This window comes from Argiope bruennichi, chromosome 1, assembly GCF_947563725.1.
Source record: "Argiope bruennichi chromosome 1, qqArgBrue1.1, whole genome shotgun sequence".
Classification (NCBI taxonomy): domain Eukaryota; kingdom Metazoa; phylum Arthropoda; class Arachnida; order Araneae; family Araneidae; genus Argiope; species Argiope bruennichi.
This window is the reverse complement of record NC_079151.1, coordinates 113,263,240-113,335,328: the sequence shown is the minus strand read 5'-3', so window position 1 is coordinate 113,335,328 and position 72,089 is coordinate 113,263,240. Positions and strand designations below refer to the sequence as shown.

The following is a 72,089-nucleotide window of genomic DNA, read 5'->3' as shown; positions in this document are numbered from 1 at the left end:
TGTTTTGCAGAATGAGAGGCAAGGAAACACATGACATCACATGCTGGATTGGCCTGCATAAGTCTATATTGAGTATTTATTTGTAGTAAACCCTTATATCTATAAGGAAGAAGTTTTGGTCGGATAGCATTGCTGAATGTGACTTCAAGGGTTTTAAAAGCAAATCCTTACGAAGGTTTAATTGACGAGATTTTGTCTCTAGTCAATATTAGAAAAAGAATGCAGCCAGAAGTACCAAGGAGTTTGAAAGCGCTCTGTGTCACAGTGAAAACATTGTGGAGAAGATTTAGTCAGGAGAGAAGGAAATAATAATACATGCAACAGACAAACATAACTTAAGAATTTTTAAAAATATGCCATAAAAATTATTATAATTTAACGATAAACCATTAAAAAATTTTCAAGGTAATAAACCAAATAACTTAGAAACAAAGTTTTCAAGTTGAAACAAAATAAAATAATATACTAATTCAGTAAAAAATAAAAAAATAACAGAAAAGTATTATATCCCAACCTATGTAGATGATATCTATAAATACTAGAGTAAATAAAAACGGCATCTCCTTTGTTTTCAATATTTTGCACAAAATGATAATTATTAAGTAAAAAATTAAAGGATTACTAAATGTTGGAGATAATAAATATATTTCATGCACAGGTGCATATTGATGATTGTTATGAAAATGAGAAGAGAACTGTTAATGTTTATGATTGAGTTACATCATTAAATTTGATTTCAGCAAATTAAGAACTTTCACGAATACTTATTAAACAGTTGTAAATGTGTAACATACTGAAATCACACGAGCTTAAGAGAATGATCGTATTAATCCCTGTTTCTGTACAGACATATAATAGTAAAAGAAATAAAATCAGAAATTACCCGTAATGCATTCATATTGAAGCTTAAAATATATAGAGCAATGCAGTCCCAGCAAATAATTTGAAGTAAACAAGTACAATTTGCAAAAAAACACTGCGCCGAATGTCCTCAGTCCGAAAGTCACCACTATCGAAATATATCGATTAAGAATATTCACGCATAGGAAAATTATGAAAAATCGATACGTCAAGCTCTATGATTATTTTAGTGATAGGATAAAATTGGAGAATCAAATTTATTGTCATGATGGCTTATTTTGGGTTCAATTCAATGAAAATTTCAAAATTTATTTTGAAAGCATTTTATTTATATTCCTGATAATCAGAGAAATATCGCACCTACAATAACCGTTAAAAAATTTAACTGCTAACTGCGAACCGTTTCGTCATCGCATTGTAAAAAAAGATTACCAAATCGTAAATCATAATCATGAAGTAAATGGAGTTGGAATGAGTTGCTTGTAAAATATCGATATTAACTTAAAAATTTTCAACCTTAATAAATAGTTTTCACCGGCGATCTTTAAAAATGAGTTCAGAGGACAATACAGCCGTAATGCCTGTTTCTGAAAATACAAATGCTGCTCAAGCCCAGGTAATGATCATTTTATTAAACGAAAATTTCGTTCTAAGCCGCATGCATCAGTAAAATCTAGGTTAGTGTAATTTATGGTGAAATCAGTGAAAGTTTGTTTCGGAAGTAGTTTTCCCTTTTTGTTTGCTCATGCATATACCTGTTTTCTCTTTTTTCTGCTCAGCCTTAATGGTTTTGCAAATATTGTTCTTTAAAATAAATGTCGGCGATTCGGAGAAAATTAAGAAAAATGGGTTTCATGGAAAAAGAATTATTGTTATATGAAAAGAAAAAGTAGTGGTTCTGCTTGCGGAATTTAATCATTGCTCTGGAAATTAAAAAAAACAAAAACAGAAGATTTAATGTAAAAATATAACGCGCGGATGTTATGAATTCATCTCAAAATGAATTGATCTCCTGTAATAAAATAACATTTAAAAGTACGGCAGGTAAGGGATCTTAAAATTATCTAAATTAATAAATTCATTTTGTTCTTTAAATTTTTTTTAGACAATTTATGCATGTGAAACTAATTTATTTTATTTACGTTTTAATAATTTTGTAAATAATTTCTTATGTGTATGCACACATTATAAGAAATGAATTATCAGAGCGAAATAGCAAGTTAAAAGTTGCTTAAAATATTTAAAAGGAATATCTGAATGGAAAATAATGTTTTCTCATCATTCAACCTTATATTGTTTGTCTAATACAGTTTGAAATTAGATTGTTTTGTATTTAATGTTATAATATAAAAAAAGCAAGCATGATCTTAATAAGAAGCATTTTCTCAATCATATAAAAGCAATAATTTGCAATGTTATTCATTTTTATTTGTTTAGAGACATTTAGTATATTGTTTGTGCTAGAATACATTTATTACTTTATATTTAATACTTAATGAGTTATATTTTTTTCTGTAACTAAGGAATTAAACTGCATCATTTTGATGATAAGGTATGTTAATTTTTTAAAGCAATGGACATAAATTTGTATGGGATTGTAATTAATTTTTTTTATATTCATCACCCTATAAAAGGGTTTTTTTTCCCCATGTATTTTTAAAAAATTCTTATTGCTTTCCAATTATTACAACATTATAATTGAATACTAAAAAGTTGATGGCATATTTCAAATGAATTATTTGCCCATTAATAGTTTAATGCTTTAAAGTATGATGATGTTTTTTCTTTTTTTACCATGTGTTTAATGTTACTTGACTGGTTATTTAGTTTTCATAACAATATTTATAAAATGAAACAAAATAAAGAAGGAATATATATATTAAACATACAGTTATAAGAAAATAATATTGAGCTGTTGTGTATCTAATTTTCAAATTCTCATGTCAGTCAGTTTAGTGTTGTTTTGTGTATATGTATGTATGAATTTAAATCAATAAATATTTATCTCAGAATGATGATGTGCTTAACAAATTTAAAAACTGAATATGAAGAGAATGATTCATCTGTATATGTGAAACAGTATTATATATCTGTGGGAATATATAGATATTAAATCTAATAAATTACTCAAAATTATACATAATTTTTAAAAAAACTAATCTATATCTTTCATGAAAGTTACTAAATTTTTAAATTTTATCTAATTTGTTAAATGATTTACTTTCCATGCTATTAAATGAATGAAATACTAGATTAAAGGGAGTAGGGAAAAATGTTTCTGTTGATTTATAAAGCTTCTAAAAGGATAGAGTAGACTTGCATTTTTCTCTACTTCATGTTGAGCATTAGCTATCAATATCCTGCTTTTTAATATCCTACATCTCATACCATCTTTTATCCTACATTTCATTATTATATAGAAAAGTATACAGAATTTGAGTGATAAAAATCAACTAATAAAACAAAATTATATCATTTTTCTGAATTATTTTTTGTGAACATTCAGTTTTTTCAATGAAGTTAATTACTAAAAAGAACTAACTTTTTTAAGAGAAAATTATTTTTGTTTTTCTCACTCCCCCCCCCCCCCACACACACCTTCTTAGCTTATTATTGCTTACTATATTTAAAGCTTTGATTTATTTATTTTTTTAACAGGGGGATGGTGGACAAACATCTCAGTCACCTCCAGCCCAAAATCCACCTGCAGCTCAGCATTCTTTCTGGTCAATCTTAAAAGGAATAATATTGCGAGCAGTTATAATTTATTTTATAACTAGTTTTTTCAGACGACCACAAACAGCTACTCCAAACACTCAGAGTGGTGCCATGCCTACTAAAACATCTCAAAATCTCTTTCAAAATGGAACAATAATGGTAAATATGTATATGCTTTTATTTTTTAAAAAAAGATTTAAATATTATTCCTAATTGTGCACACTGGTACACTATAACCACTTATTAATCCTGATTTTACAGATCATAAGAATAATTAAGAAATTTTTTACTTTCAGCTGAAGGTGTTTTTTTTTTTCTGTTTTATTTTATAATGCAATATTCGTAATATTAATTTGACAATAACTTATAAAATATGCATATTAAAATATGTTTTTTTTGTTTGAAATTATTTGTTTCACTGATTGCAACTGACAAATTTTAATGATTAAATTTTATGACCCATAGCAGTGATTTTTAATTTTAATATTCATACAAGCATCTTTTTTTAAGATTGTTTTCCACATCAAATGTGTCTTTCATCAATTAACAAGTTATAACCATGTACCGTGATTTAAAAAAAAAATTCTAGAAATTATGAAGTGTCGTTATAATTTGTACACAGCCCCTAATTATTCAACAATAGTTTGGATGTTAGTTTCAGTGACACAAGAACCTCCATAACATAAATAAAGACTTGATTATAAGAAGGGAGAAAGAAATCTTTACTTATGATATTTGGATTTTGGATACTACTTTTTGAAATGGGAAGGTATTCAGAGGGTTAAATTATAATTCAAGAGAATATAAACTTTCAGCATAGAGCTTTTTATTGATTAAGATAAAAGTTTCTAATTTACTTACTAAATATATGAAGTATAAATGCTTTCAAAGCAGATATTTCAATTAAAAATCAACAGCAGCATTTAAAAAGTGTTCGAAATAATTAAATAATATTGCATTTCTTTTTCCAACAAATCAGATTATATATATTTCAGTTGGTATATAAATTACTCACATCATAATCTTTGCAGGATCTATATGTTTATCTTTCTGAAGAGCAAAAACCATCCTTTAAAGAAGACTCTTTAATTTGGTTTCAACCAAACATTATTTATGGTGATTGGTATGGTGGCCCTAATGGAGATGGAACTTATACTCTTGAAACCAAAATTGATACTACTGAAGTAAGTTTTTATAAAAAAATTGATCCATTGTAATTAAGTAAAGATTAGATAGTTAGAATTATTTTTTGTATGTATAAACTAAGGTACCTTCCTCAATATGCATTCATTTTTGTCATAAAGTAATGTCATTAAATATACTTTATTAATTTTTCTTGATTTATTAATGCTGGGCATCCTATTTATGGGATGATTATATTTAATTTCTATGACTTAGGTGAATGCACTCCATTTTAATTTTTTGCTGTAAGAAGTCAATTTATATTCCCTAATTTCTAAATTTTTAACGCATGTACCATTTATATGCAGAATTTGAAATATCATTTTAAAATTTATTTTCCGTTTTGGTTTATTTTATGATAATGTAAGGGATTGGAAAGTAATCTTCATTTTTATATATATATATTTAACTATATTTTTAAAATCTGTAAATTTTTAATTTACTTTACAGTTAATTTAATGTTTTTAATATAATTTAAAAGGATTTTACTGAAATTTATACCTTAAATTAAGTTGAAACTTAAAGTTTCAATATTTAAGTTTCCAGAAAAATGGTTATTTATAAAAACTAAAGTAACTATTTCATGGGAATATTTTCTTCCAATAAATATTTAGCTGCATATTTAAGTGTAATCAATTAACCTGATCAAAAAATGAAGTTCAAAAGTTTCAAAATGCATTTTTGTGCTTTATTTAATACTAACCATTCATCTACCAATACTAGCGGGTTCACTGGGATTTTTTTTTAATTTAAAATTTTAATTACATCTTAATTATTTTCTCAGTATTTTCTAAGTATTTTTAAAAAAATATCATTAGGCATGTTATTTGTAATAATTGAGCATCCTTATATAGCTATGATCATTGATGCTTCTCTTAATTTTCTGTTATTTCATCTAAAATTTGTTTGATTTTATGTGTGAAATGATTAAACTACAACTAACTAGTAGCAGAATCAAAGCATGCTTGTAAAAATTATTTTAAAAAAAAAATCAACTTTGAAGTTTTTTTTATGTATCATAATTTGTGTAATATATCCATGGATTATTTAATGAAAGTTACACTGATTCACTAAAAAAATATTCATTTTGTAAAAATAAAAAGTAAAATTTCAAGAGCTAAATAAGTAATATTATAAAAGTGTTTACAAATAGTTAAGTTTAAAAATTTTTCGTCGTCACTTCTGGAATTATTGTAGCTATAATTGCCATGGTAATCATATTTTATTAAAAAAAATATTTGCAGCAAGAGCCAAGTTGAAATGGAAAGCTAATTTTTCATATCTTGATCAAAATGACTGAAATAGTAATAGTAACAATGTAAATAATATGGGTCTTATTTATGACAATAAAGCTATTGTTTTAAAATATATTTTAAGCATCTTTAAAGGTTAGTTAATTTTAAACACATGCAAAAAAATTTATAGCTGCTAAATTAGTATAATTGGAGAAGTAATATTTTAAATTTTAAGAGTGATGTAAAGTTAATTTTTCTTCTATAGTTATAATAGAAAATTCTTGCATTTTAATTGAAATTTTTTTAATTGCTCCATTTTAGTATCTCAAGGTTAAACAATCTGCCCTATAAAGTGCTAACATACTCATTTTCTTTTATTAGTAGTTGAAGTTAAGTTGTACTAATTGGAAAATAATTAAAAAAATATTTTTTTCTTACAAATAGTTTGTGGAACTTGGAACATTTAAATTAATTTTATTTTAGGGTGTAAAAAAAAAAAAAAAAATCACTCTTTTTTTGCAAAAATGGTTTTTGTCAATCCTTGTATATTTCATTAATGGCAAGAAAATATGATGACTTCCATTTTTTTAAAAATTGTGTCATCATTATGCATTTTATCACATGATAGGCAATGTGCTTTATTTATTCATTTGATTGTTGTTTAGTTTTTATTCTATTAGTTCAGTATTTTAAGAAATACTAAATTTCCTATTTTCTTAAAATAAAGTGATATTGTAATATTTTTATCTCAAATAGTTAGACTTATTGTTAAAATTAAAAATGGTTTTACTATAATTTTTTTTAGTTTAATAAAACTGACTCCTCTCGCTCTTTTTATTGTAATAGAATATGCAAAGAAATAGTAGCATTTGGCTACATACATGTGTTGTTAGGCATGGGAAATCACCTGCTTCAAGAATTAAGAAAAGACTTGCTTGGCATGATGGTATATGTAAATCTAAAAGTAAGTAGTTTGTAATTAATAGATGCTGGGCTTTTTGTTGTTGTTGTTATTATTATTACTAAAACTCTTTATTTTCAAAATGATCTGGTTGTTATTTTTGCTATTGAATTAATATTTATTTTCTTCTTACAGAATATTAATTTTTTTGTATATTTGATTTTTTAATGCATTGTGTAATAATTTTTAAAAATTTATTTTAAGAAACTTCTCAAACAAATATGGAAAAATACTTCAATGCATAAGTTTTAATCTGAATTCCAACTCCTTTTCTGATAATTGAGCCACTGGTTTAAATAACTTCTTTCTCCTCCTCTTATATTTTTTTATTAAAAATACATATTATGATATCATATAAAACATTGTGTTGCAAATGAACATTTAGAATAAAAACTTATTTTTGTAATTAAATGACAATTCACTAAAATTGACTTATTTTTGAGTTTAATAAACACATCAGTTTGTAAAATGTCATGATTTCATTATAACATGCAGTATATATAAATGATGTAGTTCTTTTAATGTTACTTTACTTTTATAATATTTTAGTTAATCTTTTTATTGATTTGAAATAGGAAAATTTTATAATTTATGAATTTATAAGACTAAATATATTTTTATAATTTCTTACTGTTATTTATGAAAATTACATAAACAACTGAATGAATTTTTTAAAATTAGCCTGGGATTAAAGGGACTATATGTGTAATATTTTTTTAATGTTTAGTTATAATAAAAATTTAATAGTATAACTAAAATAAAACATGAATAAGATTTTTATTAATAAGGTTTATAATTATTTTGCATTCCTCCTTTTGTGTTTGATTAAAAGGATAATTAATTTTTACCCCTTGATGTTATTGAAAAATGCTTTATTATTTGTATATATCTACTTTAATTCCCATAGTCTTTTTTCCATTTCATATTTGAAATTTTGTACTAAATCAGACTCTTTGTACACATAGAAATTGTCAAGGCAAAAATATGATTAATTTATTGTCTTAAATTTGTGTGCAAGAATGCTCTGATGTTTTTATATAAATACTGGTTTTCATAATCTTGAGGTCAAAACAGTTGATAAAAATCTTTTGTAAAAGAAAAAAATAAATTTTATCGAGAATAAATAGCTATTTCAACTTATTTTGTGTTAAAATTTTGAGTTCACAAAAAATGTGAAACAAGGGGAAGATGTGCATAACTGCTATCCCAATAACAACAGATGGAATTACCTTGTGTACATTATAATTTTCTCCTTTACCCTGATACTAGGAAAAAGGTGCATGTGTTATTTTTGTCAATCACAATGTGGCTATTGTTCTTCATTCTCAAAAAATATTTTTATTATTTGTGTTAAATTGTTAACCATAGATTTAGATAATAAATGCAAAATATAATAAATTATAATTTTAAAAAGTTGCAAATATTAGGTTCCATAATCCTGTACTTGTGCAAATCACCCTTGATTATGATATTATTTTAAATTTGTTTGCATATTGTTATGGGGAACTCCACAAAACCAGCAATAGTGGACAGGTCCAATGTAGTTGGTGTTTGGTGAAACAATTCAAGAGGCTCAATAACAAAGAGGGATATTTTTTTTTTTCAATAGAAAGACATGAATACATAAACAGCAAAACACAATTTAGTGTACACAAGGACCTAACAAAAGCACACCAGCAGGAAATTGGCAATGAACAACCATAGAAGCTCAAAGCACTCTGACAGAATTCTGCATGAGGATAAACTTCACACAGTTATTCACATCCTTCCAAACATCTTCTGTTTTTCATTATCTACTTGCTTAGTAGTAAATTGCCAACTTACTACTAAGTAGTGTTCATCTTAATATTGACTGCCTATTCAGCTTACAACTCAATGCTGTTTCAGCACTCAACTATAAAATTCGGCACAGAACCCAATACTCATCTCACTGATTGAGATTAACTCAATTGACTCAATGCATGTGCTTCACTCAGGCTCATGCCTTTTTATGGCTTACAATGCAGGGTATGAAAACTTCTTGAAGGATTGTTATAATTCACCTCTTAATGGTCCTGTCACCAAAATTCCTATTGATTCTAAAATCTTCCATTTTGTCATAAGCTCAGAGTCGTTGATCTGGCTTCCATTCAGCATCCATCAGTGCTATCCGTAAAACTGTCTTTTTTGCGATGAAACTCACTGTGCTGGGAAGCAACATTACAAATTCGTAACAATGTTATATTTGTGCTATATGTATTGAATTGGGAGATGATATGTAGTTGCCTAAGCATTTTTTTCCCCTCAGGAGATTTCATTAAGAATGAAAAATATAATTTATTTAAGAAGATTTAACTACTTCCCTGTCTATGAAACTTGAATAATATTGTTCATATTAAAAATTACTGAGTGTATTATTGAATGTCTACAGTATTTTAATTTTTATCTCGTGTGTGTGTGCTAGAATGTAAAATGCCCTTTTATCTTCTCTTAATGCATTTTTTTTTTTTGTGTGTGTGTATTAGATTACATATGCTGTAGATGTTTACATACAATATGCATATAGACATAGATTAAATGAGTACTATTGTAGAGTATGTCAACTGTGATAGCAATTGTTTCTTCAATAAATTATTTATGTAGAAAATTGCTGTAATTTTTTAAAAAATGCTTATAGGAATGAATAAGTATAAGAAGCTTCGATATCAACGCACACATAACTTATTGACTGGAGAGACAGCTGCAAGTGCTGAAGATATAAAAGTAAGTTTGAAATAATAAATGCAAAATATGTATTGAATATATTCATACGTATTTTATTAATTTTCAATTTTAACCATATCTAAGTTATTATAAATCTGTCTATTTTAAAAAATTTCAAGAATAGCTTTAAGATTTTTAATGAATAAATTCTTAGTTGATTTCTTTCTTTCTTATATGTAGCAAAAGAGAACTGATTTTTCTTTTCTTTCTTTTTAAAATGTCTTTTTTTTTTACATTAAAGTAAAATGCACTCTATTTAAGTTTGGTATATATATAATTGCATATGAATTTTCATTTTAACAGAACTTAGATATTTGCTTTTAGAACTAAATTTTTACAGCAAATATTTAAACTCTATTTCTCTAATCTTTATTTTCAGGTTATTCACTGCTGTTTATTTGCTTGTTGCATTAATAATATATTAAGATTTTTTTTAGATTTAGATTTTTTTAAAGTAGTATTTTTAAATTGTAAATGGTATTAATTAAATGTTGATTTTTTTCTTTTTCTTTTCTCCCTTCCCCCTTCTCTCCTTTAGAAAGCAGAAGAAAGTCCTCTGGAAATTTTATCCCATTGGCATCCAAATATGACTATTAATATCATTGATGATCACACTGCTTGGGTTCAAGGCCATGTTCCTCCACCTTTAGATGAATGTAAGTTATATGGCTCTAACAATTATTTCTAAAATAATTGTATTTCAAATAATATAAATATTCCTTTCTTAATATTTTTTTAAGGAGGTATTAAAACTATGCTTCAAGAGTTGTTTTTATAAAAGTTTAAAGTTGTATTAGTTTAAAATTTTTAAAAATGTGAAAGTCTAATTATAACACTTTAAAAAAAAATTGAAAATTATCCCTTCTAAATCAAAAACCTTATTATATAAAAAAGTTCTGAAATTCCTATTCCTTAAGTTTAGAGGGTGCATAGTATTATTAAAAATGCTTATTTTTTGTCCAAGTGCTTATTTTTTTCTTACAGAAGAGAGAGAAAAAATGAAATTTCACTGCATTATAGATTTATGTCAGATTTGCCTGATTATGCATTTTCTTTTCTATGTTTAATCTTTCATTTCTAAAAGGGTCTCAACAAATCCAAATGTTTCTGGAAACGCTTTTTATCTAGAGAAATAGTGGTAATAAGAGAAAATATTTCTTTTATTTATTTGACTTGTTTGTAAAGGAAGATAATTGTTTCTCTGTGGGGATAATTTTATGCATTCATGTAAAACCATGCGAGCTAATTTTTGATAGTGATTTCAACAAGTCATTGTGCTTTTTTCTTTGTTGTTGATTTTGAGAATTTATTAGTTATATTTCAGCATCATTTAGTAAACCATATATTATAATTTATTTAAATGCATTTAAAAAAGTTTTAGAACTTTTTAACAGTATGTAACGAAAATGTATGTTTAATTCTCTGTGAACATTCAAAAATGTATACAAATGGTTCATGTTTTCTAAAAATAAAAGTAAGCCAAAATATTTATGGTGCTCTAAAGTAACTTGTAGGTTATTCCTTGTTACTTTTGCTCCAGATATCAAAAATAAATTAATGTCAATAGTATTCTTTTTTTACATTTTCATATATGAAATATTTAATGGGGAAAAAGTGGTAATTGACAAAAAAGACAGGTTCAAAATTTTCTTACTCGCACAGTTCAGGTCAGCAAAAAAAAAGCAAAGTTTGGGAATATGTGTCTGTTTATGAATATAGTAACTCAAAAACTCTGAACTAGGCGAATTAAATTTTGCATAAAATCCATTTACAAGATTTTTTTTTTTTTTTTTGTCACTTTGCTGGAGTGAACATGACAATTTCAAAATGCTAAGTGCTATATCGGTAGAATTTGATGCACCATTTTAGCACCTAAAGTACTGATCAATATCAACTTCTAAACTAAATCTATAATTGAGTTAACCAATTGTTGATATGTACATTTGTATGCATATAAATGGGAATTTTTAAATGTTTTTGTTACTAAAATCTTAGTTCTGTGATTTTTTTTTGGCCTGCTAAAAAACTTACAAAATGCATACTTCATTTTCTTTAATTTACTGCAAAACATACACACAAATGACAAACTGAAAATAAAAATTCAAGTCCTCATGGCCTTGCCAAGACCATAATTTTTATAAGTTTTGAAAGAATTTTCATGGTGAAATTTCTTGCAAAATAGCTAATGCTAATTTAATGTTTCTAATAATGTATCATGCTCTGCAATTGATAAAGGGAGTGCAGGTGTAAAAGGAGATAAAATAATGAAAGTTTTGTATTCTGAGAAAGAGATATCCAATAAATATGTGCACTTTTCAGTCAAGATTGTCAGTTGCTTATTTTAAAAATGTAGAAATACATGATGCCTGATGTTGCTATTTCACGAGAGAGCTAAAGTTAAGTGTGATGTTCGCATGGAGCACATAAATTAATTTTGTGGTGTATATAGATGATAGTCAACACTATTTCAAGAATTTTAATGTCGGGAAAATGAGAATGAATTAGTTTTTTATGCTTTATTTGAAGATAATAAATATAAAAAATTGTTGATAATTTTGAAAGTTATTTCATTATTTCGAACACATTTAGTTTAGTAATATTAACATCTTGTTTTAAAGCAATACTAGGAATATTTTCTGATGAATCTTATAGTTCAGTATTTTAGTTCAAATCATGAGAATGGCATTTGAGCTGTCATTTCCCACTCCAAACTTCTGCACCATACCAATAGGAGATTGATTGGCCTTGATAGGTTTAATTTTTCAATTCTACTTATACTGTTTTCCTTCAGTGGAATTGGGTTTCTAAACCTGGAACATTCAACCTTGAAGTTGAAACTTTACCAATAGGCCACCATGGTCCTTGTTCATGAAAAAGCTTTTGATGAAAGAGGATTCACCATTTAGAAAAACATAGACAAAGGAAGCTTAAACGAAATATCTTTTTTTACACGTAAAGCAATATGGAGGAATCCACTCAGTAAACAATACTAAAGAATTGAGTCTATCATCAGCATCAACTGTTTCAAAATATTGCATGTTTTTTGAGAAACAGTGATTAAAAAATCATTGCTAATGATTTAAATAAAGTAATAATCTTATATCTTGATCTAAAAAAAAGGAAATTGTTGAAAATGAATATAAAGCTGATGGATTTGTTCAACAAGTCAGACTTTCCATTATTATCAAAACCTAATGCATTGGGAAAACTGTTAATGAAAGAATCAACAAATTGGAAGAGTTTGGGGAAAGAAAAAAAAAATTCTGAAAAGAAACGAATTTTTATGTAATTATTTAATAAAATTAACATGATTTTTGTATCCAAGCTTTGTTTACTTATGTCCATAATGTTTCCCCCCCCCCCAAGGAGATGTTAATGAAGTAGCTGTATAATGTTTCTTAAATATTATTTAGTGTAATACTTTTTTTTTTTTTTAAGATAACAGTAATGCTTTAATAAAAATTTTCAAGGAAAAAAAAAACTTGACAAAAAACATTTTAAATAATTTAGTTTCAATGTTGCTGAAACGTATTCAGCAGTTATTTTGACATTTTCTGCTTAAAATTGAATACTTTCTTAGTTAAAACCTAATATTGGTTCTTGTTTTTGTCTAAAGGTGCTTAAAAAATACTATAAAGTGCTTATTAAGATAAAATTTGATTATGCACTGTAGTTTAACATATTTTTCTATGGGCTTAGAAATAATTTCATATGTGAATTAAGGTAAGATGAATGTTTAGTTATTTTTTTTTAAAAATTAAGCAATTTTTTTCATATAATATGTTGTGGAGAAATGTATTAATTTGAATGTAAAATATTCTAAAACTAATATCAATTCTTTTTTTTCTTTTTTTCTTTTAATCATTTCTTTATAGTAATTGAAAATGAACACTTTCTATATTATATAAACTTTTGTAAAAGAAGTGGGGGCGTGTAACAGACTTGATATAGTACTTTATAAAAAGATAATTTTATGTCTTTCTAATAATTGGACAAAATAAATGATTAGGTATTTATTTAATACTTTTTTCTGTACTATCTTAACGCAATTATGAATCATATTAATTATTTTCAGATTATCTTTTGAATAAAAATGTTGTATTATGAGTTATTGACATTGTAAACAAAGGGATAATTTTTATCATTCATAAGGAAGAAATAAAACAGGAATTATATAATTTTTATGAAAATTATTAACATTTATAAAATTATACAATATTTGTTTTAATACTAAATTTATAAAGTGTTTCTTTTTAATACAACAGATGATGGCCAATAACATTTTAATCTAATATTATTTTCTATCAGAAAATACATTTTAAAGCCAACTAGTTTATTTAATCAAGTACTGAACAGTTGAATATTTTCATATTTATCAAACTGTTTGTGATTATTCTTTTTTAATAATATAATAACATTTTTTTTTTTTTGAAAAGTGTAAATCAGTATATTTTGTAACAAAGGAAGATTACAAAGTAAAAAAATTGTTTGTGGGATAATGTGTAAATTATTATTAATATTAATTTTACTCTGCAAGCATAACTAAATAGTAAATAAATTTCCTTATTTCAAGATTCTGGATGACAATTTTTTTAAAAAATATCTATTTACAATCTTTTTATGTCTTGCTTATTGTATGTAATTATAGTGCCCGATTCAAGAGTATTTATATTTTCTGATGACATATGCACATAGTTATATAATTATAAATATTTGACTTGATCTCTACTCAGTAGGTTAAATACATTTATAATATATAATTAATTTTCACTCAAAATAAATAACTGTAATTTCATTCGGAAGGTTAAATACCTTTTTTTTTTTTTTTTCAGTCTGACTTGACCTCTACTATTTTCTATATTTTTATTTTGTTGTTTCTCTCTTGAAGTTTATTCAGTTTTAAGATAAAAATTATCCTTTGCAAGTTTGATACTTTTCATAAAAATTACTTCATAATTTTGTTTTTAGTTGTGGAATTCGACCCAGTATCTGGTGACTACTTGCCGATTTTGTACATAAATGACTATTGGAATTTAATGCGAGAATATTATCCCATTAATGAAACTGTTAAGTAAGTTTATCCATTTCTAGTTTATATAGTTCTTTTATTAATTTCATTATTTTTTTAAGTGTTTTATGTTTATAATCAATTATTTCAGATCTATCGTTATAAGTTATTCTAAAAGGTTCAGAATTTGTTTTATTATAGAATTTGTTCATGTGATATTTCCTTTGCAATAATTATTCTATGCAACTATCCATTTTTGTCATCTTTTATATAAATATTTTATATGGATTACAAGCTTCTTTTTGATCTACTGCCTTCATTGCTGCTGATTTTACTTCTTTGTAGAATTGTTGCCTTTTATGCGAATTCTTCATTTAAGCCAACTTATTATGATGATGGAATAGTCATAATTTGTCCTTCCAAAGTTCTGATAACTTATGAGTCTTTTATATGTGAGATAATTCAAATTAGTGTTATAAGCAAATATATTTGTGACTGCTATCATGAATTCATTCCAGGAACACCAATATAACATGAAAGAAAATTTAACTTGCAAGGTTTCATTTAAATATATTGTAAAGACTATTTAAAATTACAGCATCAGCAGATGAAAATGCTTCTAATTTTGTATGAGAATATGCAAATCTTCATCAGTAATCATTGTTCAGAGGAAGGGTTCTCCCCACCCCTAAAGAAGCACCTCTTATTACATTAACAGATGGGGGAACAGTTGGGAAAGACGGACTGCTTATGCAATAAAAGATGATCATTCATCAAGAAAATTTTAATAGAAAGTATTTGTACACTTTATTTATGAAAAGCTTTCAGAGTCTATTTATTATGTAAGGAGTCTATTATATAACATTTTGTTTTACCCCCCCCCCCCCTTCCAAAAAAGAGAGAGAGAGAGAGAAAAAACTAAGTGAAAGCTTTAAATTATAGAAACAGTGAGATAAATTGTTTAACCTAATGATTAAAAAATCAATTCTTATTTTTAGGAATTTAATTGTTATCCAGTAAATGTAGATTAGAAACTTGAGACAATGAAGCATATTTCTTTTAAGTAAAAAGTATTGTGAGTGGAAATTTTTTGATTTTGTGGCATTAAAAATATATATATGCTTTACTGGAATTTGAACAAAATTATTTGAAGAGAACTATTTTTTATACCAAAACCGAATACTGTGTGTTTGAGCTGTTCTCCTGCACAATCCAAACTTCTGTTGATTCATGCTGCATGTGTAGTTCGTACTCCAATTAAAAGTTCGCTGTTTTACTTTGCAGCTAGAGCTGCTGTTTAGCTTTGGTATAAAATGTTAATAAAGAGAAACCTCATTGAACATCTGCATAAAAAAAGGAAAATAATTTTTCTTGTGACGTGCATTTTTTGTAAATTATTTCAGCAATTAGATTGATTTCAGGAACAGCAAATTGATTAATACATCATAGATATATTTTATTTCTATGATTCTCTTTTCAATTACAGGAACTTTTATTTTAGAGTGGGAGAAGATGTATTATTGTTCTGATTATCATTCTAGCAATGATTATTTTTGTTTATTTGTAGTTTGCTGAATTATATGGATGAATATATATATATAAAAAAAATGTCTGAATTAGAGTTTTACAAGCTTGTAAAGTTACATTGTTTGCTCTATTATTATTGAATGATTAAAATTCTAAATAGATTCTTAAATTTCTTACTTTCTTACAAATAAGAAACTAAATGCCAAACGGTTTGACATTTGTGTAATATTTAAAAATTAATTGTATAGACAATTTTAATTGTCTTATATTGTTTGAATTGTTAAAATTTTTTTTTTTTTTTTTTGAAAATATTGGTTGTGTGACAAAATAAATAAATGTTTTAATCTTAAGAGTAATGTAAAATGCTTTTTTACAGAAATTTGTTTGTTGAAAAATGATTTTTTTTTTCCCTTAAACATTTTATGAAAATGAATGAACATGTTTAAATTTTTGCAGGAGTTTACCAATTCACTTAACATTCCAACCACTTTCTCTTTTCCGCTGGCAATTGTATACTGCTCAGGCAATGAGGTCCCGTTGGACTTCGATTTTGGGGCAAGATTTGATGGAAGAAAGTGATGAAGATCAGGATTACATGAAAGAAGCTTTACTTGAAACATCTCCTATCCTTTTAGGATTGACATTTGTTGTATCTATTGTACATAGTATTTTTGAATTTCTTGCTTTTAAAAATGGTAAGTTTAATCTTATCTCTCTAAATATTAAAATTGTACTAATGTGGGTGCTGTTATAGTATAACCGCACCATTAAGTTTTGGGGTTTTTTCCCCCTATATGCTTTTGATGTAGCATTTAGCTTTTTTGTAGAATCTTTATTATTCAAACTCCTGTTCCCACAGCAAACAAAACTGTATGAATTTTTTTTTTTTTTAAGTTAAAAAGTCTGCCAGATACACCCTTTAGATGCTATTGACATTGCAAGTCCTGCTATAATTCTCAATTAAAATGGCTTGTACAGTAAAATTGTTGAAATTCTTTACTTCAGATTCCAAGATTTAAATAATAATAATAAATTATTCAATTGATTTGGTTATTACAGAATAATACTCTAATTTGAATTATGTTCTTAATTTATTCAGATGCATAAATTATTTTTAATTACATACATTTTTTCATTTAAACTATATTAAATTTACATATATTTATATTTTTGAAATGAGGTAGAATTTTAATCCAAAATATAATTTGAATTTAGATACTAGTGATATGTAACAGTAATATAATAGCTCTGTATTATTACTGATTTTCTGTTTATTTAAAATATTATTTCTTTTCAACAGATATTCAGTTTTGGAACAACAGAAAATCCTTAGAAGGATTATCTGTCCGATCAGTCTTCTTTAATGTATTCCAATCCATTGTTGTGCTCTTGTATGTATTAGACAATGACACAAATATGGTTGTCAGAATATCAGTGTTTGTCGGACTTTTGATTGAAATTTGGAAGATACACAAAGTTACTAATGTTGAAATCAATAGAGAAGAGAAAATATTGGGCATCATTCCCAAAATACGATTGACAGATAAAGGATCGTATGCTGAATCTTCTACGAAACAGTTTGACACTGTGAGTATGAATTGTTTTCATAGTTGAAATGTCTTGTTTATTTTTCTTTTATTTGACTGTGTATCATATTGAAAATTATTATGGATAAAAGAATTCTTTAGTTGAAAATTTTTGCTATCATTAATTAACTGTAGAAGAAAAGCTACATTACTGTTTAGTATCGATCATTTTTAATTTTAGATTTTAATTAATGATTCATTCAAATTGTTCTCTAACTAATTAAATAAGAGTAATTTATTTGAACTATCTGTTCTGATATAAAGGGGAAGTAATAAAAATACAAAGAATTATTTGGGTAGATATGTTGTGTCTTTTTGCTTTCTGAATACTTTTTTCAAATTTTAATTTTGATTTAATTTTTATATTATTGATATTAAGATTATCTGTATGTATTCATTTTTATCTACTAATATAATGCATTAAATTGTTATCAGTTCTTAATTGTGTATTTATATTCTTATTACAAAAAATTCACTCTTTATATTTGTTTTTTAAAATAAAATTTTCTTAATTTTCATATTTCTTTCTAGTCTTCTCTTAACCTAATTTTAATCAGAACTTTTTAATGTTTTATTCTTTTACCTTTCTTTACTTTAAAAGAAATTATTTCTTTTCTTCCTTCTCTTAATCTATAGATGGCATTCCGCTACTTGTCTTGGGTGCTCTTCCCTTTACTAGGGTGCTATGCAGTGTATTCACTTCTTTATTTGGAACATAAAGGATGGTACTCATGGGTATTGAGCATGTTATATGGATTCTTATTAACTTTTGGTATGTAAACTTTCATTTTCAGAAAAAAAATTGTTACTTATATGCTAATATTTTTCTAATAAAAATTTTGGTGAATGTTTAAATTAATACAATGTATTTATAGAATTATTTTTCCAAGACATAAATTATTTAGTGCATTATGTTTATATTATGATACTCATATTTAACTCATACAAAAACTTCAATGTTTGAATATGAAGATATGGAAAGGAGAAAAAGATTTTTTAAATTATTATTATTATTCCAGCAATTGATATAGAAGATTGTTATTATTTGTTTGTTTGTTTTTTAATTATTTTTATTCCCTAATTTGGAATAAATTTTATTACTTAATACACATTGTATATAGCTTCTTTCAATTGCTAACAGAAATATATATACAGTTCTTGCACATTTTTTTTTTCTTTCTAGAGTTAGTTTGCAAAATCCAGATATGTTTATTTTCATTGGGCTGTATATATAAGATAATCAAATGTAATTTTTGACCTTATTAAAAATTAAATCGTATACTTGTTAATGATAACTGCATACTGATTTGAGCTATCTTATGGACTACTATCGTAATAAACCTTCTGCTTATTAGATTAGTTGTGTAATAATGTATGATTTTTTAAAGTATATATTTTTTTCTTGAAGAACACTAGTGTTCCTTGAATTTGAATGTGAATAATTTATTAAATTTATTATAATGCATACAAGAGATATCTTTCATATAGAAAAAATTACATGTAAAAGTTTTAAATCTTAAAACAATTCCTTGCATTCAAATTAATTGGGACAAACACAAAAATTTTCATGTATGTAGTTTATTAGTATAAATATACTTACATGAATGGCATGGAAGTTTAGCCCAAATTTTGTCCTCCTCTAACTTCAATAATATCCTGTGCAAGTTGCAGCTTGGATACTACTTATTTATGAAATTTTTTGATATCATCACAAAACAAAATTTTCATGATTTTCTTAATCATTTTTCTCTTAGTAAAGCAGTCCATCCTACACGCACATCCGCTCACAGTATTCCACAATTTCTTTTATGGAATTTAAATCTAGTAGATTTCCACTCCAATCTAAAACTATTATTATTATTATTTTAAACCAGCTTTTCAGTTCATTCCTTCAATTAGTACTAAGCTGTCAGGTCCTCTAGATGTCAAATAAACCCAAAACATCTGTTTTTGAGGGTGTTTAACTATTTCAGATGTTTTCCCCTAATGTGTTCTCCAGCACTTCGCCTAACAAATGTTCACTGAAATCTTTGCACAAAAAATGTTTTATCAATGAATGGAATTTTATATCAGTCTTGTGCAGTCAAAGAATGTTTTCTGGCCTAACTCAAATAACTCCTCTTCATCGCATGCATTAATGACTATTTTTGAATTGGTGTTTTTATCCATCTTTCTGCTTCAATAATCCTTTGCTGTAAATGAATTAGCATTCACACCAATATTTCTCTCTAAAGATTTGTATTTGCCTCAAAAGGATAGATTTTATTGTTACTATCTAAAAAGTTGTCTGTTCAAGCCGTTTTCTTATATATGTATCTCCAGTTACTCTAACTTAGTGGAGAAAGTGTCATAAACTTATTTAATGATTAATAATCCAGGAATTTTCAATTCCAGCTCTAACTTGGAATCAACTGCAGTAATATTCCTTACAGTTATAGATTTATGCTGTCTTTGGGTAACAATTTAAGTCTTTTTCCTTAGAGTGATATATTCATGCACATGAGAACCTGACAGCTTACGCATTCGACCTTTTCTAACAGCAATTGAAATATAATTAATGCATAAAGGCTCTACATGTGATAAAATACATTTCCCCTCTTCCTCTGTAATAAAATATGGTTTTGAAACCAGCTCAAGGCACAAAATATCTAAAGAAATAAAACATTTTTTTGAAAAATAAAGCTTGCTCCAATTAATTTGCACAATACTACAACATCTAAAAAATGTTTTTATATGCTTCTATGTTTAATTTTGTTTAAATTTTTAAATAGGTTTCATTATGATGACTCCCCAATTATTTATCAACTATAAATTGAAGTCAGTTGCTCATCTTCCTTGGCGAATGCTGTCTTATAAGTTCCTGAATACATTTATTGATGACATCTTTGCTTTTGTTATCAAGATGCCAACCATGTATAGATTAGGTTGTTTTAGAGATGGTATGTATTTTCAGCTACTCTATAGCTTAATTCCTATCTTTTAGTTGCACAAAATATTTTTCATTATTAATTTTGTTCTTAATTTTGAAAATACTATGTAATTATTAAAAAATTACAAATACATAAAATTATGAGTATCTTAACTCATCGTTCAGTATTATTATAATAATTTTTTTTTTTTTTTTTGGTTTATGGGCCATTAAGAAAAGCTATCCTAAATAGCAAATATGGTGCATTTTTATAAGTTTAACTTTTAATTGCATTACTATCATCGTAGTTGTAATGAAGTAAGTTGGAAAGCTCTGTGAGACCATTCACGTTATTTCTTAATTATTCAGTCTGCCTACTCTGTTATGAAAAGTATTTATGGAATGAATATTTCATTTTTCAAATTTTTAACTGTCAATATTTTAAGCATGTGTACTTTGATTATATTTAATTCTCAAGTGTGTTGTGTTTTCTTGGATAGTTTTCAATTTTTAGTTGAGATGCATGATAAACAAGGGCATCACTAATTAATCAATTTAATATTTGTGTTACTTTTATTATATAAACTTTATATAAGCATATGCCATATCTATGCATGTATTTTGAAATTAAAGGTACATTTCTCATGGTTAGATAATTTAATTTAAAAATCTTCTTATATATGTGTGTGTGTGTGTTTGCACAGCTTTGTAATTGTAGTCATCAAATTTTAAAAGATGCGAAACAAAAAGTTGAAATTTATGCAACTTGTAATTTTAATGTAGTAATGGATTGATTTTCAGAAATTAATTAGCCATAAAAAAGTTTGTTATAAATATTTTATGAATAAATATATTGCAAGTATAAATGATATTTTTGAAATCATTTTACATATTAATAAATATCTAAATTTTATTTTTAATATACATTGATTTCTAGTTTATTGTATTGTGCTAAATCAAAATTTGTACAGTAATCCTCATTACTTTTTTCATTTAGATATTGTATTCTTCATTTATTTGTATCAAAGATGGATCTACCGAGTTGATCCAAAAAGAATGAATGAGTTTGGAACTAGTGGTGAAATCGAAACTCAGCGTTCAGTAGCTAATGGTGCCGTTTGTACAACTTCTGAAAAACCCATTGAAGAAAAGAAAAAGGATTAATGTTTATTATTTTGTAATTTTTGTTTTTTAAAAGGGTTGTTATGTAATTGTAAATTATATTGTTTTTTTTTAGGTACCATATAATTTGTACCTGTTTTTCCCCCTTGTTTGTATAAAATTATATACACTTAATAGTAAATTTCTCTATTCAGTGTTTTGTGAAGTCTATGTATTATATCTGCAGTTAGACTGTTTAGCTTTGTCCCTATTTCACAAGTAGTAAGGGGATTATGTGCTTTCCCTATATTCCTTTTAAATGAAGTTTTTGGCCTCAATTTTTTTTTTAAAGAGCAAGAAAAGTATTAAAATAACGGAAATCTCTTAAAATAGCTGGGATTAATAGTGTTTTTCTTATTTATTATATTTTCGATTTAAAAAATGTTTCTTTGCTTATTTTCATGCAAATGTATGAATGTGTAAATAAATGTGACATTATTTAAATACAATGGAGCAATTTGTTAATAACTTGTTACAATTTTTTTGAATATTTATGGTTAAAAGATTATATGGTTAAAAGCGTTTTTAGCTAAAGCTTCTAAAGTATTTATTATTATGTTTGTATAGTACATAATGAAAATGAAAAGTTATATTGTGTTTTTCCACCCTTCTGAAATCAGCCCTCTCAATCTCATTTTGTGTATTGATTCCTTTTGGTAGTAACAACTACTTCTGTGACCAAGAAGATATCATTATCATTACTATTATTCATAAATAAGTTTACATTGGGGGTTAATGCAACGAAAATTTCGGTTATATCTTTTATTGATCAATTCATAAGTTATATAATAGTCTTTTTATGGTGTACATAGTTAGTATGATCTTTCAAAATTACTATAAGAGTCTTAATTTCTTTTTTCTATATTTTGTTGTTAATGCAAATTTTTAACAAAATGTTTTAATGTTAAAAATCTTTTTACTTGTAAGGAATTCTTTGTTGATTATTTTAAATTTACTCATATTAATGCCTATATTGTTTTTATTTGTATGTTTTCTTTGTATGCCCCCATGCATTACTCATTTTACCATTTAAATCTCCAAAATCTCAATGTTTGAATTATTTTTTAATTTATTTTAATGTGACTTATGAATGTTTGTGTGAGGCCATTATTTGTTTATTTTGAATATAAATTTGTAGTCAGTTACAATAAGAATTTTATTCAAATGAAGCTTCCAAAAACTAAATGTTAGTGCCAGTTAATGACTTTGTACACCTATCTGCCACTTTTTCCACATTAATTATGCAATAAGTATTGGTTACTAATTTTTTTTACAAAGCTTTATGACAAATTACTTATTATATTATGTGCAACAATGAAATTGAGTCATTATTATTTATTTGGCTTTATGATTTTTAGTTATGGATTATTTAATTATTATTTCATCATTTATTTTCCTCCTTAATTTTGAAGTTACAAATAAAATTCTGAATTATTGTTTTTTTTATAAAATCCTGGTTTTATAATAAGGTCTCTCTGTACTTTATACTCTCTTAAAATAAAACTAAATTTTGTCAGTTAAGAAACTGGAAAAAAGAATATTAATTCTTGTGTATATCTGTACTTAAAGTTGCATGCATAAAAACCACATCAAAATAAACTTTCCTGTTTAAATGTTTTGGAGTTATTTATCTGTAATAGATTTTTTGCATGCTTTTAGTTTTTTAAAATTATTATTTTCCATCTATTTAGAAAGCACCGTGTAATGTATAGACTGTATGTTTTAGCAGCAATTTTAATTTTAAAAATTAAAACAAAAATGAAGTAAAGTTTTTGTTCCATTGTTATCTGGCGTTTTTTCTTATTGAGAGCAGATGAATAAAATGTGTGTAACAGAAATGCTTATGGAATAAATAAATTACTGTATTTGATTTTGTTATCTTTTTAATTTTGACATTAAATTTGCTGAGCAAAAATTATTTAAAATTTAATTCAATAGTATATTCTTCAGATTTATTACATGCTCTAATTAAAAGATTATAATTTTTTTGTCTTTGATAAATTAATTAAATGTAATAATCTTAATTTAGATGAAATTCAGCCATTTCTTTTTGAAGTCATTCATTAAAATCTTTTTTTTCCTTGAAGTTACATATTGCATTACTGGGTTCATTACTGATGAAGTGATTCATTACTCCTGTTATTTCAGTTTATTAAAGTATAAAATGTATAAATATTATCAGTTGTTTATTCCCATTATTTTTTCATTTGTAAAACAAAAAATATATATTTTATGATTTGTATATTTGTTTTAAAAAATGACAGTTTTGAATGTAATACTCAATGAAATTCAGAATTTAAAAAAAATTTATTTATATTAATAATTTGTTGTTAAGGAATATTTGAGCTTTCTTTTAACAATCTTATTTGTCTTCATTATCATTTGCTGCTAAAATGTGAAAAAATTTGTAGTTAGAATCTCAACAGAAAGTTTTTTAAACTTCTTTTCCCATATTCATATAAGATGTATTTCTTTTGTAACAAACGTTTTATAACTATGGATATTATATTATTTATGCCATAAAATAATAATTAAAAAGTAATATGGCTAATTTCGCTCATTTAATGTGAAAATTTTTAAATGATTATGAATATTGCTTTCTTTGTGATAAATGCTGATCATCATGTGAACATTTTATTAGTAAAATATTAGAGTAGGTTTATAAATGCCTAAAATAAGGAAATTTTTTTCTGCAATCTTTATTCAAGAACTATTTTATCAAGTGTTTTGTCTACAAAAATTCTTATAATTCCAAATATGTAGTCTAAATAGAATACATATAAAGATTAATGTGATAACAGAATATATAATAGTTTTTAGAATATTTTTGTTATCAATATCATTTATATATGTGTTCTTTGCCAAAAGAAGGGGAAAAAATTATGTTTTTCTGAAAATATAGATAAAGGAAAGAAGGGAGGGTAATGGGCTGTATGTGATACAGAATTTCTAACAGTTGCTTTTAATGTATTTTTGTTATTCATATCAATAAAAGTTTCTTAGCACTCTTTATGTAGTTTTGACATTTTATTTAATATTTTAATGCATTAGTATATGTTAGTGCTCCTCTTTATGCAGGAAGAGTTTTTTGTCCCCCCATCCCCCCATGCAGTGATTAATACAAATAAAATATCAGTTTATAAACATGTATTTAATATGCTTCAGTTATAGTTATTTACAGTCCATAGTTTTGCATTTTTTATTTGGGATCTTAATATTTTAATAATTAATCTAATATCTATTTAGAATATACTTTCAATCACTGATGTGTTTTTAAATTAATATCGTTATATTAAAACTATTACAAATGCATTTGTAAGCATACGTTAACATTTTTAAAAAGGCTTTGTTATATCCTTGTTGAGCATGACACTGAAATATAGGTCATATACATTTCATAAAATGTATAATATAGCTATTACAAAATTTAATATCATTCTGAATTACATAAAAATTATCTTTACAAATAGAAACTCCAAAATTAGCTCTGTTTTGCTATTTAACATTTAACACATCTCATACATCAATCTCTTGTATTTAATTTATGAATCATCAATTGGTAATTATAAACTTTACTCTGATATTAATTATACATAGTAGTATGATTTTAGATTGTTTCAAACAGTTGTTGAGGATGCATTTATTAAGCCTGTATTGCATAATATTAAAAAATAGTTATTATGGTATTTAGATTCATATCGTTTTTATGAGATTTTATATAAATTATTGACAATGATAATATATTTATCAGAAAAAATATTAGTAACAAATAATGTCCACATAGTTCTTGAAGAACATTTATTTCATTGATTATTTTATTCATAGCTGCCCTCCTTTGACATCTTATGAAGTCCTTAATGTCAATTAATTTGCATTCTTAGTATTTTTTTTTAAATCCGCTTCACATTCTTTTTCAAAGAAATTTACATTTAATAGATTTACTTTTCAATTCACAACTATGCTAAACATATTTATCATGATTATTGATATCACTATATTAAATGAAAACATATTAAAATTACTATATTTCATCCATAACAATAAATATCCCTGATTGGCAAGCATGTCTTGTTTGTAGTTTAAAAAATGTGTTAAATATTCTATGGAAATTGTTAAGATTATGTATTCTGAGGTGGGGAGGGAACACATTCATCACTGGAAAAGCGTATCTTTTGCCACATCATTAGATTACTTATATTTTTAAACCTATTCTCAGGTTAGAATTTTAGTTAAAATGCCACAGTGTTTATAATGATAAGCATTTTACTCTTTAAAACTTTTTTTAAAATGCTATACTTGTAGTTGATTTTACAAATGTTTCAATGTCAAAACCATCGGGAGTGATTTCCCCAAAACTTTCTTGCATACTCTGTTATAAATTTGTCATGTCAGAGAACGCCTTGCATGCCAATAGTTACGAAATGTTAACTTAGCATTTTTACTGAAATTTGACTTGTCATGTTTGGCTAGTTATTTGGTGATTAATCCTTGGCATGCGTTAATAATATCCAAAAATCGAATTTGTGTTTTATACACGCGTTTCTCAACTGATTCAGACGAAAATTTCACATAAAACTCCATACCAAATTTGATATATTTAAGTCATTACTTTTTTGAATTATCACGTTTACATATTTCTGAAAGTACATTCTGACAGTCAACCAATAGTTAGATTTGACTCAAAATTTTAAAGGAGAGAATTGCCTACGCTATAGATGTTTGAATTTTATTTATCTAGCTCTCTTCGTTATGTAATTGTCATGTTAATTTATATTCGAATAGTAAGACTTCCTCTGAACAGATTTTACTCAAAAATTTGTTAGAAATCTGAAAATTTGCTGTAAAGGCCGTATACCAAATTTCAACCGGCTAGCTCAAAGCGTTTTTGAGTTATCTTTGGCATGGACGGACATTTTCTAAAAGATGTGTTTTGCGAATTCGGGAAGCTCTGAAATGTGGAGATTTCAAAATCTCAAATTCGAATTTTTTGACGATTACTATATTTTCTCTATACTACATATACGGAAAAGTAAAAAGGATTAAAATAAAGCAACAACTCATTCTAGCTTATGCCTCAATCAATTGATCTGGAAAAATATATGTAATCAGAATCTAACCTTAAATGTAATATATTTGAAAAGCTGTCCTACTTCATATAACTAAATTTACAAAAGTTCCAACATGAATACTGGGAAAGAGAAATCATTAATTAATTAAATATGCATAAATTTGTAAGTCTTTTTGTGGTATATTCTTATACAGAACTATTTTATGTATAATTGCAAAAATATTTTTACTGTTTCATTTTGAAATGTTAAAATATTTCAACTCAGAATAAATGTTTCAACATGATTTTCTTTTTCAGAATATTATATATCTTTTTATTTAAATATAACCAAGCTTTAAATGGAATTAAGCGTAAAATTAGCTTTTAAAATTTTGTTTGTTGACTCGTGAAGTATATGTGGTTGCTTATAGAAAATAAATTTTTAAAAATATCCATTCAGAATAGTTTCAGCTTATTTTTAATTAATTACTAGTTGCTTAGGCAATCAGCTGATTTGCTGGAAATATTGATCATATTTGATTTCAAATAAATCGCTTATATTAAAATTTAGGTGCATAATTCTGCCAAATTATCTGACATCAAAGCAAAGTTATCTAAATTGCCTTGATTAAGTTCTGTTTAAGTTGTAAATGTACTTTTTTAATGGAGACAGTTTCATAATATTATCGCGGTATTCAAATCGTAAATATCCGCTCATGTACCCTCTAAATTTTGCGATATTGTATCTTCATCTTTTTTATGTAATGGAAAAGAAATTCCAAAATTCAACGAAAGTTCGCACAAATAAACTGGTATAATTAACAGGACAATATTTTAAATTTTGAAATAGTGTAAAATTACTTTTTGTGCAGTAATATTTTCGGAAATTACCAACAGAAAACACTAAAATTTAGAATTTTTAATTAAAAAAAAATAATAATACCGAGGTGATGCATTTCCACCCTCCAAGGTTTGTATAGGTTAAATTATTATAGGTCAAATGGTCGGACTTGTAGAGCACTAACAAATACATTATAAGAGATTGTGAGTGCATTTAATTCCTTTTTGCTTTCATTCAGAAATTTTAATTATTATCTTGATGTTGAAGACCCAGATTATATTGACACATCCCCACAACTGCATGTGTTATGTTTCAAAGAGAGGAAAACCTAATAAAATCTAATAATTAATATTTAATTTTTAAAAATTCTTTGGTCGTGTGTCAAAAGATTTTTAATGTATTGATGCAAACTCGTTAATACAGTGATCTTTGTCCTGTGATCATAGTTAAAAATCCTTACGTCCGCCTTCATTAATTCTAGTCTAGCTTTAAAAAAGTATTTAAATTTAATAAATCAATCAGATACTGCTAAACAAAATAATGAAACAAATCTTGAAGTTACCTCTAATTTGTAATTAGGTTAGCTTCTTAAATTTATCATCAAGGAAAAAAATTGATCATTATAAATATAGAAGGAATAGAGAAAATGAAAAGCAACAGTAATTTTGATTTGATTGACGATGATAAATTCATCGATTTTTGATATTATGCTCAATAAAGTTACTTTATCGCCAGAATTTTCTGTCAGATTTCTTTAGATTTTTAAAAAGTACTTTCTGGACAGTTCCCTCCCCCCACCACCACTTTTAAAGTTGAGGGAAAAGAAATTCATATTTGCCTTTGTATGTGTTGTAAGAATTTTATGCTAATGGTCGTGGGCCCAACAATTCATTTGAATGAGCATGAAATGCAATTTTTATGTGCAAAAGAAAAATATGTCTTTCCAGGTTTTCGTCTTGATTGCAAGTACTTCAGAGAGTAAATCGGATTGGGAAATTGCATAATTATAACTGGAATAGAGAATGAATTATTTTAACAATTAAAAAGACTAATTTGTATATGGATTCGGGATTTGTAGGTAGGGGTATTGATGCACTTGTCTAATGGAATTAGTGTATTTGCTTATTTCTTAAAAGTCATATCGTATCTATATGGAAGTGAAAAAATAATATTACATTCTGAACTCCATTAATACTTGCTAAGCCATTGATAATGAAAGATGGGAGTAAACACAATTGTGTTCACCAAACATGAGACATGACTAATTCTTGCTACGACACCGGAAATGTGACTTCAAAAAGTTTCATCACGTTTGTGTTTCTACAGAAATCTGAGCATAGTCTCATTTGATCCTTTAGCCATGCTTAATTATTTCTTAAAACATGACTGATGATCAGTTATCAATTTTTTTCGAAAAGATTCGGAGATATTACTGTGCACATATCTCTAATGACTTGTGGTAATGCTAGTGAATAAAAGACACATTAATTCACTTAGAGTATCCCAATTAAAAAGAAAATATTTTCGAGATATTACTACTATTTTCAGATCTTTCCTTTTCGTGACATTTATTTGTTGGAAATTTCGTTTTCCGTTTCTCACTTGACCATCAAGGTGGCTATACAATATTTTTTAAAAACATATAGCGAATTAATATTTCGAAAATAATTTCTTTACATATTTATTTCTGAATTAGGAAAAACGTAGGATTAAAAAATATGATAATTAATTTCAGCCATGATTGATAAATAAAGAATAAATTTCGCATCGATTAATTTAAACTGTCTTGATAATTTTATCGTTATAGTGGGCGAATTCGAAACGAGAATGTGAGCGATAGTAGAAGTGTAGTTATTTTGTTTTGCTGTCTGCTTACATATGCACCTGTTAGCTTTATTTACATTTTCGAGTTAATAAATCCAGTCTATGAAAGTAGCATGCTTTAATAACTTCAAATGAAATATTTTGATCCTTTTACATGAAATAATTTTTTTTCTTGCCTTGGGTTGTTTATTTAAGGTATTATTTGTCATTTATTATATCCAAGGGTTAAAATTATATTTACAAACATGTTTAATTTTAATCAAATTTTTCCTCAGATTGCATCGATTTATCTGTATTATGTTGCAATTATAAATATAAAATTTAAATTTTTATTATAATTCATGTGCCAAAAGTTGTAATATTGTGATAGCAATAGAGAAAAATTACCCATTCAGTATTAAAATTAAATGTCAGTTAAACGATTTTTTTCAAATTCAACTTTTATATGATTCTAATATTTTTACTCAGTGTTTAGCAAAATTACTAGAAGATAAGATGTCATTTTTAATAAGAAAGAACAAAACGCCATAATAAAAATATTGAGATGTTATTACACTTATAATTAGGAGCTTTATTAGTATATCTATAATTATTAGGAATGTACACAGCTCTTCAATACAATTATTTATTTCTAGGCAATTAATTAGCTTTCAGCTTAATAAAATATTTTACATCTTTAAAATTGTTGTTAATTATATTTTGATTTGGAACAAAATTAAATGAATATATTTTTTTTTTTATCTTGCATTACTTCAGGTAGTACACTTTTATGTAATTATGTGACTTTTTCAAGCTGATTTGTTTAATATGTTAGCCTTGGAGCTGTTTTTGTGCTTCAAAATTAGTATTAAAATTTCGAGACTTAAGGCCTTATCATTAATATACATACTAGTTTATTAATGATAAGGCCTTAATGCATATTAATTTCATTAAGATTAAACAAACTTCTAATAGTATGATATGAACATTTTGATATAGGAATTCTGGTAATGGTATTATCTAATAATAATTTAAAATTTCAAGGTTCTGAAATTGCTGTAGTGTAGTTCCAAAGTGGGATGCTAATAATGTAATTTCCTACATATTATCCACAGCATTGTATAATGTTACCTTTAGATGTGCAGATGTTACTTTTAGCTCTAACAAAAAATTTCAGCAGATAGTCTGCACAGCCGTGTTCTGAAAGTCAATAGGAAATTCACGATGTCTGATGTTCAGAAAATAATTTTGGCAGATTATCTGCTGCGATAATTTTCATGTTTTTTTAACAGATAATTTGCAGATTATATGATATGATCAAATATTGTATGATATATTGACAGATATTTAAATCTTTTGTCATATCTTTTCTAAAATGTGAGGTATTTATTTCATTTATGCTCCCATTTATAAAAGCACTTTTTTGTATTTCTTAAATTGAAAGTTTTCGAATATTCGATGTAATTTTATTTCACTAATGTTTTTACTGGAATTTGTTATATTCCAGTAAGAATAAATTTAAACTATTGCATTCTTTATATTCTTTAAATAATTATATGAATGTAGGAATTAAAAATATTATCATTATCTTTCCTTTTCTTTAAATAAAAAAATCGGATTATGATCGTGTATGCCTATTCTTTCATCTTTGAAAATGTGTTTAAAATTTTTTTTTAATATATATAAAAAAAAAAACTTTAAAAGATCATATAAAAATGAATATAAATAATTAACAGTAAATGACCTACAAAATTATAATAAGGCATTTGCCTATTTGCCATATCATGCTCTTGATTAATGGACTACCCACCCCCTTCCCGAAAAAAATCATGAAAGTTTGACACTAATAAATTCTTATGTAACTAAAATTATCTGCATTGGCCAGTGGTATGTGGTTAACGCAAAGAATATCTATAGTTATATATTTAATGGTTCTTTTCCTTTAGAAGAGTCTTGACCATCTCCTAGTTTAGCTATTAATATTATTTTATTAATGACTGCATTCATCATCAAGAATTAATAATGAGAGTTATTGATAAGTTTTGGTAAGTTATCATTGTGGATTGCAATGTTTTTCGTTTGATGCTCCATTAATAGAAAAGAACCTATAAAATAATAAAAATATGACAGAAAAATATCCTTAAAATCTTTTTATTAATTTTGCAGCAGATTTTTCTCTCTTTATGTTCCCACTGTGATACTACAGTTTATAAAACTATGAATTGAATTTTTTATTAAAGATTTTGACATTTTTCTTGTTATTGCAATGGTAGTAGAAATTCGTATTTAATTGCATGCTCAACAACTGTCGCAATGTTAAAGAAAATACCAGATTCTATAATATAATGATTCTGTACTTGGCAATCTTTATCAATTTTGATGGCTGCTATGCTGGCTTAAGAAAAAAATTTTATACTATTCTTTACTCTTGATAACAAATACAATTTAGGCAAGGGGAAAAATACCACCATTTTAGCTGTAAATGAAAATAGCATTCTTTTAAAATGGTTAATACAACTAGATATTTTTTTAAACATTAATATCAAAATAATTTAAAACCTTTTTCCTGTACATAAAATATGTATATATTATGTAATTTATGAGAATTCTTTACCATAATTAAAATTCTAGTAATAATTTTAAATGTTCTTGTTCTTAATATTTCTCATATTTTTTCTTTTATAGAATACCTATGGAATAATCAAGAAAATTATATCTATCTGACATAATCTATAGGAATAACATCTAATTTAGAATGTAGATAAAGGCAAGACATAGTTCTCTCTACTTTGTGAGTATCTTAGTCTTGAATGTTATAATCCTTTTTAATGGATGAGTATTTTTATTTTAGAGTAATTATCAGGTGAAATTTTAAACATCATGAGCTTATTTTACTTAACATGAGCTATTTTTACTTAACATACAATTTTTTTTTACTTAATTATAGTGTGAATAAAGAAAGATGTTTTGTGATTAGCATAACTTTGCATAACAATTGTGGTTAAAATAATTTTACATATTTTTGGCAACTACTGTATTAAAATGTTCTGAAACATTGGATCTAGCATATATAATATTTACTTATAACAAATTAATAATGAAGAAAAATTATTTTTGATAGGATCTTGTTTCTTATTTTGAAATTGATTGATGAAACATTTAGTTCTGTGCTAATAAAATAAATATTTTTGTGTAAACATTATTATATTTTAAAATCTAATTCTAAAAAAAATGCATAATTTATGTGTGAAATTATCAGTTTGCTATCGTGGTTCTTAAAATTGCTGTTTGTTTTTAAGTAGAAACATCATGTATTCGGAATGGATATCAGTTCCAGCCACAAGGAATGCTGAAGATAGGCGGTGGAGTGTCTTACATACTTTGCCTTCAAATGCTGGCAGAGATGTAGTTATTGCTGTCATCAAACCATTGGCCAGTAACCTTGGCATAAGTACACCATCATGTGAACCTAGCGTTCTTGTAACAGACAAACAAGTTCACTGGTGCATGGAGGTACATATGATTTGTTACATATTTATTTCCCTATTTTTTTTCTTCTTAATTATTTTTTTAGTTTTTATGTAGTATGTTTAAACCTTAATATAAAATTTCAAATCCACATGAGTTTAAAAAAATTTAAATATAATCTTTGTTTTTTTTTTAAAAATTGTTGCCAGTAGGTGATATCAGGTATTCATATAGGTACCTTGATTGTACAAAGAATATTACAAATGGTTACCATAACAGTGAATAATGTACTAAATGCTTCTATATATTCTAATACTGTTAGAAGACCTTACTTCCTTATGTAACAATTTTTGTTTTAAATATAAAACCCATAAAAATGCAGACGATTGGTATTTAAACTTAAGTTGTATTCAAATACTTCAATTATATTTTAATTTATTAAGATCATATTCAAGGCTATTTGTTAATGTGACTATATGTGATATACTACATAGTTTAGTACTGGCTGCTAAATTTGGTTCTTATTAATTGTAATAAATCCAGTATATTTTCACAACAATGTTTACAGGTTGGATAAATTATATGCAAATTGTGTATTGCAGCACACGATACAAAAATCATTATAGAATAAACATAATTATTACTTTTTGGGTAATAGGTACTTACTGAAATTTTTTTTGTTGAAAATTTTGATTAAATCCTTAGTAATTAGTAATTATTAATTGTTCAAGGCAATTAATTATTCTGGATTTCGAGGCAAATCAAGTCTGAAGCATTGTTGTGCTATATTGCTTTGAAGTTTGAATCTCTTGATTTTTTTCATTTTAAATTGTTTTTTAGAATGTAAATCTATTATTAAATGTGGATATATGATTATTATGTATATTTATCAGTTTTTAATTTTATAGAGTATATCTATATATTTCTTACATTAAATTATTTGTTTTAGGTAATTTGCTTTGGTTTAGGTCTTCCCTTGTCAGAACATGAAGCAATTCGGGATTGTGTCAATGTTTATTGTGAATGGATGTTAGCTTTAACAAAACCAAAAGTATGTGTTCCCAAGTGCATTTGTGAAGATCCTAACATGTATACAAGGAATATGTTGAGCCATTTGTACAACCTTTTTCTACCAAGAAATGATAATAGTATGAAATTCTCTAAATTGTTTTAATTTAACTGATCAATATTGCTATTTTTATGCAGTATATTTCTTACATTCAAATTTTTATTGCTTTCAAATGTAAAAAAAAAAAAAAAAAAATGCTTTTTATTTGTGTTTTTTTAAAGCTGCCTAAAGTTTATTAATTTCGATTTTATGTGTTAATATTTATAATTTGTTCATTGTAAATAAATTATATAGGTGCTGATATTATAAACAGACAAGCTGTATTGTGTCACCGAGTTTTAAGGACGATAGAAACAGTTGCTCAAGAGTCAACTATTATTGAGAGAGAAACCTGGGATGCATTGCTTTTATTTCTCTTAGCTATTAATGATACTCTTCTTGCACCTCCATCTGTTCCTGGTGAGAAATGTAATCATATTCTAGTAATATATATGCTTGAATGGCTAAGGTAATAAATATTAAGATAAATACAAATTATTTCAGTGTGCATAAAATTATTGTTCTTATTATTACTTTGTTAAATTGTTAAAAAATTCTTTCAGATTAAAAATGTTTTTTAAAATTGCAACTGATTAATTACTGAAAGTTCAAATAGGGCAGTTGAAATAATACAGTAGTGAAATGAAAAGTATAGCATTAGTATCCTTTAGTTTATTTTTAAAATTTTGTTGAGTTTTTCTTAATTTTATAAAATGAAAACACAACGTGTATTCTGTCTCACTGTATGTATAGTGGGTATATTCATTTAGAATTTTTAACATAAATCCCAAATAAAAGTTCCTGTAGATTTCTGCAAAAGGAAATATATTCTCGCATATTGAAAGCTATGTTCACAAATGAATACATTCTACCTTTGAAATTCCTTCTGAGTATTTATTTATAAGGTATTATAAGATTTAAGGAATGGAATTATTTTTGAAAATCTGTATAATGTGAAATGAATTTAATGGAAAGTTATTTGCAGCATGGTTTGAGATTTTTGAATGGTATATCTAGTTGCCTTCTTTTTTTTTTCATATTCTAATATCTATGTATAGGAAATAGGAAACGTAATTGTATTCAATAATGCCATTCAATCTTCTTGCCATTCTTTTAAAACCTTATGCTAATTTATAATCAGTTCCATGTGAGTAGAAATAATACTTCTCTTTATTTTATTATTATACTAGATACTTTTGACAATTATTGCATGTTAAAAATTTCAATAAGATCTTTCTTGCATAGTTTGATCTTAATGATCCACCAAAATATTTTAAAATTTCAAATTAAGCTAGATAAGTAACATCTATTTTAGAAACCTTACATCTGTTCTGTAGTATGTATCTGCCATCATTAATGTGCCTGAATTAGTATATATTCTCCATTCACTGCTCACTTGCAGGACTTGGTATTTACTACCCACTTTCCAACTGTACAACAGAACTAAGAAAGCAATAACTTACATGGAAAAAATATATGATTCCCATCCATTATGGAATTTTGTATGCACATAAGTTGTACCCATTTCAATCTCTCTTTCAATCCAATTATTATTTTCTCCAATTCTGCATTTACTTTCATCTCATACTCCAAATATCGACCAGCACCTATTTTACTCACTCTACTTCCAAACTCTTAAGTTGTAACAAAATTTACCTATTCTCTCAATATTAAGTGCCCTAGGCTTATTAACTGTACCTTTCAGGAAACTTATTAGTGTAGTACATCCTGAAATAGATTATCTGTTCCTTACTAGCCATAGTAGGTTCTGTTGAACTAGAACTATTTGAATTAGACAATCACCAATGCATCAAACATGTGGTTACTGCTTAAGCTGTTTATAAAAAAATCTCTCTTTCTGTCTGTGCAGATTTATAAGCCTCTCTAGAATATTAAACCCATTAACTATGCTGAATTGCCATTCCGTAGGGATCCACGGCTAAATAATCTTCCATTTACATGAACAAAAAAAAATATTTTACCCCTCTAATATGGGGCTTGAAAACTCATTCAAGTGGGTGGATTTTGCCCAAACTCCAACAAAAAGAAGGAAAAGATCCTTGGGTATCTCAGGATTGAAACATCCATGCGCACCTAGAGGAAATGAGCCCTTAAAGAAAATAAATGCATGCATTTGAAGCTATGCTTTATTTGCAAATACATGTACATGTGTTGAGCTTACAAGTCTTAGTACCATATGTTTTAACATTTACTGTCTTTCTTTGTGAAAAAGTAAAGAATATATGAATGTTCTGAAACTAGGATTTGTAGCAGTTAATTATATGAATTATTTAACAAATTCATAATATACTTTAAAGAAGTTTTAAAAGTCTTATTAGAATTTTTTTCAACATTCTTAATTGCTGAATTATAAATATGTATTTTTACTTGAAAATATAAAAATATTTTCTTAATACAATAATAGAGAGGCATTAATTTTTTTCTTTGTTATAATACGATTTTAAGATTTATAAGATGAAAATATAATTTGAATTTGATAATTTCACAGATGACATTGGAAGTCATTTATGTGAAAGAATTCTTGGTGTACTGATTGAAGTGTGGCTACTAGCTTGCCATCGATCTTTTCCATCTCCATCATTATGGAAGACATTTCGTGAATTGGCTTGCAGCTGGCGACATCGGATAGCTTTGGTTGATCAATGGAATAAAGTGAATTTAGCTCTTACAACTCAAGTATTACAATTTATGTATGGATCTCATTTTCCAACTGCTAAAATTCGTAAGCATTTAAATTTTTTTACATTATCTTTGAAGATGGTTTGAATTAGGCCATTTAGTTTGAAAATGGTGTAAACCTATATATATATATATATATATATTTAAATGAGGTCACATAATTTGTGATTAATATAGTGCAAACTTTTTATTTGTAGCTAGCTAACATCTAGCATCTTAAAAATTGACATTGCTTTGTTCATTTTAAAAGTGCTAATAAAAGAAATTGTATAGTAATTGATTTAGAAATCTCGAAATTTTCTTTAAAAATGGCTTTATGCTACTTTCAAAATAAATGGTTTGAATAATAAATATGTTGAATTATTATATTAATATTAGTTATTTTGAAAGTCAATATCTTTTTGTTCTTCATTGCAATTCTTGCATATATCATAAAAAAAAATTCCAGAAGGCTAAAACTTTTTTTTTTAATTTTTAGAACTTTGAAAAATTATTATTTTTAAAAAATTAATATTTATTCTGATAAATCATTTATTTTATTAGTTCAAATAACTCAGTTTCTGATTTATTTTTGTATTTTTAGTATAGGTTTTCTTTGTTTATTATTAGCAAAAATTTGGTTTAATCTTTTAACTTAATGATGTGTTTAATCAATTTGCTAATTTTATTATCTCAGCAAGTTTTAATCCTCTAATCTAAATTTTATTATTTCTTTATGTTTAATTAGATATGTTGCTATATGATTTGTTAAGCAATTATTTTTCCATTCCAGACTTTCTATTTTTTTAAATACTCAGATGATATTTACTTGTATTATTATATGCATATACTATGTTGTTGGGTTTTTATTCAAGCTATTGAAATAAATTTACTTAAAAGTTTCAGTTCGTTCAAAATTTCTCAAATGCGATTTAAAAAAAAAATTATATATTGTATTATCTTTATTGAGAAGTCGTAAAAAGAAAAGGCAATTTTTTCATATTTATTCTCACTGTAGTTGTGTTTTTATCTTCAATTTGTGTTATTTTAACATGGTGATGTTTATAAATTTGTATGTTATCTATAAACTGCTTCATGTGGCTTGTGTAATAAAAAAACTGCCCAAAACACTTTACAAGGCAAATTATTAGACTTAAAGGTACAAATTTAGCACATATTTATTTCTTGAGTAATAGTTGCTTACTAAAGAAGGGTTTTTCATAATTTTCAAAATTTATAATTGAAAATTAATCAATTTTAATGTTTGGTTTGAGCATAGACTGAAGCAATTTGGGTGTTTCTTCAGAAGAAATATTATTCCACTTTGTGGTAATCACTGTTTTTAGCATGTCTTTTTGTGGTTATGGCAAGTTAGCAAATTTTGCATTTCAATAAATCCTATAAATGTTCAATTACATTTAAGGTGGAGGATGCTATTGGTTTTTGATATTGTATAGCTGCCAGAGCTACACATTAAGAGCAGCATGTTTAGGAGCATTGCCCTGCATAAACTAGAAATTGTCTCCAAAGTTCAAATTTTATTTACTCTGCTTCAAATTTTTTCTTAAAATACTTATATATCTTATGTGATTTAATGTAGAAGTTACAAAACTTTCACAAACTACGAAACTCGCTGTGTAACTATTACTATTACTTCTTCATTCTGCTTAACAGTAAGCATATGATTTTGCTTCTCAAAGGCTGTATCTTTTTATGTTCATATCAGATTATGCCCTTTAATACCAAAGATGCAGAACTCACTGTCATCCGAGAAAAGACTCTTTCCAAAATTTTGGAGGCCTATCAACATGCTCATTTGTAAAATCTAAATACTGAAAGATGATATGTGTGACTATCTGCAAATGACACAACCATGATAATGAAACTTTTTTCAAAATTTTCTGTATGTTGTCTCTATGAAGAGTTTTTTTTTTTTTTCAAAAATTTAATTTCATTTGCAGTTTGAGATGCCATAACCTTAAGATTTTAAGATGCAGACTTAAAGATGTACTTTTTTTCATGGGCAATAAGAATGAAGATCTATCCATTATGTGGCTTGATGATAATAGATTTTGATGAATTGTGATTATTTGTAACTTTTCAGTTAGAAGAATGTGTTCTTTCAATAATTTTGCCCCTTTCATGAAGAATTTTGCCTTCATTCCTTAGTTTTAAGACAATCCTCCTTTCATCAGGAATAATCATCTTTTCTTTAAAATGCGTTTAATTTTAACTCGGTTTATCTTCTAAACCATTGAACAAGTAATATTTTAAGTTTACTTCTTTAAATAAGTATTTGTCAGGAAAAGGACATTTAATTGAATATCCTTTTACTGTATTTGCATACTAATTTTTTTTAAGTAGCTATTCTTTAATTTTTAATATATAAACCTTTGACTGTTTCATTAAATTATGAAGAATAAAAATCATTAAGAAATTCAACATTGTATATATATATATATATATATATATATATATATATATATATATATATATATATATATATATATATATAATGTGCTATTTAAGGATATCAATTTGATTTCTATGTAGATTTTTTTTTATAAATTAAAAAATATATTTTTTAGTATGCTTTATAAAAACACTTATAAATGTTTTAATTTTTGTATTTATGTGCATTGTAATAATATGATTTTTATGCCTGTTTTGGTGATATTTATTTAGGAGTATCTGTTGTAATAGCAAGATATGAATCGAGCATAAAACATTATTATGCTGTAATGTTTTCGAAATGAGCATAAAATTTAATTTTGTTTTACTTATAGCTGATGAAGATTCTCATCTGGTGCCTTCTGATATGAGCAAAGAATGCATTGCTCAAGCCTGGTTTAGATTATTACACACTATTGGAAATCCTGTGGATCTGTGCAGACCAGAAGTCATTAGTCAAACACCTAAATTTTACCACTTTGCTTTGAGTAGTGAAATGGTTATTGATCCATGCCAACATCCGTGCTTAGCTGTTTTGCCTCAGATATTTTACAAAGCAATGAAAGGAATATCTAATCTTGTTGATGTATTTCTAGGCAAGTTTTCTATTTCTTTTGGATTTTTTTCTTGTATTAACAGTATATGGAATTAGTATAATTTTACCTAGAATTCATATATTATTTTAACTTTGTACTTATTTCTTTTGTAGGTCATTTAAAATATTATTTTGCCTCTAATATTTCATAAAACTATGATGGCAATTTTGTATTGTACTGATTTTTTTGGGAGCAAATTCTTATTTTCTTTGAATTTTTTTAATGCACTAATAATATTATATAGAACTAAAATATTTTTTCAATGTATTGTTTTAACCTTGTTTTTTAAAAAGAATAACATATCCTGTATAGCCTAAATAATTTTTTTCCTTATTTATAATTTTTTCTTAATTCATAATTGTTGTAAGAAATAGGAAAGATTGAATATATAAAGATAATGGTTGCATCATAATACATATATTCCTTATATATTTAAAATTATTTATCATGTAAACTCTGTATTTTAATATTCATTTCCTTTAAATTAGGTATAGCTCAATTAGATAATGAAGAACCTGTTCACATTCCAAGAACATATTCTCACACAATTTCATCTTCATCAAGTACACCTCCTCACAATAGAAGGGGATTTGCAAAAGGTGCTCCTAAAGATCCTGCTAGTAAAAGTAATGTATAATTTGTCTGTAGTTTGAAATAATAATTTTTTATGTATAATTAAATGAGAATTTACCTAAAAATTTGTCATAAATAAATTAAATTAATGCGTTTAATATACTCATTATTAATATTTTTTGTTTTGGCTACAGCTGCTGTACCAATAAACAGTTAGACTTAATACATGCTTGTCCAATCTATTAATCTTAGTTAATATATTTCTATTCTAATTGCCTATTCTTATAGTTTTATAGCCTGTTCACCCCATGTGTGATATGTAAAATGATTGTTAATAAGGAAAAATAAAAAGAGCAATTCCATGAGCTACTAAAGGAGACTATTACCCTTATATTCTGGTTATTTGAGAAAAGAAAAAAGATAGGAATCGCCTATTTCTTAGTCAAAATTCCTATTGTAATAGATTGTTTAAAATTTTATCCTTCGTCAGGCAAAAGTTCGATAGTTATTGTTCAATAAAATGTTGGCCTGGTATTTTCTTGAACAAGTAATTTATTTTGAATTAATGACATTTAAAATGTAATATCAATTATATAAATTTAATATTTGCATAATTGATTTTGATAATTGATGAATATTTGCAATTTATATATGTATAACTGCTATTTAATTTGATATTTTGTTTAATAAATTCATGTTTAATTTTGGCAATATATAATTTTTTTGGATATGAGGAATTTTCAGCTTGAAGTTTTCTAACTTTAATATAACATGAAATTACAAGTAAAATATTTTTTCTTTTTAAAGCATATTTAAAAATATATCCAATTTAAATTTTTATGTTTAAGTATCTTGATTTAATAAGATTATTTTGATTTTTTGTTGTAAAAATATCATAAATATTTTTATTTTTATTTAATGTTGCAAAAACTTTTCTTTGCATGTTTTTAAAAATATTTATTCAAGTTGATTTCTACTTTAATTGTTTTTAATTATCTTTTATTCGCTGTAATCAGGTACACAGAAGACCAGCCTGATTTCTAATTTGACTTCAGTGAAATCTGGTAGCAATCAAACTCACCTTCTGTCACAGTCACAGCAGCAAGCATTAAATCAGCAAACACCTCAACAATCTCCCATTTCTACTCCAACTACTTCATCAGCCCCTCCTCTTCGTCCACCTTTGTCTCCTTCCCGTCCAAAGTGCAATTCAGTCCTCCATCTTTTTGGATCATGGCTGTTTGAAGCTGCACTTGTTGGATCAGATATGACATCATTTACATCAAACTCTGAGCGTAAGTGTAAATAAATTTCTGATATGTCATTCAGTAATATTTTAATAAATTTTTACTAATAATAAGGAAAATGTACATCTCTATGTGCGAGTTTGTCATAGGATATACTATTAGACCTAGAGCTTCCAACTTTTTTACTGATAGATCTGTTCCAACCATGCTTTTAATAAAAATTTTGATTATTGTGGCAATTACAATTGTTTAACTTGAAAATAAGTAATGTTGAAAAATTATTTATGTATTTTTAAATTGTCTATTAAACTTAATGTAGTATAATTGGATGTTTAGTACTATTGCTCTTTTAGCTTGATTTTTTGCTTTCTTTTTGTAGTAGATAATGTATTATTTTTTTATTCAGTTCAAGAAATTTTTGTTAAGTGAACTTCTGATATGTTACATAAATCATGAATTATATTCTGTAGTTCTTCAATGTTGAAGATTCATTATTTTTTACAAAGGTGTGATTACTCTGTGAACATATTATTCGCAGTTCATGTGAAGTTTATACTTTTGCTGTTTAAAATTAAATTATACGTTTTAGGATAAATGAAAGAAAATTAAAAATTAGTATAGAACAATGAATTATGTAAAGTTTCTGAAATAAAACAAGTCGCATATATTGAATGATTATCAAAAGTTGAAAATATTTTAATGAAGAAGCCAATAAAATTAAGTTAATATACAAAGGATTCATTTGTCATTTTCACTACAAATAATCCTTGCAAACCAACTGGTTGCCAAAGATGTCTAGAATTTTTAAAAATCATTTACAAATTTTGAATAGCCTGTAATACAATTATCATTTTAGTTAATGATTTTATTGATATTGAAGTAAGTGAAGAACATTAGAAAATTTACCTTTAGCATGGCTAGATTTTTAACATTTAATAATTATACTGCTTATAGTAAATTTGAAAACTTCAGCCTAAAATCTATGTTAATTTAGAAGAAAGTCTCTCTATTGCTCTATTATAGAAGGCAATTTGTGTGTATTACTGCATAATTGTTGGCTACTGGATATTGTACTAATAATAATCAAAATGGTTTATTCAGCAAGTGTATTATATATAATTAAATAGTCAAAAGTGGCGCAACTTTTATTAGAAAAATAGAGTAAAGGAAAGCTGAATTATTTTATAAGCTCATGTATGTTATTTGTTCCATATATGTTTTCGTGTTGTATTTAAATAATTCATTTTTTTTTTCTTACTTCTGTCGTTGAAAGTGAAAAAAAAAAAGAGTTATTACCTCTTCCTGTTTTTTTAAAACTTGGACATTTCAAATTATTTTTCATGAAGTTTTAATAAAATTTCTGTCTTTTTTGTAGAGAATGATAATAGCTTGCGAAGACCCAGCTCATTAGTCTTGGATAGTAGGCAGAATTCAGCACCTATGCTTGAATCCTTTGAAATACCATCTAACTTAACTTTAGAAAATTTTGAATCAGGACAAGCAGAAGCTGTAGGCTCATTGTGCAGAATATTTTGTGCAAAGCGGACTGGCGAAGAAATACTTCCTGTTTATCTTGCTAGATTTTATTCTGCATTGCAATATGGATTATCTGGTGGAACAGTAATTATGATTTACTTTATTATGTTTTATCAATCTAATTAAAATAAATTTAATCTTGTTTTTTATATACGGTTCTTAGATTTTTTGGTTTTATTGATGTCAGTAAAATAAGAAATGGTTTTAAAAAAAGATTTTGTCTATAAGTTAAGAGAATTTAAGGATATTTTTAAAAATTTTTAAATATATAAATATTGCTGTATGTTTTATCTTAATTTTATTTTCTTAATCTTAATTTCTTTCTTTTATCTTAATTTTATTTTATCTGAATTTTTATTATCTGAAAGTTATATTTGGTGTAGTAAATCTTACATAATCAGAGATTGATATTTCTTAATGGTGAAGGAGAAAGAGGAAACTCATTTCTTCTCAACTATCGTCTTCTCTTTATATATTAAATTTCAAGATAAAAAGAAAAGTTATGCAACCAATAAATTATTCATTTAAGCCTATGTTAATAAGGAGAAAAACGGCATTAAAATAAATCTATGAAGACAAAACAGTTTGGTTATTAAAAAATAGTTTGTCTAATAAATTATATCCCTGCAGATTGATACTTTCTAATTGCTTTATCCCACTATCATTTGAAAAGTATTTCATCTATACTTGAGGTTTTCTCTGGCTGTTCAGTGTATTTCAATGCTGCTTCAATAATATTTACCCTATTTGTATGAGTCATTTTAACATAATCTTGTTCTTCAAGCTTGTCAATAGAAGCAAAACATTTTTCGTTTAACCATAATAAAACAGTCCCATAAAAAGATTAATTGAAACACTCATTAGGAAACAAAATTATACATAACAAATTAATGAAAGATTAAAAACTATTTACCATCATATCCATTTTGTAAAATGAAAGTCTCCTGAATGGTTTTTAATTTTTCATTAGTCTTTCAATATTTATGCTAGTATCTAAGTATTATTTGTCTACTTAATCTTTGCACTGGCAAATAACAAATGACAAAAAGACTCTTCTAATGCGTTGAAAATTTCAGAATCATTTCTTTTTATTTATAATTTTAATTTTGTACAAAACCAATCTCTGTTGGTTGCTGATGTGAACAATACAAAGCCATTTATGATTAGCCATTTAGGATGTTAACAGTATTAAGCCACAGGCATAAACTGGTTTTGAAATTTATTCTCTCTATCCAGTGCTGTAAATGTGCAGTTGGCTTAGCATTATGATGCATGTCAAGTAGATTTTGACCCCCCCCCCCTCTTAAGGGTTTAAGGCCTGTACATTTCAAATGTCTGTTAAAAAGAATTGTCAGTGATTTCAGTTAAATAGAATTATTACATAATTGAATCTTTTCTATTGATTTATGTTAATAAACTTCAAGGTTATTATTATCGTTATTATTAGTCTACAGAGTTTTTCATCTATTAGAAATCAAATTATTGATTAAAACTGTATGTATGAATGCATTTTTTATGTTTTAGAAAGTTTAATTTCATTGCATTTATTTTATTTTTAAAACTTTTTAAAACCCTGTTTTACTGTCCAATAATTTAATTCGCAAATTTTATTTTATAATGTTTCCTTTTTACTTTCTAGTATACAAAGTATAAAGGAAGTATTGTAGTTGTCAAAAAATTCAAACTTGAGATTTTGACAAATTTCCACATTTTAGATCTCTATAAGTTAAAAAAAAAGCATTATGTTATATTTCAATTGATCTAGACAGATGAAATTTAGCTTACAAACTAATGACTGTATATGCAGATTTCTATTTTTTTTGTTGAACATTGTCCATTCATGGAAGTCTGCGTGACTGTTTGATTACTAATTAAGTCAATTTCTCCAAAGCACAAAGAACTAGATAGATAAAATTTGATACACAGGTTTATTACATAGAATATAAATTTTTTTCAAGGTTTGAATCAGAATTTATCAATTTTGAAAGAGATAGCTATTTGTCAGCATGCACTTTCAAATCGATTTCAATGCAATAAATTATAAACAGAATGAATTAAATCTATGAAATTCAGTGTATTACCTTGCTACTACAACTGTAATTTCAAATTAAGTTTTTCCCAGGATCCATAATTTTATGTGCAGCGAAGACAATAAGATGTTAATTTGAAAGTATATTGGATAGCTTTAGAGAGATCACTCTTGCAGGTTTGAGAATTGTTATTTTAAGCATCATAATTATGAAAGAAAGTAACCAGTTTGTTATTTAAATCCTTAGTTAAAATATTTCAATCTATTTATAAATTTAGGGTGCCTTACCACCCTTTATTTTGATCAAAGTTATTATTATGTTATGATGGTATTTTTTTAAAAGTCAGTCTTCTTATCTAGGCAAGAGGACAAATGTTAGCCAGTATTCTTATGAACTCGAGTGATTTACTTCGCAAAGATTTGGATGGTGTGATGGTTTTATTACCCGATTTTCTTCAAGCTCTTGAACTTGTGTTGCCTGGTGAAATGAAAACAAGGTAGGCTTCCATTATAATAATTATTTTCAGTTTTTTAGATGTATTTTTACTAGCATTTTTAAGTTATTTTAGGAATAGTCAATTGCCATTGCTTAACAATTTGCTATTTATAACATTTTGTAAATTAAGATACTAATCTACATTGAATTCCTATGCATTAAAAATTTTGAGAACCTAGAATTTTCAGTAGAAAAATAATTTCTTAAAATGTCTAATAAAATTTCTGTATATTGAATAAAAATCTTTATATTAAAAATACATGTGTCTTATGCAGTCAGAAAGCAACTATTGATTTGGCCGCATTAGATTTCCTTATTCCTTTAAAGAAGTATAAATTAAAGAAATAAAACTGTTTCAGTAATTTTTATGGCTGTATAAATTTTTGTAAGACCAGAATTTGTTTCGGAAAAATCAATAAACACTATTATATATTTCATTTAGCTTCTGCTCTATGAATTCCTATTTTAATTTAGAGTGAGAATTTTGTTTTAAATTCAGTTTAATTATCGATTTCTGAAATAAGTTTTATTATTGATTCTGATAATAAAATAAAGTTGCAGCAAAAGAACTATGAAATTTCAAGTGTAGTAGCAAGAATTTAAAAAAATCTTTAATTATTAAAATTGTTAAAAATTTTGAAGATCAGAAATGATTAGGTGAAATGGTATAGGTCACTCATTAAAAAGAAATATGCTAAATATGCTTTATATTTGGAAATGGGGAAAAAAGTTGCAATGTAAATGTGTTGGAATTCTTATACATTGAATTTTTTCCAGAAAAATCATGTTGGATAAAGAATTTAATGAATCTTAATAGGTAAAATAAGTATATAAATTTAATAAATACAAATTTGATATATATATTAAATTTATGCTCTGTGTCATGTATGAACTGCTTAAATTTTTTGGTTTTTCAATCTTATTTTCAGAAGAGCAAAAACTTAATTGTGGTTTTTCTTATTAGGTGAAAGCTGAAAAAATTTACTTTCTACATTTCAATAGTTGTAAAACTAATATTACAAAATAATCCATACTATGTATTTAAGCAAAATTGGCAAAGCTGTGCATCTTGTGATTTATCTTTTCCAGATTTCTATACTGGAACTTAAAATTATAACTTTTTGAAAAAATATCTATCATATTTCTAATTGACTACTAGCGCATTCTTTGTTTATTATTTCATGTTTTCAAATTTGATAGAATAACCAATCTAACTAAATTATTCAGTATTGAAAGCTAAAATTATTTTTTTACTTTGCATTGTTCTTCCTCTTTTATTTATTGCAATATAAATATGAAAATGATATTATCAATTCTTGTACTATCAGTTATATTGTTTACTGCAGTTTGAAATATTAAAATTATATTGAATGTATAATATAAATTAGTGTCAACTTATATCTTTATTAGGCAGAGTTCTTTTGTGGGCCATGCTGAACTTCGACATTCTGCTATTCATTTACTTCTTTCCATGCTTCCTTTGCCACTCCATTTTTTCAATTTGCCTATTAAAAGTAAGAAAAATTTCTTCATTTAGAGAACTATATTTTTCCATAAGTTGGAAGGTGGATTATATAAAGCTGGGTACATAAAAATTTTGTGATCAAATACTCACTGATGTAATATAATATTTTGAAATTTAATAATAATCTGTTTTGTTTTATTTGAAATTATATATATTCTCATTATTCCAAATGGTTTTAACATGGATTTCATGTGATGATACTGTTTATATATTTTTCATTTATTATGTTTCTTAAGCATGAGAAGTATATACTAAGATTCTTTTTTACTTTGAAATATTGGGCTGAAAGGGGGGAAAAAACCATTTTCTTGTGAAACAGAAATAGGTATTATTTTTCATACTTTGAATGATATTTATTAAAGCAAACACAAGCTTTATTTTTTGAATTTTTAATGAACCATTTTTTATGAACAAGCTATTTTTAACCATGAGATATACATGTGTTAAAAGTATATTGATATTAAATTTATAAAATTGTAAAGGATGAGATTGACAGATTCTACTAATTTCTTACCAGTTGAGTGTCCCCATAAAAAGATCTTTCTTGTAAAACCATTTGGAAGAGTTTCTTAAAGAAGGACCTAAAATTGACTGTGTTGATAAGGATTTTAATATTAGTTGATCATTTTAAAGAAATGCTGCTGTAGTCAGGCCCAGATGAACTACTCAATGGCAGTGTGGGTTACTGTGACCATGTTGATGGTATATGTTGCTTTGATTAAAAACCTTTTTATTTATATATTTATTGAACTAATTCAATCAACTAAGAATTTATGGAATATTTTGTTAAAAATTGAAATTAATTTTTTTTTTGAAATATTGTTTATACTGTTTAGAGGACACTGCATGAGATTAAAGCTATTCTTCTTTGAATGTTCAATATTTCATCCATATTGTAAATATATTAAGAATAAGCTTTCTATTTCTAGTGACTTGCCAAAGATGAATGTAATATAATTTAGAATGGAATACAATACTTTTTCAATTGTTCAAAACATTTTATAAAATATTTATATGTTATTATTTGTGATATAGTCAAAATGTTTGGCATGTTTATTAAGACTATTGTGAATAAATTTAAATACAATATGTAATATTTTGATATGTATAATATAAAAATATTTTGAAAGGTTTTATATTTAATTTTTTTTAACAGTTTTCAGTAATTGAATGTCTTAATTATTGGAAATTAAGTTTTGAATAAATATTCAAAAATAGAAGTCATGATAAGTTTTGTTTACAAGAAAAATATTATTGTAAAACTAAAATCCAAATGAATAATTTATTGATGTAATTAAAATGATTTAAAATAAAATTTGATACTAAGTTCTGTGATTTTTTCTCTGATATATTGCATAAATAATGAAAAGTATTTTATCTGCTATGTTTTTTACCTCCCCCCCCTTCCCGAAGGCACTTTAAAATTGGAATGAGAAGCTTTCGGCCTGATGGTTTGTTCTCACTGTCCTATTGAATTCAGAAATGTTATGGCCTACTTCGTACCAGTGATAGGGTATGCCTCCTATGAGAGGAATTGTACCCTGCCTGGTGATGGCCTTAGGACTCGATCATAATTTGCACTAATGCTGTCATGGTGTTCATGTCATACAAGTTATTCAAAATCCTATGAGTAATGCAGAGGAGAATAATATCTAAGGATTGTCATGCTTAGTGGGTCTGTTGCATTACAGTAGTTGCTTATGAATGAAAGAATGTGCACACATTTTAGAGAGCACGATACTATGAGAAAATGATACACCAAGTAATATATCTTGAATTCCTTATTTTTATAAGGATATCCAAAGAAATATTTTTATTAGCTTTTATATAAATTTTTTAAGGAATGCCTTGGATTTTTTAATGTTTATAGAATTCAAATAATAAATGATAATAAGTTGCAGATGCTGCAGTTCTTCTATGTTATTCAATGCTATGCAGTTCTACATTAACCTTCCCTAATGTCTAAAAAGCAATCTGTTTATTTTTTATATTTTTTTCAGGTTTATCATCTAGTGAAAAAAGCAATCTTACATTTCAATCTCTGAGGATTCGATTAGTGAATCTCCTTATTAATGCATTACAAGTTGAAACTGAATCATTGAATATACATATGCTGCTAGGTAAATTTTTTGCATGAGCTATATTACATTATACATAATGTAAATTGCTTTTTTGTTGCAATAAATTTTAATATATTTTTCAATTTCGTTTGTTTATGCCAGGACTTTGCAGAAAATTTGAATCTGAATTCATAATAAATTAAAATTTTTAAGAAATTTTTATAAATTTTAGCAAAATTAATATTTGTTTTAATATAGATATTCATACAGAATTATAAAATTTAATTTTTTGATATTTTACAAGCAAAAAAATTTAAAGGAAATTATAATTGAAAAAATACATTTTTTAAAATAAATAACTTCTTTCAGTTTGGATAATTTTTTGTGGTATTTTAATCCTTTATGTGATACAAAATTTTTTTCTGATTTCTACATTCATTTCAAAATTTTATTATTTATATATAGATGTATATTTGTAAAATTCTAGAAATAAAATATTTTTATAGCTTCAGATATTAGATTCAATACAAAAAAAAAAAAAAAATCATTGAGTTCACTTTAAACTCTAATACATCTAACCCTAAATCTCTTATTTAAAAATAATTGGGTGCTCAGAAATATAAAGGTAATTGGAAAGCAAAGCTTATGTCTTTAAAAGTCAGTATTATTTCTGCTTGTGTTATGATTTTATCTAATAATTCTGAAAAAAAAAAAACTTTTTATGATCTTGTTTTTAATATTGCTTTTGTCAATATATCATTATCTTTATATATCAATAGCTTTTTTTTTGTTTTTATTTATTTATTTTCGGTTTGGCCAGGTATATTTGCATTTGTAAAATTCCTTAACAAATTTGAATTTGAAAAAATTCAAAAATGTTTTTGTTTACATATGAAGATTTCAAATTACATTTATAAGAAATTTAATACTAGTCAATGCATGTATAATTATAATTTTTTAAACATATTTTTTTATTCTTCATTATTTGTATTAGATCTTTTTTATATTTGTTTCAAAAAAAGAAATATAATTAAGTGTCAGAGCCTGTTTTAATTAATATTGAAACTCTCTTATTATTTAATATACATTATATTTATTAATATTGAAGATTTTGGTTTAAGAATCTAATTTTTTTGCAAATATGAAAAAGGAACCAAAGCTGTGATTGTTTTTAACATTTCATTGACAAACAAATGTTTGTAATCTTTGAAAAAAATAAATATTTTTTGATATTTTTATTTGCACAACTCTATAATTTTTCTCGATATTTTAGACTGCCATATAGACTTTTAAATGTAAATTTTAGAATTTTTTAAAATTCTGTTTTTAAAATTTTCACTTCTCAGCTGACTTATAATGAAAACTGAGTAACTTTTATTAACGTTGTTTAAACAAGTATCGATGATATTTTGCATAAATTAATAATTTACTAATATTATTCTTTATTATTAAAAATCTCATACATTACTATTGGAATTATTAAAAAAAATATTAAAGAAAAATGATTGGCTATCTTTTTTGAACATCCATTTCATACTTAAATGAATGGAAGGTTTAAGAATATTAAATAAATTTGCCAACATCAATTAATCAAATACTTCTTTTTAATCCTAGGTGGTCTTTTGTTTTACATTCAAGATTCTGCTGCTAGTGAAGAAGTGGAACAAATTACTCAACCTCCTTTGAATGACAATGCTAGTGTTGAATCTGTCAGTAGTGTTTTGTCGTCCGGTATGTAATTTTGATATTGCTATTCATATCTGAAGATACAATATACAGACCCTCCACCTGATTTTTCTGACCTATGTAGTTTGAACTGAAGTAATTTGTAATCCTGAAACCATTGTGTTATGTGATTGCTGTATTTATCTGTTTGGTAATTATTAGATTGAGTCTTTGTAAAAAATGTAAAACTTTTACTATTATTTTATCTCAGGTGTTATAAAATATAAAAAATTATTTTGTTCTATTTATAATGTGAAAATTTGGGTTTTTTTAGTCAGCATATTTGTTTAATAAGGATTATAAATATAAAAGTTTAAATGCTAACAATATATAATAAATGATGATTAATTTAATTTTTTCTGTAAATTTTTTGCTGCTAATACTTAAAATAATGCTCTTAAAACAGTTATGAAGTATAAAAGTGATATTTTTAGAATAATTCTGATATATTAAAAGCAATTATTAATTTGGGATAATTTTGTATTTATGTCTTGTGAAAAAAAAATTTAATGATGAAATTCAGCCCATGTTATTTATCTACTTTGTGTATACATTGAAGATGGGCTTTCCTCTTCAATTACTATTTAATGAAATGCTTAGCTTAGAAAATTTTACATTTTTGGATATTCTAATGGTTCCCTCAGAACTACAGACAGAAGTAGCTGAAAGCTGTGATTCACTAGGCTCATCTGAATGCAGCAGTTTGGGTCCTGATCTCGACAACCTCCTTCGCACAGATTTTCCACTCCTTATAGATGGTAAAATAAGAAACTTATCATATGAACATTTCAAAGAATCTCTTTCTCCAACTTGGATCTATGGTCTCCCCCCCCCCCTTTTTTTTTACTTCATAATACTTACTGTGAATTCTTTGGTGATGGATTTTTAGCATTGTGGAATCTTTTGTTTTGTGAAGTTATTGGTTTTTGTGGCGCATTTTCCTTATCCTCCCTTCCTTTACTCTTTTTATTATTTTTTGTAGCTGTGATTCTGTTTCATATTTTATTTTGTGTGTGAATATTGTTATGTGTGTTAAATATGCTAAAAGTGCTTTTTTTATGCATTTTATGAAATATGAATGATAAATAAATCTATTTATAATTTTTAGAATATATTTGCTGTAAGTTGAGAAATTTATATGCATCTTTAATTGATACAAGACTGTTTCCTTTTCAAAAATATACTATATGATTAGCTTTTTATACACTGGATTAGAATTTTTTAAATTGCATTACTTAAATTGCTTCAACATTTTTTATATATTAAAAATATAGTATTTAAAAGTTACATTGTATAGAAAATGCTCATAAAATTCCAGAATTATTTTATCTCATTGTTTGTTTAGAAAATTGTAAAAATTTAAGAGGATTTTGAAATTTATTTAGTGATATATATATATATATTGAGCATTTTTACAATTTATAAAAGATTTGGAAATTTTTTCTGGAATATATTATTATTTAGGTACATTGTATAAGATATTTTCCCTAATAAACTAAAATAAGTTTTTAATTAATGTACCATTTTTTTAAAAAAATTCATGGCTTTAATGTAATAAACATATTCTTTTCCTTAAATATGAAATTCCTTTTTATTTTAGTGTATTATTTCCTATATGCCTTAAATAAGAATTGTGTATAGCTATGAAAATTCATTTGTAAATTATTCATAAATATTTAAAACTTAGTTAAATTTTGTCATACATTACATTATTATTTATATTATTTTCTTATTCATACTCACATATGAAAGGTGATCTCAGTTAAATGTGCTCTAAAATTAATTTTAAAACATAGTACTTTATTTGATCTTAATGACTCCTTAAGGTTTTGAAAAAAATTTTTAACAGATTTTCAATTTCATATTTAATTTATTTTCATTTAAAAATATTTTAGTGCTGTTTACATTTAGTTATTATTCTTGTGGTTCCTTTCAGATTCAACACATGCTTTATTCTTACGTGCTACATATCTAATCTGTCATCGTTTGATATCATCATGGATGACAGATCTCAATGTATCTCTTGCTGCTCTTGAAGTACTTTCTGGTTTAGCTCGCATTCATTTACCACAAGCAGGTTATTACTTTTTCTTTTGTATTTTATTTTACTTGTTAAAAGAGGAATAAAGATAAATGCGTGTGTTGGCACTCTTTGGGCTAGAGCACTGACCCAGAGCTATCAAATTTCGTATATGTATATATACTGATAGACAGTTGCTAAAGATGGATCACAAATGGCTATATAGTGCATAATAAAGTATATGTGGTTAGATACAAAGTGAATATTTAAAAGTGAAACACAAATGATACAAATAATGCCAGAATGCTGACAGGCAATAATGATCATTTGTTATGCTCAGAAATATAGAAAGGTTTGAAAAGTCTTCAAAGGGACAAAATGGTCATTTTGAGCTCAATATCTAAAAGTTAAAAAAAAAAAAAAATGCAGTTTTGTTTGCAGGTGTTCTGGAGGAAAATGTCAATATGAGATATAGCTACAATGGAGAATAATGCAAGATGTTCTGCATGTTGGGATATGCTTTGCACAACATTATCCATTAGCTGGTGAGATAATTTATCTTATTTCTTTGTCAGTACACAGAAATGTATTTGTTTTATTGAAAAGCATTGGCAACCAGCAAGATGCATCCCATTTGAGGTATTGAATATCCTGGCTTTTAGACACTCTTGGACAGCGATTGTTTGATGACATGTTGCATTGTCATCTATGAGTTCAACACCACGGAACGTGCAATTGTGAAGCATCAGAGCATTTTCGATGTATCGTTCGGCAATCATAGTCCCAGTTGGAAACACATAGAGGGGTGTACGGTCATTTAACATGATGCCAGGCATACCATAACAATTTGCCTACCATTGCGGGACTATATGCATTACCACTTTCATGCCAGATCAGTTGTCGACAGTCAGATGAGAGACAGAACCTACTTTCATCTGAGAAGACTATGTAAACCTAATCCTCTTCTTTACAATTAGGATGCTGATGAAATCCTTGTAAACAACTGTACAGTGATGTCTGTATAATGGAATACATATAACAGATCGGGAGCGTATAGTCTTCCTTACTGCAAAAATCTAGCAACAGTTTTTTGGAAGATCTGAACAATAGCAGCAAGAAACTGATTTGTTGCCTGAATAGCTTTGTTGTGCCTATTCCTTTTTGTCAATAGCAGCAACAGTTTTTCAGGAGATCCAAACAATAGAAGCAAGAAACTGATTTGTTGCCTGAATAGCTTTGTTGCGCCTGTTCCTTTTTGTCGATAGTAGTACCTATCTTCTGTAAACGTCGGACTACGACCACGATTATCACCATTAAGTTTACTACTCATTCTATTTTTTTCAAATGATTTCCAATGCCTTAGAGCAACACCATGGCTGACATTTAACTCCCTGCAACAGCTATTATTTTTTGCTCTTCTTCAATCGTGCCAATAATATAACAGTTCATAAAATCATATATGACGGGATAGAATACCAAAAAATTTAGCAATTGATTCTTCCCTGCTACATTTTGATTTGAATAACATCAATCTATAGGCGTCAATTCTTTTATATCTGTTATCAGCGGTATCACATGGCGAACAAGTTCGGCAATCCAAAGTTTACATAAGCAGAACGTGTCTTACTATATGCTAATTTGTACTGATATTTGCCTACCTTCCATTTTGGGGTTGCTATTATCATTCATCCTTAATAATTGTTCGCCAGTGTATATGCTTGAATGGTGGAAATGAGCACATTGGAGTGATTTTATTTTGAATTTTTAGTTCTAATTAAATAAAAATTCAGTGAAATTCTAGCTTTTTTCCATGTTAGCTTCCAAAAATCTTACATCACAAAAAACGATTTTTGCTTCATATTTTATCATGAAAAAATAGTATTGAGAATTATTATAATGTTTTGAGATATTTTGCTGTAGTTGGCTTTTTTCACAAAGTTATTAAAATATTATCATAATATTATTTTCTTTAGCTATGCTTTTTTAAATTCATTTTGTATTGCATCATTTGTTACAGCTATTGTAAAAATAAAAACTGTAAGATTATGGTTCTTTCAAATAAGAAATAATCTCAATATAAAAAATACTTAATCTTTTCGACTATTAAGTATTTCTTTAAAAAAAAACTTTTGAATAGTATGATATTTATCATGTTTTGTTATTATCTTTATTGTTTGATCAATGAAGTAACTCTGATGAAAAACTTATAAAATTTGATTAGTAAGATATGAGATATCATTGTAAGGATTATCTGAAGTTAGATCATCTTATGGAGTTTAAAAATAATCAGTATTTAAACAAGAACGTATTGTTAAATTAATATATTAGATTTACTAATTTGAACTGGCTAGTATTATTTTCATTATTTAAAATAATATTTTTTCAACAAATGTTTTTGTATGTTCACCTGTAATTTAATTTTTTTACATTACATTGTTAATATTATCGTTCAAACGCATTTAGATAGTTTTTTAAATTTACTTTTATGACTTTATAAAATTAAGATATTATACTTTTATCTACAGTTGATTATTATAGATACTCAAAAAAAATTTTCTTTTCTATGCATCACTAGTGAAAATTGCTACAGGTTAGTAACCAATATTATTCGACTATTTCACTTGAGCTATGCTATATTTTTTTACTATGTGGATTTGCATATCACTTTCATTTCAAAAATGTTACTTATTTTATTACAAACCATTATTTTAATTATCTAATAAATATTAATTCCTTAATTACTTATATTCTGATTGATATTTACTGAAATAATTATTAATCTTACATTTATATATATATTTTTTCCAAACAATAGATTCATTGGAAGGAAAAAGGGCTGTTAAATGGATTTGTGATTATATTGTATTCCAATGTTCTAGACCACCACCAGCTCATTCAAAAGATTTGCATTCTACAATTGTGGCAGCTTATCATTGTGTTACAACTTGGCTTGTAGAACACCCTGATCTTTTAAATGATAAAGAAACTGTTCATACTGTGCTTGAAGTAGTAGAACTTGGCATTTCTGGCTCTAAATCTCAGGTATTTTTAAAAAATTCTACAATCAATAACTTGTAATAATTTAATTTATGTTAATATTTCATTTTTAAACGTGAAATTGAATGTATCATTAAAATAAATTGATTTCTACATTAAAATTTCCAAGACTTTGAATTTAACTAGTTTTAAAATAAAAATGAATTAAACTTTATAATATATTAGTTGCTTACAAGAAAGGTTCATTTTTTTAAAGGGGTAAAATTTCAATATTTTTGAAGTTATTGTTTGATTTGATTTTAATGAACAAATTAAAATATATTAATAATAATAAAATGTGTTTTGTAATCTTCTCGTCAGAGTGTTGTGTTGTAGCTTGAAATAAATTAGCATAATAATAAGAAAACAACTGTAGATTTTGACCACTTTCTTATCCTGTTTATCATATTATTTGAATTTTCTAAAGAGAAAATTAGTTTTAATAGAAAATAACAATGATAACCGCAATTTATGCATAAGAAACTGCAGCTAATTTTATAATGTATTCTCACTTGGACATCTCTGCTGAATTTCTGGATTTAATTACTTTTTTTTTAATTTATGGCACAAATTAAAATAAACTGATATAGTCAATTGTATTAATTATTGTTTTTTAGTGTATTATATATAAATTTAATTTTTGTAATTGTTTCTGTGGAATATCAACTAATATATCTGGTTTAGTGTATCTAATATCAAGATTTTTTTTATAGCCAAAACGAAGTGATCCTCCAAAATTGAAAGGTGATAAGGAGTTAAAACCTGCATCTATGCGGGTTAAAGATGCTGCTGAAGCAGTGTTAGCATGCATGCTTGAATATGTTGTAAGTTTTTTTTTTTATTATTGAACTTAAAATGAATTTAATTATTTTATTATTATTTGCTGATTAGTTTTTATTAGAAGAAGTTTTAAATGAATTTAAAATAAGAACTGTGATTTTTATAATAAATAAATATCCTCTAAATATTTTTGATAGATTTTTTTCTCCATAATATCTGCAGACATTCAGTTTTGAACCAACTGTAGTAATATCACAATAAAATTAGCGAATATGAACAGTTTTTAAATTAAGTTATAAAAACTAGAAAGAACTTGAAAATAAACAAAATTATTATGATGTGATCATTTATCTCTATATCTGCTTTAAATTGACAATGAGTTTTAAAGCTTAGAATCCATAATAATCTTTAAATATTAGTTTATTTTTTGTGATTTAAAGTTATGAATATTGTATTCGTATTCAGCTTGCAAAGTAAGAGGAATAAAGTGATAAAAATATTTTTTTTTCTAATTCTTGTTATATAATATTTCAAAATGTTTAATAGCAACATTTCATTTTCATTAATAAGTCAGATGATTGAAAAAATACAGGTTATTTAACCAGGAAAAGTTTAATGTATGGAATCCCCCCCTCGCAAAAAAAATGTGGTATGAATTACAATACTCTAAACAGATTAATTCCAAATTAATAATATAAGTAACATCATTTTTCAAAATGAGTTTGCTTTAAAATCTAAAAATTGCATTTACTGTTATTATAATGAACTTTTTGAAAAAATTTCTTTTACTAAAAACATGCCCTTTATTTATGAAATTTGTTTTTCAGTTATGTTTTTTTATATTTTTTTCAAGAATAAACAAATAAATCATCTGGAAAATAAATATGGCATGCTTATTATCTAAATGATTTTATTATTTTTCTATGTATCTTTATGCCTACATAACTTTTTAGCTGAGATTTGTAACAAATGACTTTATGCTTGAAGCCTGATGCACTTGCTTATCTTTCAAAGAATATAAAATTAATTAATTGTGACAAAGTATATTTTCAATTGAAAGAAAAGAAAAGAAAGTGGTTTCTGGATTGTGTGCTTATTAGAAATACTAATTATCACAGTTTTGATTTCCATACAAATTCCAAAATCATCAACTTAAAAAATTTTGATAGCTAAGAAAAAATTAAATGAAAAATTAAATTTTAAAACTCAACTGCAGTTTGATTAAGTTACATCCTTGGTTTGTTTTACATGATATAAAACTATCACCTGTATAATGATACTTATTATTGAAAAAATATTTTTATAAACACAAAGAGAAAAAGGTTAGGGGAAAAAAATAAAAACATTTCGGATGCAACCTTAATAATCTCTGTTTTCCTTTTGAGTTGGTTTATCGTCAACTTATAGAAAGAATGTTTTTTGTTTGTTTGTAATTTGAATGCTCATAAATTTTCTCCCAAGATTCTATGGTATGGACAAAAAGTAAATTCTTATTCTATGGTATTGACAAAAAGTAAAACATTTTCATCAAAAAAGGTTTAATAACATTTTCATCAAAAGATGTTTAAATAAAATTAATTTTTGAAGCATATATTTAAGCAATCTTTGGACTTTAAAATTATTTAAAACTTTTTGCAATCAATATTAATTTTTCTAGGGATATTTTCCTCCTCCATGTGGTTCTCAAAATCTCTCATCACTTTTGGATGAGAAGTCTTTGCTTCAGCAATGTAAGAATTTGGATGATGATCAACTTACTAAGGAAGAAGTTGTGAAACACTTTCGTTATTTTGCTTTGGGCAATTCTATTATTTTGGCATTACTGGAACAGCATTTAGGAAATGAACAAGGTATAATTTAAAATGCACTTAAGAGTTATTTTTAATCGAATTATATATTATTTCTTAGTGTATTTTAAAAAATTAAAAAGAAAAAACATCATTCAGAAAATGAGCCATAAAAAATAAAATTGAAATTATGCGTCAGAATTGTTTTTTAATTAAATTATATTTCTTGTTGCTAATAAACAATGGCTACTTAAGAGGATTTTGCTAAATTTTGTAGCCTAATTGAATCATTTCTAATTTTATGTCTGAAACAATTGCCTGTATTTTTTTTCTTTTGTTATTAAATTAATCGCAAAATAAAGCTTTATTAGTTTTGATATTTCGATTGCATTGTTTTATTCAAAATCTCATAATACAAAAAAAAAAGAAAAAGTTAAATATACTTTTTATGTAAAAAAAATTATATTTTATTACATTTTTACTAATCTAAAACTATGACATTTTTATTTTGCTAAAATTATAGATCCTCAACCAACTTTAACAGCTCTAATTAGGGGGCCCTTTGGTCGACATGCATGGTGTGTACAATTGCGACATTTACCTCATCATAAAGTAAGTTTTTTCATATGTAAAAGTTTAAAAATAAATAAGCTTCTTATTTTTAAAATGTTGAGTAACAGAAAGTTTTTTTTTTTTTTCCTTTTAAGAATTTCTTATATTATTGTTTCAGAAAATAGTATATTTGTATTATGTATCATATTTGCAATTTTAAGCTGATTTTTATTGTGCTTTCAGTCTGGCAGTAAACATTATGCTGTAAATCCTGGTAGACCCTTACCTATGAATGATGTTGGAACAATTCATAATATTAAACAACGCTATTTTCCTGAGGCAGTTGATAAAATTCCACTATGTCAAGGGTATGTTTTTACACTCTATGTGTTTGTTATATTACTAGTTTTTGATTTATTTTTTGATTAATGATTCTTTTATTCATATGAATGTTAAATGACATTGTTTTTATATGGTGTGAGTAATTTTAAATTGTAGCATTAGTTATCCAATTTTATATGCAAATATAATTTTTTAAATTACTGTTTAAATGAAATGGAGACAGCTATTCTTTTTAATAGGAATGGGAATCACAATTTATTCATTGATTATGTATGTTCTTAATTAATGCTTAGAAATTCTACATATATTAAAACTGAAATGTGTAAATTTTCTGACGCGCTATAGAAATCCAGACTATTGAATAGCTTTTCTATAATTCTTATTTTTAAATGCTACAAAAGAAGGTTTTACTGAAAGCTTCATAACAATTAATTAAATGAATTAGTTTTTATTTATAAAAAAAACTATGGTTCTATTGCATATGTGCAGAATTTCACAAGTAAATAGCATGTTTTCGATAAGATTTGTTTATAAATTAGTCAGTCAAAACATGACAGAGGAATGTTTAAATAATTTTCATTAATTTATTTCATTTGAATATTTTAAAAATTCATTTTACTTAAAATTGATCCAAAATTTGGCTACTTGTTTTTAATTGTCAGATTTGATTTAAATACTTTATTCAAGGTGGCTCCTTTTTTATTCCATAGAATAAATACATTTAAGATGCCATTCTTATTGTTTAATTGCGCATTATTTATGAAAAACTCTTTATAACTTATGAAAAAAATATTTTCTATGGTTTTAAAAAAAATTTGAAGCAAATTTTCTAGAAGCTATTAAATTATGAAAATTTTTAATGAGACAAATTATTTTATTTTAATTAGAGACAAAACAGTATAGAATAGAAAAATTTCATGAAGTTGTGAAATCAAATGCTAATATTAATTATATTTTTGCTTCTCATATATTGTATACATAGCTTTTAAAAGCTGATTTGATATGTGATAACATTAATTGTAACTTGTAATATTTGCTATAGTATAACAAAAATTATTATAAATTTTGTTCACAATTACTAATGAAAGACTTTATTGAAAATTTTGTGACAACTGATCAAATTGGTAATTTTTCACTAATTAAATACAAGAAAATAATTTAATCCTGAGAAGTACTATTTAATAAAATAGTATTACTCAGTTAAAGTACTTAATAAAATATATTTTCATTTTAAAGGGAATTCATAATTTGTGACATTTGCTCATTTGATGCTGCAGATAAAAAAATTTTCATCTGATTACCTTTATTCATAAATTTTGAATATTATTTTATGAAATACATTTTATAAAAATAGATTATGTTAAGCTGTATCTTTACTTATAATAAAGTTGAATGCGTGCTTGTCTGCATGCGTTCTTCAGGCTGGATCTTTGGACTAGCCTCAGAGCAATCCACCTCAGAGCAATTTTTAGTTTTAATTAATTGAAAATTAAGAAAATTCTGCAATAATACCTGAAAATATTACAGTACAGAAATGATAACAAAAACAAAATAAATAAAACTGAAATTTATAATGAAAAAATAAATCTTATGTACAGATACATTTTTATTGAATAATTCTTTGAGATATTATATAAATTATTAAAAAAATTCTGTAGCTGTATATAAGATTTCAGTGCTGAATGATTTAATTTTCTATACTCATATTTTTTTTTTTAAAAAATGTTTGGCTTTGGTAAAAAAGTTTTTGTATCAACCGAAATTTAATCACTTCTGCTTCAAATCAAAATTAAAAAATTATGAAAATTAACTAGAAATTATAGACATATATAGAGATAGAATGAATAAAACAATGTAAGACTTTTAGAATAATCAAATTTTGATATTTATATTATTTGTAAGATTAAAAAATTTTTGATGAAGAAGCTATTAAGAGACCAATTTACATAAAATATTTAATTGAAAATTTTAGTGAGTATTAATTCTAGCAAAGCAGCTTGTTGCCAAAAGTGGCTGGTAGATAAATAAAGCTCATCAGAATTTTTAAAAAATAATTTGTAATTATTCCTGTGTGCATTCATTTATCCTTCATATTGTCTTACAGAGTTGAATACATTCTGAAGAAGAATTACCTATTGTCTTTCTTAAATAGGGACAAAAGTATACCATCTCTTGAAAATATATCACAAGTTGGTGCTGGTGAATTTGATAAATTCTTGAAACTCATTGACAATCAAATTAATTTTGAAACTTCTGTAAAGAAACAAGTTGAATCTCAACAGCATGAATATCCTAATCCAGAAACTGAATGTAAAGCACCAAGGTAATACAATTTTTTAAATAAGTTATTTGTTTCTATTTGTTAATGCCATTTAATTAAAAAACGTTTATTTTTTTATAGTTTGTGTCAGGAATTTCAGACTTCCCGTCTTTTCCTGTCTCATCTCGGTTTTCTTAATTCTGAAGCTTTAAAGGTATGATCTCTCTCCCTTTTTAAATGTTGACTAGAAATATATGAAAGTACCAGTCATTACAGAGTTTCAGTATTTAGATTCTAGAATGATAATTTGAATGTTGAAAATAAAATTATTTAAAATTATGTGAATTTTAAAAAGACTCAAAAATAGTTGATGTATTTATTTTAAAGATATTTCTATAGACTTTTTGAATTTAATACTTACTATGCTAATGTTTAAAACATTTAGCATTTTCATTTTCTTATTTTTTTTTCCTGCAATATTTGTGAGAAAGGAGATAATTATCTTTCTTATTCTTTTCAGCAAAATTTATATTGTATCGATTTCTATTAAATTTTTAGTATTTTATACTGCATAAAAATGTTGTATTTTATTTGTGCTTTTGCTTATTATATCCTATGTTGTGTTTATTTCCAAACATGTAAATATTTTTATATATTTTAAATGTTAAGAATTTTTTTCTTATTTTTCAAAATGTTTTCAGCATTTTATTTCTTTAAAAATTGTATTGATATAAATCTATCCTTTCAGTTTTTAACTAAGAAATTAAACAACTTCTTTGAATTTATGTTTTAAATCATTGCATAAAAGTATGAACAAATTAGGATTTTGAAAATTATTTTTGAGATAAAATCAATGGTAGGACAATAGCTGTTATCGTTTTTCTTTATTAAAAATGTAAATATGTCCATGCATTAAAGCTCATTAAGCTATGATTACAATAATCCTGTCTGAATATTTAAAAAATAAAATAAAGACTATATGTTATATTTTTATTATAGGAATCATTGACTCAACCACTACCATCATTAGTTTCCTTAGATCAAAAAGCAGAAAATTTTTTCTCTAAAATAGAAGAAATTGATAATACTCCGAGTAGGACTGCTGATACTGTTTTCATCTTATACGTGAAAAGTGGACAGACTTCAGTTGACAACTTTCTCCAGAATGTTGTAAGTTATAATCCTCTTTGTTACAATTAATATTCCTATTTAATGTTGTTGAATATACATGATTAAATTTTTTTCTTTGTAACTTATTGCTATATTCCTATTTATATTTTAGACTCAGCGGAACATCCATCCTCATTTTATGGAATTTTTACGATCATTAGGATGGCCTGTCGATGTAAAGAAACATGCAGGTTGGACTGGTCATATATCAACAGCCTGGAAAGTTCTTCCATCTGATGATTTAGGTAAATTAATTAAAGAAGATTTGACATTTTAGCCTTAAGTATATCTTTATTTTGTTTTAAAAGTTATTCTAAATTATAAAGGAATGATAGTACACACACACACAGACACACACAAAAAAAAATATTGTGTCAATGCATATAATTCTAAATCTAACAATTAAAAAAACGAAATACTATTATTAATAATTTTAAAAAATTATTGAAATTAGAGAAAACATTTTGGAGGAATAAAATTGCTTTAACTGAAAAGTTTATTTTTAGAATTTCAAAGTGTTTCAAAAACACTTTGTACAATATCTTCCAAAGTTACGAGTGGAGGGGGGGGGGAGTAACAATTTATATTTATTTTTAATTAAAATATATTGGTAGTTTTGAAAAAAAAATTTGTTGAGTGCATATTATCCAAGAAATAACTGTATGTCAAATTCATCAGCTTTGCATCCAATGGAGTGTTGTGATTGTTGTGATCATGCGTGTCATATCTCATAAAATTGTATGTCAAAACCTATAAAAATTATCTAATTGAAACACAGTGAAAAATAGTTAATAAAATTAATTCACTGAAATGTCACAGTTTTAGATAAGTATCTCTGAGGAGTCATCTTATTGTACATTGTGATATGGAAAGCACAATGAGTTACAATTTTGTGGGCTTCACATGAAGTTGGATTTGACCCTTTTTTGAGACAAATATATCTATTGAATGAGGGAATAGTCAATTTTGCTGAGAGTACTGTCTGTAATTTCTGATGGGCATTTTACAATTTACAGATTTTATATCATCTAATAGATATCATGTTAAAAAAATATTGTAAGAATTAAAAATGTGATTCTACTCCTTATCATAATATGTTTTTATTACCTCCTAAATTTAATGCCCTTAACTATACAAATTGTATTTTTCAATGACAATAGTTTCTTTTTTCTTTTGAAACAGATACTATTTCAGAAGAGGATACAGTTAGTGTGTATAATGGAAAGAACAAAGTTCTTTATTGGTCAGATGTATCCTCAGAGCTAGCTTTTGTAGTTCCAAGCCCTGTTTCTCTTAAAAGCCCAAAAATGGTAAGAAAAGAAACAAAAGTACATGAATTTGGAGATGAAATTATTCTGAGAAAAAATACAGGTAAATAAAAGAACTGAATGTGTTATTTGTTTTGAAAAATTTCGTGCTTTGCAAAAAAGAAAAAAAAAATCTGCTATCTTATAAATATTAATTCTTTTCTTGTAGATGTCCGAGATGTTGATAGAAGAACAATGCCAGCTGCATCTTTCTCAGAAATGCCTATACCCAGGGCTATGTCTCTGAATTTGGACGCTGGAGATGATATCTCCCAGGGGCGTAGTTCTGGTAGAAAGTTTGGCCGACAGCATAGCTGTGCTATTGTTTGTGAAATGAAAGTAGTGGTAGTATGGTTGGAGAATCTGGATGATCATATAAATTTTCCTCTTGGTGAGTTCAGAGATTTAAAAGAGAGTATATATTTGAATAGAAAACCATTTTCATGTTTTTTTAAACAAATTTATTTATAGAATTTTGTTTAAAATTAATATAAAATGCTAAATAAAAAGATATAATTAGATAATAAAATGTATTGGATTTTTTTTTTTTGAGAAAAATTAGGTAGTTTTATACTTTTCATTATTATCAGATTAGAAATTATATTTGTCTTATTGTATCACATATTCACATATTTTCCAGTATTGAAAATATTTTTGTATTGTAATTATGATTTATTTACAGACTCTTCCCATTATTTAAATAATTTAATTAACTTTTTTCTTTAATTATATGTTAAAATAATAATTAATTGAATTAAAATTTTCTGAGAACAGTATTACCTCAGTTTTACACTATTTAAGGGAGATAAGGAATAATGTTGTAAATTATGAGAAATCATCCACTTAGGTAAAAATATTCTGGATGAAAGAGCAAATTACTAATATTATGGAGTGTTTGGTTCTTATTGCTAGTACTCACACCAATATAAATTAATTGATGATATTATTCTGCCTTTATAATTTCCCTATCCATTAACTGAGAGAATTATAGTAAAAATAATGCCATGTATTCTTTACACGTAGTTATTTTATAGTAAATATGTGTATGGTACCAATGTAATAAGTGTTCTGCATGAAACATTTAAGTAATCAGTATTATATTTATAACATAAACAAATATTTATTTTGGATATATAACTCAATTTCTGCTTCTTTTCAAAATATAGTATTGAAATTGGATTTCAGTTTAGATCTTTTATTATTTTTCTTCTGCATAAAGAATAAGAGATCATAAGAATTCATAAAGATTATCAAAATTAATTCACTCTCTTTATAGGTGACATTATTGTTACTCAAAGCATTTCTGATTAGTTATAATGCTATTTACCTTAGAATTTTTTCCCTATCCTAGCTGTCTGGCAACAGGAAATATAAAATTTCACTAACATAAATTTAAAGATTTTATTACACTACATTAAAAAAAAAAAAAGAAACCTGAAGGGATCTACAGAAAGTGTTGTAAACAATGAGAAAATGCTAATATAGATACTTTAAAATACGATAATACTTTGTTTCTAAAATAAAATTATCTTATAATTAATTTAGAAAAAAATATATTTATCTAGAGCTTTATATATTTCTTATGTTAATAAATTATGCATCAAAATGATACTCAGAATGAATTTTGATCAGCTTACAACTTTGAACTGAAGCAAATTTTAAGTTGTTGCAAATAGTTGCAAACCTTTTTAAGAATTGGGGGGGGGGTATTATAAATAAGGTTTGTAAAGTGGGAACCTTCAAAGGTAACAGTAGCTTAATACAAACTCCCTAGGCAGTTTTGCTCTTCAAATCATATTGAAAAAAAACCAAAACTTTCAAACTTTTTTGCAAGATATTTTATGATACTTACATTTTCACATTATAAATACCAATTTTTAACAATAAAATTTAATCTTTATTTGAATATTTCATTTGGAATGTATTTGAAAAAGAGATGAAACTTTGATATGCATTTTTCTTTTATGACCTTTCTTATTGTATGCATTCATAACAGTATCTAGTAAGAATCTTGGAAGTTATTTCAGTTTAAACATGTATGTAGAACTTATTCTAAATGCAGAGTAATTGAGATATATAACTACTGGTGTGACTTGAAGAATAAAAAAACAAAAAATGTTTGGGAGAGATAAATTGCCTGAATTTTAAAATATATAATAAATATAAACATACATGCATACCATATCTGCATTAAAAAATATTTTAACTATCCAAACTGCTATTCCTTTAGTGCGATCAATTAATATGCGTTTGTTTTTCCAGCTGATGTTTTGCCTCTAATGAGTACTGGATTAGAGCCGCCAAATTTTATATCTCGTACATCAGAAAAGGATCTTTTTGTTATTTTTGTACACCCTTTGCAGAGTGGATTATACCACATCAAACTTCAAGGACCTGCTGGGAAGTGAGCATCTTATAAAACAATTTTATTATTATTATTATTGCTGATTATGTAAAAAATGTACCTTCAGTTTCTTAGAATAATAAATATGGAATATATGTTCTCATGTAAATGGGTAAGTATATTTGCTAGATTTGAAATATAAAGAAAATTACATAAACTGTTGGGTTGGATTAAAGCAAACCCATTAATATCTCACAATACTAATGAGATTAATCCCATTAATATTGTGCGATTCCCATATTCATAAACAGTACAGATAGTGAATCTACCTACCTATATATAAACCCCAAAATATTTTAAGTTTGTAAATGACTATCTAAGTAGAAGTATCCATCAACTCTCAATTTAAACCAAATTCTTGGAGTCTAACAGATAGCATAAAACAGCAGTGTAATTATCTCAAATTGAATGTATGTGAATCAGAATCACTTAATCACAAATTTCGATCTTTAATTATTAGATAAATCGACTTTTAAATACTACTTTGTTTTAATTCTATATAATTGATACATGCTAGTAGTCCATGAAGTCATCTTTGTAATTGTACTACATTTATTACACTGAATTTCATAGATAAAGGAATTTTCAGAATTTATGGCAATTTATATGAATCTAAAAGTAATTTCTCTAAGAAATTATTTCCTATAATAGAGTTGGATATTCGGTTAGGAATTTTATGAATTATAAAACATATTTATTATCGTCTGAAAAGTTTCACAGTTTATCCAGACAAATTAAAATGACATAGAGATTTGAGTTCATAATCCTCTTTGAAAAAATTCTTTACACATGATATTTAATTTTTATCAGAAACAGGTTTAGCTATCAATTCCATTTTATTGTGTAATTTTTAATATTTTTAGTTCTCTATTATTTTTCTGTAATATTTTCTGTTATGTGTCTGCTTTGCAGATTTTAATCTGTTTTGAAAGTACTGAAAATGCATGCAAGAAAATGTGAAAAGTTAATAATTATACAGATTTTTTTTTTATAAATATTTGATTTGTAAAGATTTATTTTTATTTATACTCCATTGTATACATTATATAGTTTTGTATTTTAGTTCATCACTTTGAATTAAATTGAGAATATTGTGTAGAAATAGTAATAAGAAATATTAGAATGGTATAAGAAACTTTAGAAACAAACAGAAATTAAATAGGTTTATTATATACAGATATTTATAATAACTGAATGATTATTTTTTTAAATTACTTATTTAATATTTCTTGGCAAGACTTAGTTTCTATGTTTGCTTGCTTAAGAATAACTTTGTTATCAGAAGTATTCATATTTATGACAGTTTTTTCAATATTGTTTTTTTATATATTATGAGTTTTTTCTTTATGAAGAAATATATTAAATTTAAAATAATAATTTAATTTAAAATAACCTTAATAATTTTTTTTAGAATGTCTCTTGCTTTACCCTTGGTTGATGGCATGGTTGTGAGCCGCAGAACTTTGGGTATTCTAGTTCGACAAACTGCTTTAAATATGTTACGAAGAAAGAGGTTAGATGCAGATAGGTAAGTTTAAAAAAAATTCTGTATTTCTTTCTAATTTTAATAAGTTTTAGGTTTGTGAAATGTAGTTCAGAATAAAATCATTTCCAAGCTAAAGCCAAAGGTATTATAATAATAACATTTGACTTTTTTTAAGTAAAGCATGTTGGAATAACTTTCTATCAATTTTTTTTATTCCATACTAATTTTTTATGATTTCTTCTTTGACATATTTTTATTGAAATTAAAATAAAATCCAATAATGTATCATTGTTTATTACTAACAATAATTCTCCAGTAAGATAATGATTTTATTGAATTACTGTAAATGATTATTTAATCTGAAAAGAATATACTGAAAAGAAAAGGATGGATAAGTTTCTTCTCTAATTGTCAATTCATATTCTTAAAAATACTGTTTCTTTCTTTTTTTTAATGATATATGTATTTTACTTGCTTTGCTTTTTGTATTGTTGTAGTATTTATACTTTAAATGAAAAATAATACTGTAACATTTTATTACAAATGTATATTCTATAGTTTATTGTAGGACTTGATATCAAGGATATTTACTTATTTGGCAAATTCCTTACAGAAAAACTATCAATTGCTATGAATTTCATAATCTTTAGAATCTCAAACTATTACTCATTCAAAAGTACATATAAAATATATGATATATAAATCTATATTTATCTATCTACATATCTATATAATTATGCAAGTAGTTTTTATTGGATTTGAGTGGTAGAATAAGTTAAAAGGAAAGTAGAAATATTGGCCAAATGCATAGGTGGACAAATACAACTCAAAAACAATCAAAATGTTCAAGATATGGGTAGAATTTATTTGCCCATCACCCCTTAACAATTGAAAATTGAAAGAAAAGATGATTGATAAGCATATCAGATAAAATGAATTATTTCCTCATCTAAATGAATAACTTTTGTGCTGAAAGTTTTTTTTTTCCAAATTTTAAATTAATTGCTTTTATTACAATGAATAATTTTTAAGTAGTTGGATTAGTGGCATTTTAAATATTTTTCTTCTTGATTTGTAAAAGTTTTAAAAGGAAAAGTAACATTTTTGACATCAGCAAAATTTATTTTCAAGTTGAAAATTTCTAATAAAAGTTTAAATTTTGCTATGTTTTGTTAATATATCTTTTTATATATTGATATATTCTTTAACAATTTTATTGAAAATTTTTCATAATTTTTATTCAGTTGTGAAGGACATCTTAATTCTTTATGTTATATGGGCGTAATTAGATTTATCTATATACTTATAATAAAGCTCAATGTGTGTGTGTGTGTGTGTTTGTTGGCGCTCTACAGACCAGGTCATTTGACATACAGCTATCAAATTTGGTACATGTATACCTTAGAGGTCGGGAATGTGCACCTGGGGTCCCTTTTTTTGAAATTTTAATTAGAATTTTAATTATTAATTAAAAACTAACTTTCCCGCCAAAAAAATCTTCCATTTTCCCCACCGCCAACTTTTCCGCCAAAAAAATCTTCCATTTTCCCCACCGCCAACTTCAATTTTTTTTTCTCCCAACAGAAATGAGGCTAGGGTTAACATTTTTCGGCGGATTATTTCAAACGATTCTGTTTATTTTCTTAATGTTTTATGCATTTAAAATTAAACATTGTTAATTAATCCATGTTTCAGATTCATTCTGAAGTACTTTTGAATTAAAATAACAAAGAATAAAGGAAATTAAAAATGTATAATCTGCATAGCGTTACCCCAACTGGCGTAGAAAAATTCACGCATTTGCGTTACCGGAGCTGGCGAAGAAAATTCACGCATGCGCATTCTGATTGTTCCCATGACAACCGTTATCAGCGGTTGATTTAAATTATTTTTAGGTTAGTTGCATGCTTTTGTAAGTAAATTGTATTTATGTTAGTTATATATTTTTTTGTATATGCCTATAGTTTTAAGTACATCGTTTTTTAAGTAGATTTTTTAAATCTGTTTTCAATGATTTAAATTATTTTTAGGTTAGATGCATGCTTTTGTAATTAAATTGTATTTATGTTAGTTATATATTTTTTTGTATATGCTTATAGTTTTAAGTACATCGTTTTTAAAGTAGTTTTTTAAACCTGTTTTCGACCGATTATTTTAAACGATTCATTTTATTTTCTTAAAGTTTGATGCATTTAAAATTAAACATTGTTAATGAATCGATCTGTTCATGATGAATCTGAGAAAATTTTGTTGACAAATTCTTGAGATATTACATAACTTAAGAAAGATATTCTTTAGTGCCCATAAAGTTTAAACGCTCAGTGACTCTATTATCAGTAATCATATTATTAAAAAAATGCTTTGTTTCAGTAAAAAATATTATATTAATTGCAGTTTAGTCATTTCCATTTTAATTTTAAGCATAAATTCTACCGGAACTAACAGAAGATTAGAGAGATACATATTATGTTATGGCTGAAGGACTTTATATTATTATGAGTAAATTACATGACTATCAAAATTTGAAGTTTTAAAATATTTGATGAAGAAGCTATTAAAGTAGGAATTACATAAAATATTTAATTATTAAAATTTTAACGAGCATTAAGATTGGCGAACCGGCTGGTCGTCAAAGGCGGCTAGTCTTAAATATTTCAAAACAGAAATAAATTGAATGAGATAATGTTCAATTCAAAGTAATATTTTATTATCAGTGTCTAATATCTTACTGATAAATACATTACATTTCTTTTCATAAAAATACATTTCTATCATTTTTCAAAATACTTCTACTTAACCTTTTCTAGAAAATAATTATTTCCACTTAATATTACTGTGTCACAATTATTTAGTTAGCAAAATATCTTTTTCTGCTGGCATAATCAGAACTATAATATATTTTCCATGCCCATCATTTTCTCAATTATTCTCTTTCAATCCAAAAAACAAAAAAAACATAGCTATTTTTTAGCCAGTTTGTCAGTTACACATAGCAATGCCATGCATGTGATTCTGTAGCATTTTGCACATTTAAAAATAAAATAGCACTGGTATAATTTTCACTATAAAATAATAAAGAACTTTGTATGTAAATTAATGAGAATATTTCTTATTTTATTGGAAAGAAAATATTTTGTGTTAAATGTCTGTATTTTGTCATATCTAACAGATTAACAAATTATTGCTTGTAATTAACCTAATGATAATTGAATACATTTTTCTTCTATATGAAATATTTTTATTTGTTCTTGTCCTTTAGTTGCCAACCGCCTCATGTAAGGCGAAAATTGAGAATACAAGATGTTATGAACAGATATCATAAAAAACTATCAGAATCTGAATTTATTTCATCTTTGTATCACCCTTCTGCTGGACTTTGATTTCCACATCATCTTTTTTATAGAAAAGAGGAAAAAATTATTGTAAATTTAAAGTCAGAATTGATAATCCATGTTTATGATTTCTTGTAAAATAATAAATTGATGTACATATATATTATATTAGAACTTTATTGAATTATTGTTTTTCATAAGGATTTCGAATTTACATAATATGCATTATGTTTTAAAATATTTTTATATATGTCTTTATTTTTTTACAGTTTTCCCACACACGAAGTATAGAAATAACACTGTAATTGTCAAAAAATTCAAACTTGAGATTTTTACGAATCTCTACATTTATACCTTTCTAATTTGAAAAATACATCTTCAAAAAATGTTTGTGACAAGTATGACTCAAAAACGCTTTGAAGGATGAAATTTGTTACATAGTCTTTACATTAAATTCTGTACCATATCTCTTCAGGAGAAGTCTGTCTATCTGTTTAAATAAAAGTTAATATGATAACTACAAAATGAAGAGATCTAGAC

General features: G+C 25.6%; 3 protein-coding genes across 6 annotated transcripts in view; 2 read left to right on the top strand and 1 right to left on the bottom strand.

Moving 5' to 3' along the window:
• The window catches only part of LOC129960107 (cytochrome c oxidase subunit 7A1, mitochondrial-like), an 8,056-nt gene extending 7,018 nt beyond the window's left edge, over positions 1-1,038 (bottom strand). Inside the window, exon 1 of the mRNA XM_056073275.1 lies at positions 884-1,038. Within this exon, the coding sequence (XP_055929250.1) occupies positions 884-898 (15 nt within the window). The 5' untranslated portion in view covers positions 899-1,038. The remainder of the gene's footprint in view (positions 1-883) is intronic.
• A 249-nt stretch (positions 1,039-1,287) lies between these two features.
• LOC129960054 (putative lipid scramblase CLPTM1) lies at positions 1,288-24,899 on the top strand. The gene is made up of 12 exons (XM_056073149.1): positions 1,288-1,477; positions 3,520-3,738; positions 4,611-4,763; positions 6,843-6,960; positions 9,614-9,699; positions 10,238-10,355; positions 14,668-14,770; positions 16,691-16,929; positions 17,535-17,821; positions 18,457-18,592; positions 20,592-20,759; positions 21,726-24,899. Exons 1-12 carry the CDS (start codon positions 1,412-1,414, stop codon positions 21,890-21,892), a joined length of 1,860 nt encoding a protein of 619 aa, XP_055929124.1. The 5' UTR covers positions 1,288-1,411; the 3' UTR covers positions 21,893-24,899.
• Positions 24,900-29,602: 4,703 nt separating this feature from the next.
• On the top strand, positions 29,603-71,712 carry LOC129962239 (ral GTPase-activating protein subunit beta-like). 4 transcript variants are annotated; one of them, XM_056075994.1, is made up of 30 exons: positions 29,603-29,796; positions 32,266-32,371; positions 32,883-33,093; positions 33,998-34,196; positions 34,412-34,576; positions 36,666-36,899; positions 39,622-39,882; positions 40,371-40,508; positions 41,472-41,750; positions 43,078-43,322; positions 45,628-45,764; positions 47,174-47,277; positions 49,289-49,408; positions 50,963-51,079; positions 51,718-51,831; positions 53,010-53,150; positions 55,909-56,135; positions 56,843-56,953; positions 58,567-58,759; positions 59,220-59,308; positions 59,492-59,616; positions 61,743-61,913; positions 61,992-62,064; positions 62,850-63,020; positions 63,133-63,265; positions 64,203-64,391; positions 64,497-64,718; positions 66,590-66,731; positions 68,143-68,259; positions 71,477-71,712. In XM_056075994.1, the coding sequence occupies exons 3-30, from the start codon at positions 32,890-32,892 to the stop codon at positions 71,595-71,597; spliced, it is 4,542 nt and encodes a 1,513-aa protein (XP_055931969.1). In that variant the 5' UTR covers positions 29,603-29,796; positions 32,266-32,371; positions 32,883-32,889; the 3' UTR covers positions 71,598-71,712. The 4 variants fall into 4 exon arrangements, with proteins under 4 accessions (XP_055931969.1, XP_055931958.1, XP_055931964.1 ...); XM_056075983.1 differs by having other exon boundaries at positions 61,695-61,913; XM_056075989.1 differs by having other exon boundaries at positions 32,880-33,093; positions 61,695-61,913.
• Positions 71,713-72,089: the final 377 nt, after the last annotated feature.

Bases quoted from the DNA above. Each gene is read 5' to 3' on its own strand.
- LOC129960054 (XM_056073149.1), top strand. From the start codon at position 1,412: ATGAGTTCAGAGGACAATACAGCCGTAATGCCTGTTTCTGAAAATACA. The intron at 10,356-14,667 runs GTAAGTTATATG...TTTTGTTTTTAG, and splicing joins TCCTCCACCTTTAGATGAAT to TTGTGGAATTCGACCCAGTA. The intron at 14,771-16,690 runs GTAAGTTTATCC...AAATTTTTGCAG, and splicing joins CCCATTAATGAAACTGTTAA to GAGTTTACCAATTCACTTAA.
- LOC129962239 (XM_056075983.1), top strand. From the start codon at position 32,890: ATGTATTCGGAATGGATATCAGTTCCAGCCACAAGGAATGCTGAAGAT. The intron at 40,509-41,471 runs GTAATGTATAAT...CGCTGTAATCAG, and splicing joins TAAAGATCCTGCTAGTAAAA to GTACACAGAAGACCAGCCTG. The intron at 56,136-56,842 runs GTATTTTTAAAA...TTTTTTTTATAG, and splicing joins TTTCTGGCTCTAAATCTCAG to CCAAAACGAAGTGATCCTCC.